Source organism: Malaclemys terrapin, chromosome 3 (genome assembly GCF_027887155.1).
Source record: "Malaclemys terrapin pileata isolate rMalTer1 chromosome 3, rMalTer1.hap1, whole genome shotgun sequence".
In the NCBI taxonomy this organism is placed as follows: Eukaryota; Metazoa; Chordata; order Testudines; family Emydidae; genus Malaclemys; species Malaclemys terrapin.
The window spans coordinates 82,011,996-82,083,673 of record NC_071507.1 but is presented as its reverse complement, the minus strand read 5'-3'; the positions used below and the strand labels follow the sequence as shown (position 1 = coordinate 82,083,673).

Genomic DNA, 71,678 nt, shown 5'->3' with positions numbered 1-71,678 from the left:
AAGAGTCCGTTTACCAAAACTTTCCCTCCTCTCACACACATCCAATTTCATCTAAATTCTTAGGCCATGCAAAAATCAATCAAAATTATCTGTTAGCAGTGATCAGTCTTAGAAAAACCATCTCCTAAAACTGTATCTCTGCATTCATGCAAAATTGCTGCATAGAAAGCATTTGACCACGAGCCTGCAATACAAAATTTAGACATACCACAAATACTCTTAAGTATCAGAGGGGTAGCCGTGTTAGTCTGAATCTGTAAAAAGCAACAGAGGGTCCTGTGGCACCCATAAGCTTTCATGGGTAAGAACCTCACTTCTTCAGATGTAAGTCAAGAAGTGAGGTTCTTACCCACGAAAGCTTATGCTCCCAATACTTCTGTTAGTCTTAAAGGTACCACAGGACCCTCTGTTGCTTTTCACAAATACTCTTGACAGTCTCTGTAGAGCCCTAGTATTGAATGGACACAGAGAGTGAACTATGCCCCTGTTGCATGTCAAATTGGTCCCTCTAGAACAGTGGTGGGCAACCTGCGGCCCGTTAGAGTAATCCACTGGTGGGCTGCGAGACAGTTTGTTTATATTGGCCGTTCGCAGGCACGGCCACCCGCAGCCCCCAGTGGCCACAAGTTTGCCGTTCCCAGCCAATGGGAGCTGTGGGAAGCGACGAACAGCACGTCCCTGTGGCCCACGCCGCTTCCCACAGCTCCCATTGGCCGGGAACGGCGAACCGCGACCACTGGGAGCTGCGGACGGCCATGCCTGTGGACAGCCAAAGTAAACAAACTGTCTCGCAGCCCACCAGCAGATTACGCTGACAGGCCGCGTGCAGCCCGCGAGCTGCAGGTTGCCCATCACTGCTCTAGAACAAGGCTGAGGCACGCTGACAGAGCAGTGTGCAGAAGCTTGCACTGCTGCTGCCACTGCCAAACTTGTTGAGTGGAGAATGCACTTCAGTCTTTTGGTCAGTCAGACTCACATATCTCACGGACACAAAATTCACTCAAAATTATTTTGTAAGTATATCACTACTACTCTTCCCAGCTAGTTTCCTGGGATATACAAGCAAGTAGATGTAATATAGACAGCAACTGTGATATCTTTTTAAGTACCTTTTGTAGTACTCCTGGAACTGGCCTGGTATGAGAGCCACTGGATAAGGACTAACCTTTGTTCTCTCTGTAGGTAATATTTTGTATTTTCCTTGAGGCACCTGGATAATCTGTATTGTTTAATACAAAACAAAAATCTCATTTTCCACACAAGCAAATCTTTTTTTATTTCATTTGTCTTTTCCACATTTTTGAACTCAGCCTTTATTATGCTGGAACAGTCACCTGATTTTTCCCAGATTCACTCCAGCACTTAAGGGCGTATATTATATACAACATACTTTATAGTTTTACTGTCAAAATAATATTCTATAAAAATCTAAATAATAAATGTCTATTTAACTAGGGCTGTCAATTGATCACAGTTAACTAACGTGATTAACTCAAAAAAGTTAATCGTGATACTGAAACAATAGAACAACTGAAATGTATTAAATATTTTGGATATTTTTCTACATTTTCAAATATATTGGTTTATATTACAACACAGAATACAAAGCGTACAGTGATCACTTTATATTATTTTTTATTACAAATATTTGCACTGTAAAAATGATAAACAAAAGAAATAGTATTTTTCTATTGACCTCAGACAAGTATTGTAGCGCAATCTCTTTATACTGAAAGTGTAACTTACAAATGCAGATTTTTCTTTTTGTTACATAACTGCACTCAAAAACAAAACAATGTAAAAATTTAGAGCCTACAAGTTCACTCATTTCTACTTCTTGTTCAGCCAATCGTTAAGACAAACAAGTTTGTTTACATTTACAGGAGATGTCTGCTTATTTCCAATGTCACCTGAAAGTGAGAACAGGTGTTTGCATGGCACTTTTGTAGCTGGCGTTGCAAGGTATTTACATGCCAGATATGCTAAACATTCGTATGCCCCTTTATGCTTCGGCCACCATTCCAGAGGATATGCTTCCATGCTGATGATGCTCGTTAAAAAATAATGTGTTAATTAAATTTGTGACTGAACTCCTTGGGGGAGAACTGTATGTCTTTGGCTCTGTTTTACCTGCATTCTGCCATATATTTCATGTTACAGCAGTCTCATATGATGACCCAGCACATGTTCGTTTTAACAACACTTTCACAGCAGATTTGATAAAACGCAAAAAAGATACCAACGTGAGATTTCTAAAAATAGCTACAGCACTCGACCCAAGGTTTAAGAATCAGAAGTGCCTTCCAAAATCTGAGAGGGACAAGGTATGGAGCAATCTTTCAGAAGTCTTAAAAAAGCAACACTCAGATGCAGAAACTATAGAACCCAAACCACCAAAAAAGAAAATCAACCTTCTGCTGGTGGCATCTGACTCAGATGATGAAAACGAACATGCATCAGTCTGATCTGCTTTGGATCATTATCGAGCAGAACCCATCATCAGCATGGACGCATTTCCTATGGAATGGTGGTTGAAGCATGAAGGGTCATATGAATCTTTAGTGCATCTGGCACATAAATATCTTGTGATGCCTGCTATAACAGTGCCATGTGAATGCCTGTTCTCACTTTCAGGTGACATTGTAAACAAAAGCGGGCAGCATTATCTCATGTAAATTGTAACCAAATTTGGTTGTCTGAGCGGACGTGTAGGCTCTAAAGTTTTACATTGTTTTATTTTTGAATGCAGTTATTTTTTATACATAATTCTACATTTGTAAGTTCAACTTTCATGATAAAGAGATTGCACTACACTACTTGTATGAGGTGAATTGAAAAATACTATTTTTGTTTTTTACAGTGCAAATATTTGTAATCAAAAATAAATATAAAGTGAGCACTATATGCTTTGTATTCTGTGTTGTAATTGAAATCAATATATTTGAAAATGTAGAAAACATCCAAAAATATTTAAATAAATGGTATTCTATTGTTGTTTAATAGCGCGATTCATTTTTTTTAATCGCTTGACAGCCCTATATTTAACCCAATGGACACCTAATCTCCTTTATGGCACTATGACTCTGTAATAAGATAGAAAAATAAAAAATACACCCTTTTATTACATTTATATTACCATACAAGCTGCTAAATGAAGTAAAACATAAATTAGTTTTCATATTGAGCATCTTTAAAATGAAATTTTACCAGAGCAGCATAATAGTAGAAAGTAGTAAGAACAAGGAACTCTAACTTTGAAAGCAGACTTTTGTGTACAAAAGCATCAGGTATGATGAGCATATACAAAATAGAAGCTCATAAGAACAGCCATAAAAGATCAGATCAATGGTCTAGTATCCTGTCCCTGACGGGGGGCCAATATCAGAAAAGTCTAAAACCTTCAAATGGACTATTATGCAATAATTTATCTATGGGGAAAGCTTCTGCTTAACTGGTCTCTGGCAAGTAGTGCTTGGCTTAAATTCTGAAGCAAGACTGATACATACTTTTATCCTTTCAGTTGAACTATATAAAATATTTTTATTCATAAATGTCTAAACCTTTCTAGAATACTACTAAAATTTTTGCATCAAGAAGAATTTATAGAATTTACTATCACAAGCTAACTTTTTGACAATCAGTAATTATCAATTTTAAATTTCTTGCCTTTTAATTTCATTAGGTGTCCCCTTATTCTTGTGTTATGAGAAATGGTAATAGGAGCATCCAAATGACATGACCTCCTTTATGCTATTTTATATACTACTACCGCAACACTTATTTGTCTCATGTCTACACTAGGTAGTGCTAATAGCGCTTCGTCACGTGGAAGTCTTTCCAGCTTGAGAAATCAATTAATTAAAAAAACTAAAGTGGAAAGCTCTATTCTATTTGGTAAAATAACTTTTAAAAGTGTATATATTCAAATCTATTTATTTCTAACCCAAATTAATTCTAATCCAATATTATGATAAAAATGGTTACAACAATATGTTTTCAGAAAAAGCACCAAAAAGACTGATATCTTTACTATAATAAACAAGGAACTACCTATCATTGTCAAGCAATAAATTTAAGTCAACCTACATGTGTCTGTAAATCAAAATAGGCTCTTCTTTCTTCCATTCGTTCCCGATTTAAATTGCTGTTAAACTCTGCAGCTTTCTTGGCAGCTTTCTTAATATATTCTGGAACTTTACTAGCTTCTACTTTTTGGGTGTTCTGCTGTTGCATTTGCTGAAATAAAATTAATTGTATTAATTTACAAGACAAATTTGAAAAATCAGATACTGCAAAAGGAACTTAATCCACATGCCCAGTATGTTCTAGATCTGGTTCACTAAAGTCTGACGGGTTACTTACTGAGTACTCTTTATAATGATCTGTTATTCGCTGGCGTTCTTTTTCTTGCAGTATTACAGAATACTCAGCATGTTTGGCAGGATATTCTTTAATCATCAAATCAATCACTTCATCACTGCGTAAGGCAGTTAGACCTAGATTAGATAAAAAACACTAATAATGCTACATTGCAAAACAAATTGTAAGTCATTTACCATTTTGACCCATAGTCTACTGTAAAGTTTGCCATTAAAGCAGACAGCCTAACATAAACAATACCTTTCACTGAACATAGAAATTATGCTGCAACGACACTTTTTAAAAAATTCTAAAACAAACCACCCCTCCATTTTCAAAACATTTTTGGGGGGTTTGCTGTGTGATTCTCATTGAATTTAATGGAAGATGTACGTCTAAAGCCTCATGTTTTGCTTTAAAAAAAAAAGAAGATTAGGGAAAGTCAGCAGCCCAAAATATTATGCAGCTGATATTCTGTTTCTAGATTCTGTCATATGTCAAATAAACCACTGACAAATCAAAAGATACAGAATACAGGAAAGCAATGAAAGTGATTTTATAAAAGTCAACTTCCTGTATCAAATGAGAGTTACATAGATTTGTGATATCAAAGAGAATAGAACTGAGATAGGCATTAATCAATCAGTACGTCAATCCAAGCTAATGTTTATTATAAGTGAAAGAAGAAAATATTAAGATTTTAATTCTGATATGAATATACTCAAGTACTTTAATCTAATTCACATGACCTTGAACCTGCAAACTGATCAACATAGGCAGACCTTTAGAGCTGCACAAAGCCCCATCTAAGCCAATGGGTCTTCATGCCGACACAGAGGTTCTCTTGATCAGCTTGGAAAAGCAGGGCCTACGTTAATAAAATATCCTCTTTAGCAAATGAAGTCATTAGAACTGGTAAAAATAACATAAAGATCTAATAGTCTGTTGAAGACCTTAGACTCAAAATGTTACACATTCTTAACTTTCCATTACATTTTAAAAGGTAAAATAAATAACCTTATTGCAATCAAAACCAATTTAAATGTCTAGTCAAGAATTACTTGATGCTATCATTTTAAGGCAGGAATCAAATATTCTAGCCTAATCCAAATGCATCAGAAAGCTGAAAATTCATTTTGTTTTCTTACCTAAAGTACACTGAGTCTCTGTGATGACATTTAGTTCTCTGAGGTAGAGTTTTTCCTTGTGAGACAGATCTCGTCTCTCTAAATCTCCAAGAAAAGACAAAACAGCAGTAAAACCGTGTAGTGTTATACATTTCCAAATCCATCATAAAAGAAGTTCCAACTAGGCCAAAAACTAGTTTACAACTTCTTTTCCACATGATGAAAAAGGAAGATTGTACAATAAAATGTCTATTTGTAGTTAATATTTAGTTTAGCGGTAGTATAATCCAGGGATGATAACAAAGTCTGAAAAAAATTACATTAATAAAATGTAATCTAAGGGGATATTAGTTTAACAGACACAAAATTATTCCAAACAAAAGTATTACACCACTATAGAAAAAGATGTTAATGTTTCTTTTATAAATAGTTTAAAACATTAGATTTTCCGCAAGAAATTGCATTAAAATGACACTGACAAATAGTAAAGGCAGAAAGTAAGTTTTTGAAAAGTGTTTTACAAATTCTAATGTAAGGATTATAGTAGTTAATGTTGGAGAAGACAGACTGTCATCATTCTCACATAAGTGAAGCAGAGATCCCCCTGAGTATTCTGATATTTTCCCTCCACATGGAAATAATGTAGTGCACCATTTTGCAAGAACTGGAAACTGAAACTGACCAACTTAGTTCACTATCCAAGTTGAGCAAAATTCAGAAAGTTCCCAATAATAACAAACACTCAAAAATAAATTAAGGCCAAGATTAACAAAAGTCACTTAAGCACCCCATCCTCTGAAAAGCAGGCTCCTTTACATAATTTCAAGATAGGCACCCAAAAATCACTAGTCACTTTTGAAATCTCAGCCCACATTTTCAGCTAATAATTAGTAACAAAGATAGAAAAATTGGTAAGCTTGATTTTTATCTTGACTGTGTCCTCTTAACTAAAAGATCTATGTTATATTCCAAAAGATGAGAGTTGCCAGTTTGTACACATTTGAATCGACAGATTTTTATACACACGCTTTTTCAACCTGGATACCTGGATATTTTCGTTTAAATGAGGTCACACCCAAGTATTCACTGACTTGCTCCTGAAGCATATAGTATTCTCCCGTTTCATCAGGTGGCCATTTGTATTCTATCAAATTTTCAGCAGGAAAGTAGCTAAAGCTAAACACAAAAACAATGGGCTTGAAATAATAATAGTACATTTTGCTAAAAAAATATACATTGCGTAAAAAAAGTTAGAATACTCAAAGTAATCGTTAACAATGCCATGCTTCTAGAACTTGATCTAATTCCCATTTAAGTCAACACAACACTCCTGTAGAAAGTTGGTTCAGCCCCTTAGAATATATCCTCCTATCCCATCTCAAAATTACACACATTCAATGTGTTTCATTTTACTAGTGTTTCACAAAACTAGTATTTATCAATGAATCACTGGACATGAAATCAAGGACTGTGTAATCCTTGACAAGAATAAGAATAAGAAAACAGGCATTCATACTGAAAGATAGATATTTAAAAAGCCATAAAATTATAAAATGCAAAAAGTCAAATGTACAAGTAAAGTCAGTCCTCAGGATAACTGAAACACACTTTGGCATAATTTGCATTAAATAAACACGCCTTTACACTACATTAAAAGCAATGTTGAAGCAAGGAAGTTGCTCACATGCCACTTTAATTCACCGTGCCTCAGCACGGCAGAGGTGAGAGAAATGCATGAGCAACATATAAGTAAAGAAAGAAGAGTTAATGTTAAAACTTATGGAAAAACACAACAAAATAGTGTTTAAAAAATATAAAACCTCAGTAAAGTGATATTACCCAAGATCTTGACTAGAAGTTTCACAACTTCGAGAACTGTCCCCCGAGCCCATACGTCGTCTTTTCGATGGCTGGCTGCTATCATTTGAATTTTCTTCTGTGTCATCCTGAAATAAACACAGAGAGCAAGCATTAAAAATAAAGCCAAGAAGTCCTGCATGTACTTAATGTATTAGGATATCACAACGTAAAGCCTCACCAAGATGTAATAAACTATTTTGGGATTGTAAAAGGTGGCTGTGACTAGAATGAACTTGCTCCCTAGAAGTACTGCGCTATTTCAAAAGGGTTCCCTGAGCCAAATCATGGGCTGGCTTGCACAGTTCCTTACTCCCTTGTGCTGGCTACTCATCATGCTTAGCAGCACAGAAGGGGAACCAGGTTCTGCAGAGGCACTGTTTCCCCCACTGTCACACAGATGGGCAGGAAGGGGTGGCAAGTGAGCAGATCTTTGCCTCTGCCCACCAGCACCAACATGTCTACAGATGTAACTGTGTCTGCACATTATCTGCTAATGTTCTGGGACAATTTATTCAATCCCTGGAGCAGTGAAGAAACTTGGAGCACGACTGTGACTCTCAAAGTTATTGTATCCCTCTTCGGCTGCTCCAAGAGCAGTGCAACACCACATTACCCTTTGCTATTACTGATACTTACAAATCAAGGATCGTATCATCAATGGCAAAGAGGATTTACATGAACAGAGTTAAAGTAATAGAAAAATATATTTTCTCAGATGTGAGTATAAAAGCTGTGTCTAGTTTACATAAAGCTTTGAACATAGTACTACAAAAGAGCTGCTTTTCATGAAGATAGATAGATAGATGTAGGGAGAAAAACTGATGCAGTAGAGTTGAAATATATAGGGAGGGCAGAAGTCATCTTCAAAATGAGTTGTTACAAAAGTGAAGTTACTCTATCAGTGGTGCCTTTCCCCAGTCAGATTTAAAGAGACCTATGGCAAGAGAAAAGATGATATTTAGAATGTGTTGTGATGAGATTTGCTCATACTTGAGGGTCATGCCCTAAAATGGGGGAGGACGAAAAAATATACAATTTTAAGGTGTTACCAAAGTGAAGGATCAATGAAACCAATTGGTCTTATTGCTGGGATATCCACTAAGTAAGTCAACTATATCTAAAAGATGAAGATTATTATAATATTAATTGATTGAAATCCTGTATAGTTTGTTATTCAGCCTGTAAATAAATGTAGGAACCACTGAATATCAGTCATACACTATCTTAGTAGCTGCAACTCTGTGTCACATTACAAATCATTGGAAGAAAACAAAAGACTTCATCTTAATAACATTTGTGAAATACTGCTGATGGAAGAACTAACCCATCAAAAACAGTCAAGCCCACAGTTACACTTAGTATTTGTTTATTAATTAATAACAGGTACAATTATTAGGCCTTGTTTAGTGAATGTCTTTCCACTTATATTGATATGTTAATCTCAAATATAACACTTTAAACATGGATTTAAGAGACAACAGTGATCAACTAATTTTCCCTATTTTAGCTACATAACACTTGTAAGATCAATTCAACCAAAAGATTAGAAAAAACATGTCTGTCTTCCTCTCTGTTTTTGTTTTACTTTATATATTTGACAACTCTATGTCTAGTCTTTTTCCCCTTTTGCTTGTGTGGGTCTTCACATAGCAAAAAAGAAGAGAAAAAAATTAAATTAGGAAAAAAATCAGTAAAAAGTTTGAAGCAGGTGCAACTAGATCAATTTTAAAAACTTTTTTTTTTTTAAATTGACTGTCTCAATCTGATGGAGTCCTTTTAAAAGAGGTGGTTTTCATGAAAAGAAACACAGGGAAGTAGAAAAAGAAACTTGTGAGAGCATCAGATCTTATGGTTTTATTACAAAAAATATTTCTATGGAAAAATAATATTCATTGATCAAAATCCTGTTTTGTTTGTTATTCAGCCTGTAAATGTCGGTAGGAACCACCGGGTATCAGCCATGTAGCTTCAGCAGTAAAATAAATTGCAATGAAGGAGAGCACAGAGGTAATGAGTCACCTAATATTAAATACTAGGAGCACAGACTTAATACTCTGACAATTTCTGTAACTGTGCTGAACACTGTTTTATCCCATCTCCACCACAACCACACCATTTTCGACAATAGTTGAGAGTGTGGCAGGGGACCCCAACACTGACAACTGATGTCTATCCAGTTTCTCTGTTTAGATCCATGCTTTCTAATGCTAGATTTGGCATTGCCCCAAAAGTAGCTGCTGAGCACCCTGAGAGTAGTAAAGGAGAAAGAGTTATTTACTCACCTCTCCATTTTCATTATTTTTAAGCCCAAAATGATTTCAGGAGTTGCTATCTCAGAAACTTCTAGTTAGAAACTAAGGCTCTGTCTACACTAGCACTTTTGTCAGCAAAACTTTTGTCGGTCAGGGCTGTGAAAACACACCTCCCTGACTGACAGAAGTTTCACCGAGAAAAGCACTGTTGAGGGTGGTTTAATTATGTCGGCAGGAGAGAGCTCTCCTGTCGGCAGAGCAGCTACATAGGACCCCTTACAGCGGAGCAGCTGCAGCGGTACAGCTGTGCCACTGTAAGGTCCATAATGCAGACACTGCCTAAGAGATAAAAGGATGTGGTGTGATGCATAGGACATGGCTCTGGATTGACAGTGAATAGATCTGGGTTTCAGCCAAACATAAGGTCATACTGATCGGACAGGGGACTCTATTATGGGAAGCAACGATTCTGAAAAAAAGAGGTTCATGGTGGGTAATAGCTGAACATGAGCTCACAGTGCGACGGTGTAGCTAAAAGAACTAAATTGGAGAGGAGTCAAAGAAGGGCCATGAGAATGATTACAAGATTGGAAAACATGCCTCCACAGTGAGAGACTCGAGAGGCTCAATCTATTTAGTTTATCATCAAAAAGATTAAGAGGTTATTTCATGACTGTCCACAAGTACGGGTAACAGAAATTTGATTATTAAGAATTTTTCAATCTAGCAGACAAAGGTGTATCAAATTCAGACTAGAAATGAAGTGCAAAATTAAAAGCAGGAAATCAGCCATCACCAGAAACTTTTATATCGAATGTTGCCCCTTTTCAACCTGAGCAGCTAGTCAAAGTTTGGGACCCTGGAGGTGTTCCAAATGGGAGTAGAAATTAGTGATAGGTATTTTTCAATGCAGTTTTGTTTATTTCTAAAGAATGTACAAAAATTCTGTCTCTCTGAATGAAGAAATCAAAAAGGAGGAAACAGCTTCTTTAGCTCACTGCACCAAGTGCACTCTTTTCATCCTGCACCTCAACCCAAAAACCTGTCCCCAGTTTCTTCAGGTCAGCCACCATGCTTTCAGCTGCTCTTTCAGGCTCTCTGTCTTTTCCAGTTTTTCCCATCTGTTCTGCCTCCCCTCCACACACACACACACCTCCCCAAAAGCAATACTCAGCAAAAGCTCTAGGGCACATGCACACTCTCCTTTTCTTTTATTTGGGGGTATATGCTTACAGTTATGTTAACTGAAGGGTGAATTTACACTTATCAATCTCAATGGGGTTTTAAACTCAACCCAAAACAAATTTTCATCCAGCTCATAACAGGATTTTTTCCAGAGGAGATGGTCTAGTTCAACAACAGCTATTAGACTTGAAAAGGGAATTCATTCGCCGAAAGCCTATGACCTAGGTTACACAGGAGACCAAATGATACCAGATAATCAAAATGGTCCTTTCTGGGCTTAAAATATACAATTCTACTCTCAGCTCTGCCATGCACATCCTGTGTGACCGTAAGTCACTTATCTTCTATGTACCTTTGTTTCCCCATCTATATAAATAAAATAATACTTAGCCTCCTGTGTATTGATTAAAGGTGCTATGTATTAAGAATATCAATCCTTTAGACCATTTGCAAACTTGAGTTTTCCAAGATACTTTCACACAGCATTTGCTAAAGTCACCCCTGAATTTGAGGAAAGGGGAGAAGCAGGAAACAAATGCTGGAAACACTGGAAAGCCCAGACCCTTTGCAGAGATATTAGTCTGGCCCACGGATGCCGTTTTCGGCCTGCTGCAGGACTGTACAGGTCCAGTCCCAAATCTTGGACCTGGGCAACTTTCGGACCTGGAACCCAACACTGGATGAGACCCAGGAGCTCTATCCGTGCTTGGCCCCTCTGGCTGTAGCCCGTTCACTTGAAGGGGCGTCCAGGGCTCTGTATCCCAGCCCCTGCTGAGCTCAGCGCCCGGTGCAGAGGGCTCTGAGGCCCGGCCCGTGGACTGGGGGACGGGCCGGGTCTGGGGGCGCGGAGAGGGACCAAGGGCACATGCTGGGCGGGGAGGTGGCAGAGCTGCAGCCTGTTCTCCCCCAGGGGCTGGCTGCCCGCCCCGCATAACACCGGGAGGGGGAAGGGGACAGAGCTGACTCTCCCCCCGCTGCGGGTCTTCCTCTGCCCCCACTTCCCCCCGGCCGCCGTCGCTCCCCCTGGGGCTCCCTGCGAAAGACCCGCTGAGCCGCGGCGACGGGGGGTTCCCAGCCCGGCCTCTCTCACCTTCAGGGACTGGGCCCCGGGCGTGGCCGGGTCGCTGTCACAGACCCGCGGGGACAGAACCGCCGCCATGGCCGCCGCCCGCTCCCTCCCTCCGCTGGGCGGGGCGAGAAGCCGCAGCGTCCCCGGCGTCACGCCCGCCTCGTCCGACCCCGTAGCGCCATCTGCCGGCCGGACTCGGAGCGCGCACCCCTCGTCTGCTGCCAGGGCCTCGCGGGGCGCCCGTGGGCCTGTTCCCGAGTCTCCTCCTCAGCGCGTCTCCGCCCCCGCTGTTCTCCAGCCTGCTTCGCCTCTGCCCGCACCCCCGCCACCACCTGCCTCCCCCTCTCCTCACTTTTCTAGTTATCCCCAGATTCCGCTCCCCCGGCCGGGGAGCGCCCAGAGCCCCAGTGGCCCCTGGTGGTTGTCCAGTCTCAGCCACGAGACAAGCCAACTCTCGTGAATGTATCGCCAGAGACTCGATTTCCAAGTAAAATTAAGCCTAACTCGGGCTCTCCTGCTAGAACTCGCAAATGTCCAGATTGATTTATTTTTCAGGCCCCGGTTCTCCCTCTCCTGCCATGGGAGAGTTCTATTGCCAGATCACGCGAAGCTTAATTGTTCTTCCAAATTGCTGTCAGTCCCAGGCAGCAGTCCTGGGCGAGGCAGAGCACCTGCTTTCAGCCCCGTCCACTGGGGGCTCTCACTGTCAGCCCCAGGAGGAGGGGCTCCTACTGTCAGCCCAAGAAGAAATGAGGGACCCCACTTAGGGCTGGCCCTAGCCCAAATGATGCCTCACACAAGGAGCGTCTTTGGCCCCTCCCCTCCTGCCCCCCCCCCTTTGTTAAACATTTGAATACCTTATTTTAATTGCATTTGTAGTCCATTTCACAGCTTTGATGCATGATGTGCATGAATGATTTATCCCTGTCATGTAAGGCAATAGTTTGCGTCCTAGGATCTGGAAGTCTGTATTTATTCATGCCATATATAAACAAATAAAAAAAATTCATTTCCTCAAAGCTTATAGAAACTTTTTTTATTTTAAGAATAACTGAAATGTACTAACATCAAGAAATTGAACTGTGCACCAACATTGGGTGGACCAGTATTACATAATGTTACAGTAGATGACAGCCTTAGAATATTAAAGTGTCAGCCAGTGACTTTTTATATATTTACATACTGCACAATTTCTTCTCCATAAAAAAACAACACTTCTATGAAAAGAGAAATCTTTGAAGCTAATTTGTTCTACAGTGTGTTGTATAGAGAAAATATTGAACACATAGCCCCACCATACACTATACAAAGTTTGGATTCTAGCTTCACATCAGTTCCAATCATTAAAGGGTGGATTACCTCCTCCATGTTAACGTATGACTTATATTACCATTCAAGTTGTTCAAATGAAGAACAAAATATGGATAAACCCTTATAAATAGCGTTGAAAGATTTTTATCGGTAAATGTTGATTTCACTGTACACACACAAACTGACATAAAATAATTCCATCAATAATGGAAATTTACACAGGCAAAGTAATAAAAATGGTGCTTAAGAACTTAAGTTTGATTTAAGGATATTTACTTTATATATTTTGACATTATGTTGACAATGTGTTTTTATTGTTATAAAGATTTAACTTTTTAAATCTCAACATTTGTTGTCATTAAATAATAATTTTCTGTCACCCCATAATTTCCTGCAACTGTGAAAATGTAAATCAATGAAAATAAAAAATGCTTAAAATCCATAATTTGGTGCAACTGTGAAAATGCAAATAGAAAAAAAGCTTAAAAATAAACATTGATAGTATCCATCAAAATTATAAAAAATTGAATTCTGCCAAGCCTACTTATAGAAAAGGCCCTGATTCTGCAAGGTCTTAAGCATGTGTGTATATTTGTTTACTCATGGAAGTAGTCCCATTGAGTTCTCTGGGACCACTCACATGTGCAAAGTTATTATGTATGTTAGCATTTGCAGGATAAGAATTTTATATATGTATTTATATTTACACATATGAATACTCCCATGGCTTAAGTGTTTACTGGATTGGAGTCCAAGTTTATTAAGCTTGAAGAAGCCAGCTGTTACCATGTCCAGGTGAAATTTCCATTCTGATGCTTTGTCTATGTAAGAAGTATTTGCTTTGTAGCAGGGAGGATGTAGCCTCCTGATTCAATGCATGCACTATACTAAACTGAAGAGGGGACGGGTACTGATGACCACCCACAGCAGCACACTCTGCCCAACACCACAACCCTAATGGGGAGGAGAAGTCCTGGGTGAGAGAAGGCAGGGGGCTTGAAGAGCAAGACAGCACTACACTTGTCCAGTAGTAGCAGTTCCTGTCCCACAGGGCTGGGCATGGCTCCCTGCTCTGGACATTGTAACCTGGCTCATGGGGTCACAATGCCCAGAGCAAGGAATATGGCCCAGCCCCATGGGACAAGAACCAGCACTGCAGATGATTTCTACAGGTACAATTGAACCCATGAACCCTGACACTAAAGCCACCCTTGCTTTGTGGAATAAGGAATTAACTACAACCTTACATTACCAAGCCATCAGGCATTTTAACAGAAAATTAAACATGATCTGTATTATTTTGAAAACAAATACTATTTATTTTCTTCTAAATTGTTATGTTTGAACAACATCAATGAAATAATAGCAGATTTGAGTCAGTTAGGTTAATATAGCAGCAATTCTAACATTCTTTATAAATACTTTGCAAATTTTGTCTTAGCCATTCTTTTCAATATAGATATATGTATTGTTGTCATTAACTGTCAATTACATATCCATCTCCTAAGATTTTAGGTTGTCACTGAATGGATTTTACAGCTCTTCTGGCTTTGTTGTCATTAGGAACCAGTCTGATGAAATGAAAAAAAGTAACTGAATCCAGTAAATACAATATATCAGCCTCCAGACTAAGGATTATAAAACAGTTGATGGTTTGTAATTTGGGGTCCATCCTGGTATCAGTGAAGTCAATGACAACACTCCCACTGACTTCAACAGGAGCAGGACTGGGACCTTAAATGGAATGTTCCAAACTTCAAAATACAAAAATGAGAGTTTAACAGGCATAAGAAAAAAACAGCTGGTTACAGTGGGGAAAATGTATTTAATCTAAGAAAAGCTTTTAAAAATAAGCCACATTACAGTGGCTTTCCTTATTACTAGATCTCTGAAGAGATTATTGCTGTGGAATTTGATGAATATGACAACAACTGAGAGTAAATACAATGTTACTTTTTTGTTTCAGAGTCACCTCAAAGAGTAGAATATTTCCCTTTTATGAACGGAATTGTCACTTGTAATATGTTGGAACCCCATCCTTTAGAATGTGCGAGGCCACATTCAGCACCTTGCAAAATGTGTTCTTAGCACCTGTCATAAATTCATAAACATAGCATTATGACAGATGTATATAGTATGCACTCACCCATACATATTTTTTAAAAAAATTATAGACAAGAATTGGTAAAATTTGTTTAAATTTATGTGCATTTCAATGTATCAACTGTTTTTAACTTAACAAAGAAAGTGTTCTAAAATAACTATAACTTTATGAAGATTTTTGAACAATTATACAGAGTATTGTGATGATCGTTAACAGAGGTTGCTTTTCGAAAACTACTCATAGTAACAAGCCATTATCAAAGCCAATGAAACAAAGGATTCTGTTTCACATTTAGCTGAAACCCAGTTGTCCCTTGCAACATCCCAGACCCATCTGCTGGAGATCTATGGGGGAGAAAAGAACAAAGTACTATTACATTGATTAAAAGAGCACAAGTCTTAAGGAAATATTTTTCAGATTAGAACTTTACAATGAACATGTAGCATTACATAGGTGCAGCTAGTTTATATTAATTTATTTAAAATAGTAAGAATGTATATAAAACTGCAAATTAAAAGGAAATGAATGTTTTATTACTTATTGAATGCATTTTATTTTCCTTTAGAGAAAATTTACCTTAAGAGCTCTGAAAATCTGGTAGTCACAAAATGTTGTTCAGTGATTTTCCTTATCACTTTAAAAATATCTACTGAAACATACACTGGGGCTAAATCTGTAATACTTACTCAGGCAAACCTCTTGTGTCCTCTTCACACTGACTAGCAGTGTCAGTCAGCCATGGTGAGGTGTACATGCTGCAGTCCATTGAGACAGAGCAGCTGAGCTTCCTCTGCACCTCGGAGCTCCAAGGGGTAGCTCACCCTAAAGCAATGCAGATCTGGACCACAGTGAATGTGGTGGTATGCCCAAGAGGCACAATAGGGCCCCAAATGTCTAACTCAGTTTGTGAAAATATTATGAGTAAATTAATTTGTCTACTCACTTTTATTGCCTGACCAGTCTTTTGCAAGATTAGAACTGTTACTACGTACTTATAGCGATCAAAGCCCATGTCCTTGACAGCTGTTAATATTTCTTCTGAGATTGAATTACACAAGAAGCTACTAGTCGCACCATTATACTTGGTTTCTTGAAGTCGTTGCTATCAAAAGAGTTTAAAAAAAATTGTAATCTCCATCCTAACAAGCTTTTGTATAAAAAAATCTTACTTTTATCTATAAAGAAAAAGGAAGTAAACTACTGGAATGTTTGTACACAACAGATGATGTCCCCAAATAAAAAGTTAATCATTTTTACTGCGAAACACTTTATCCGTCAAAATATTGAAATATTTCACTTTAAAACATTTTTAACAAATCTTTTAATTTTCTTTGAACTGAACAGAAGTGTACTTTTATCCTTTTGACTCAGTTTCATGGAAAATAGCCTAGGGAGCATCGGTCTGCATATCCACAACACGTCTCCTGCACTACAGAGTCAATGGGATTAGTTTTCAGGGTAAATAGTATAATTTCCCTGCTCTTTGGCAACTATAGACTGTCCTAGTAGATTCTCCAGAGCAGAGTCCCTCATTCCATTTAACTTGATTTCATATACGGCAATCAGACTGCTGTTAATAATACCAGAGGGACTCCACCAGGAATACTTTGCTCTCATGTCATGAAATGTTACCCGAATCAATTAAGGGAATAAAATTCAATAAATCCAAAATGTCCTATTATTTATTTTATTTTGGATAGTTCTCTGACCCTTTTTAATCTATTAACAGAAAAAAGATCCAATCCTGTAAGGAGCTGAAAACCCTCAACTTTCACCTTCACTCTGGTGCTCAGCAAGCACCCTGCAAAAGACATTCAGTATCTTACAGTATAGAGCCTGTGATGAGCATGAGGATGGACTTATGGATATGCTTAACTTTATAGTAACTTTGTAGTAACCCCAGGGCTGTCTTTGAGGGACTGGGGCCTAACAGTTACACTAAAATTAAATATCTTACATACAATTTAAACAAAAAGTATTACTCTACCGTTAGTATATGTTGAGCTTTGTTTCTTACTAAATGAGCCTGGAATTTCCTATATGGCTCCATTTTGTATGTATTGGCATATCTTATTTTTGCAATGCTAGTCTTCAATGTAAATATTTCACTTCTTCCAAACTCTGCAAACGATTCATCATCCATTGGTTCCATACCGTGAACTTCATGGCTTGAACTTCTCATTCTGTCTTTTACGATCTGTGTATACTTTTTAAAACAAAAGAAAAAATAAAGCTTAGTATTATGCTTTGGTATTTGATTGTTGAAAGTTTTCTGACACTTCAAAATGGTATCGCTAGAGGGAAAGACTGAAATGTTGTTTGGGATCATCAGAAATATCTGAAAAAAACTAAACTGTGAATTGTTCACCTCTATTATCAATGTGCTAGTTATCTGATGCTCCTTCTGGGAAAAGGGCCAGAGGGATATCCTCTCACCTAAACTCTGATTCTGCTTCCCCTGAAGTCTATGCAAATTTTGCAGTTGACTTCAGTGCAGGCAGAATTGGGTACTCCAGGGAGAAGAAACCCTTGATCAATCTGTCAATAAATCCTTTTCACTATCTTTCAAAAGTTTTATAAAGCATAATCCCAGCCACTTATCTAAACACCTGTTACCAGTAGAAACTTTTCAGTACTGATGCTGATGTTGTATACAATACCAATATAATAAATGTTATAACTGATTTATTGATCTTTTATGTGATTATATTCTGAAAAACGACTGTACAAATTGCACTGCAGAGTTACCTATATGTGGTGTCTCAATGACTTCCAGATAAAATTTGCTCAATTTTAAGCAGAAATGTATTTTTTTCTATTTGCAAGAACTAAAAGCTCAGTTTCGGATCTGTGGCACTCTGTGCCTGAAAGCAGCACCCTGGAACCCTCATATTCACCACTTTCATATAATTATGTTTTGTACAAAGTATACCTTGTAAGGTATCATTGTAAAAGTCTTGATCTGTTGAACATGAATATCCTGTTGGATTGTAAGTGCTACCATTGTATGGGAAGTTATGAATTTTTGCTACATGTGTGATACTGAAATATCTTGTGAGCTTGGGAACACCCACAACCAGCCTTTCAGTTATAACAATGGAGTAGCCAGACACTGATGATGGCCCACTGAGGGGAATCCACACTCACAAGGACTACCCCAGGAACTGTATACAATGGAGTCCTCTCAGAGAGAGCACGTAGACAATGGAGACTGTTTGACTCGTCATAGCAAAGGATCTTTCCAGCAAGCTGGAAGAAATTATAAAAGAGGGGAAGTGACATTATCACTTGGCCTCACTCCCTCCCACAACTCAACACCTGGAAACACATCTGGAGGACAAAGACTGAACTGGGGAGGTGGTCCCAGGCTGGAAAGGAGAATCCCAGCTTGTGTATTAAGGAACTATACCATCAGGACGAGACACAGCTTGATTCAAATCCTATCTAATTTATCAGATTGTGATTTTACTTTTATTTCGTAGGTAACCAACTTTGATCTGTATGCTTATAACTTATAATCACTTAGATTTTGTTTTATATTTTACCTTAAACAGTGTGTTTTGGTTGAAATGCTTGGGAAATCTGCAGTGTACAATGTGGAGAGCGTGTCCTCTCTACACTGAGGGAGGGGCAGACTGGGTATTAAATTTACACTGGTCAGGCTTCTGACCAGTGCAGGACGATACAGCCCTGAGGTCCTAGGCTGGGGAGCTGGGGGAATTGGCTGGAGCCTCTCTATTGTTAGTTCATGAGTGGCTTGGAGAAGCATTCATGTTACTCAGCTGGGTGCGTCCCTGTATGTGGATTGCTGTGTAAGTGCAGTACCTGGTGAGGTTTGCAGCTTGTCACAGCATCACAGTGTGAGAGGGAGCCCAGGTTGGTGCCAGAGGGCTCAGCGATACCCCAGTTCCAGGTTGCACCCCGGGGAGCCCGTTACAGGCTCTGAAAGTGAAGAAGTGATCATTTTTGTTTATTCATCTTTATCATTAATAAAGATTCCGCACCACCAAATTCTGCCCTCAGTTACACTAGTATAATGTCATTCTCGTCAATAGTAACTGAGGGCAGAATTTGGCACTGCAGATGAAACTTAAGTAGTCATACTAATGATGCAGAGACAAAATGGAATCAAAATCAGTCTCCCAGAGGTGTGTTGACTTTGCAGTTCTAGCAGGAGTCAAAAGTAGTATAAACATATTTTTGCCACTACAATGAACGTATATGATCCTGAATATATACAGAGTGATAAAGCAGATTTGTTGAGTAAGAAAGTGACATTTCCCCAGCCATGATTAGAGTGGTTTCTCCATGTGCAGGTCTCACCTCTCCTACCCAGAAGGTGGGTCTGCTGCCACTATGGTACCAACCCCCAATTCTATGGAGATACAGACATGGGTTTGGGATCTGTTCTGAGGAGGTGGTAGGGAACAAGGAGTGGGCTGCCCCATGATGGATGGGGTCAAGAGGGACACACATCATCCCTAGACTAACCCCTTGTATCCTTAGGAAATGTAATTAGTAGTAGTATAGTAGTATTTGTATTGCAGTAGTACCTAGGAGCCTTCTGTCACAGACCAGGGCCCCTACTGAGCTAGGTGCTCTACAAACACAGAACAAAAAGACAGTCCGCGCCCTAAAGAGCTTACAATCAAAATATAAAAAAAGACAAGTGAATACACACAACCAGGGAGCACAAGGAATCAATGAGACAATAACAGTGGGCAGGATAGGCAGTGGTCTCAACACACCAGCTAACCATTTTTGTAGGCATCATGACAAAAGAGAGTTTTAAGGAGGGATTTCACGGAGGACAATGAGGTAGCTTTACAGATGTTTAAGGGGAGTTCCCCCCCCAAAATCTGTATAGCCTGGAACTATATTACCTTTCCCACAAAGCCCTCTACAAAGTGTGGAGCTTTTTTAAAGAGGAATAAGGGTCAGCCACAGCCAGGGAGAAGGAGGTGGAGTGCCCAGGGGAAGAAAGTTCACACTGAGGCACAAGGTCTTCATACTGATGATCCTGACTTCCCACTGATCCTTCAACATTGGTGTGGATCCACAGGACTCAAAAGGTTTAGTAGCAGACCCTGCGTCTTCTTCAGTGAGTGAGTAGATCCCACCCTCTGATGAAACAAAATAGGAAATTTTCCACAAGGGGAATCTCCAGTTTTCTTCTCTCTTTATTCCCTTCAGGGATTTTATTGTGGAAGGGAGCAATCCAGCCCTAAACATTAATTCATAGGGCAGGGAGACAAGCTTTTGAGCTTCCAACAACAGAAGTTGGTCCAATAAAAGGTGATAGCTCACCCACCTTGTCTCTCTAATATCCTGGGAGTGAAACAGCTACAATACTGCATACAATTTATATGGCAATAATTTTAGATTTCTTAATCTCTGTGTTGTCATATTGTATTAGTTTTGTAAAAAAACATGAACTGAAATAGTATTCGTTATAGTAGTTATCTGTGTAACTGACAGGATATTCTGTTGTCTAAGAAAGAGATCTGGACATTAAGTTCATCCCGCAGGTGCCATGAAACCAAAGTTCAATGGGCTCAGCTGAAAACAATGTCCTTCCATTTACTAATCTGAACTTTTTTCCAGCAGCATTTTAAGCTACCAAAACCCAATGCACATATATCACCAAAAATGTAAATGTGGATACATGCATTTATTTGGGTATATATTAAATTATAAACAGTGGTCTTGGAATGGTAAAGTCAAGGAGTTATATTCAAGGGGTGTGGGATTGGAGAATAGCTGTTGAAATGAAGCCCAGTTGCTCGGCTGTGGAGCCAAATGCCTGATCGACCCACCTGGCATGAGCACCGATTCACCACTGCTGCTGAGTGGGGCACCCTGCCCCTGAGACTCAAGGAACCTTATAAGGACCCATTAGAACAGCTAGCACAATGTGGAGATCCCAAGGCAACTACCCATCCTTCACTGGGGGAAAAGCCGAGCAATCCTCTTTGAAAATCTAGAAACTATTGGTTTAGAAAAATCTGATCTGTCCTGGGTTGATGGATGAATTGCTGAGATCGTTCCTAATGGACCCTCTGGGAAACTAGAGAACACTTGAGGATTTCAGATGTAACAGGTACTATAAAATATCCTGTATTCTAGCTTCTGTTGCAGGTACAACATGGGGAATAGACCAGGCTGAAAACCACTTCCACTTGGCTAAATAAACAGATAAAGTGGATTAGTTTCTGCTGCAATACTTCCTGAACTGCCCATGAACAATCTTTATCTGCCTAATTTAGCCCCTCAATACCCATGCTGTGAGATGCAGGCTGTCCAGATCTGGGTATAATAACTGACTGTTCTTGGGACAGTAGATCTGGAAATGAAGGCAGAGTCCATGGAGGTCAAATAGAGGCTGTGAAGATTCATGAACCCAGCACTGTCACAACCGTGCTGGAGCTATAAGAATTATTTTGGTATGGTCTTGTTTTAATTTGAAAATCACCTGTGTGATGAGAGGAATGGTGAGAAATATGTACATGAGGCTTGGCCCCTGCTGAAGGAGAAAAGCAGGGGTCAAAAAAGCCTGGGCTGTGACCCACTTGACACTAAAACTGATGGCATTTCCTGTTGTCTTTTGTTGCAAATAGTCTGACTGATTGGATACGCCAGGCATGAAAGATGGTTCTGAGCACACTGTTCTTCAGAGACCACTCATGGTTTTGTGAAAATCTCCTGCTGAGATGATCAGCCAAGAGGTCCTGGGAGCCTAGTAAGTGGGAGGCAATTAAAGTAATATCATCCATGATGCATAAGTCCCATTATTTCACAGCTTCTTGACAAAGCTGACTGGACCTTGCTCCTGCCTGTCTGTTTAGGCAGTACATCGTAGCTGTAATGTCAGTCAGAATCTGAACTGACAATCCCTTAATATGAGGAAGAAAAGTGTGACAGGCCTTGTGAACTGCCTGAAGTTTGAGCACATTGACGTGAAGGGTTACCTCTTGTTCTGTCCATAAAGCTTGGGTTAGTAAGCCCTCCAGGAGAGCACACTATCCTTTCAGGGATGCATTGGTGATATCTGTTTTGGATGCAAGGGAACAAGAGAATGGAATGCCCCTGCACACATTGTTCTGATCCACTCATCGTTCCAAAGATGCCAGGACCACAACAGGTACACAGAGCAACATGTCTAAGGGCTAGCTGATCAGTCAATAGACTGACTTCAGCAGCCCCTGGTGGCTGCGCAGGCACAGCCTCGCATATTAGGTCAGGTGTATACAATCCAGCACTACCCTCACACATTTGATGAATACTCATGGGCCAATGACCAGCCAAAAGGAAGTACTTACGTTGGTCTTTTATCAGAAATTTTAGAAACTTCCTGTGACTTGGCAAAACCACCACATGAAAGTAGGTACCTGTAATAAGGTGGCTTAGCCTGGGGCTAAGCCAACCTGATTACAGATGGGCCCCACTTGAGAGGAATCAGGTGATTTTTACAATAAAAGGAGCCAGGCTTAAGTAGTGATAAAGTCCAGATGAGGACCGACCTGCAGGAAGATTCCCATAGAGGCAGGATGCTCAAAGCTGTAGGTTGCAATATAAAGGGGGAAGCCCAGAAAATTGCTACTATAGCTGTAGAGACTGCAGTGATCAAGAAAGACTCCTGCAGGGCCCTGAATCAACAGGGTAAAAGCTCTTCAGGAAGGAGGAGAGACTGGAAAAGCTCTCCAAGCAGGGATGCCTGGGAGAGACTCTGATCAAACAGGAAAGAGGCTGAGAAATAGCCCCAGAGAAGGCAGAACGTTCTATTTTCGTGTTAAGACATTTTTGGAATTTTAGTTTGGGACAACTGTGACCCAAACTCAAGACTGTGAACTAGTCAAAGGGCTGAGTCACCGGACAAGCTACCAGGCAGAAAAACTACCACGGCGCCAGAGAGACTACCAATAGGGGTAATAGCCTAGTGAAGAGCTGTTACTCCACACCCAGTCATGACAGGGTGCCTAGCAGTGAATAAACTCTCTTACAATGTCCTATAAATCGAGGGCAGCAAACCAGCCATTATGACCTAAGGAAGGAATAATCAATGCTAGCGAGACCATGTGAAATCTTATGTATTTTTATGAACTTATTGAAATTCTGAAGATCTAGAATGGGTCTCAGATCGCCCTTCGACTTCGGAATGGGCAACTATCGTGAAGAAAAATCCTATCCACCACACTGAAGGGGAACTTCCTCTACAGTTTCCAGATAGACCAAAGTATGAACCTTTTGAAGAAGCATTGATTAGCGAGAAGAGTCCCTGAAGAAAGACGGGGTGTGTGCAGAGGAGTGAGGATGGGGAAAAGAAAGAAACTGGATGGAATATTCCAGTCCCACAATGCTTAGGACCCACTTGTCTATGCAATGCTTGAGTTAGATGATCTCCTTATTTGAGATTTGTGCTTTTCCTTTGAAAAGTCTGTGTCTTATGGTAAAAATGCTGTCTATAATAGTTTCTGTTGCTGCTGCTGAGCCCTGTACTGGTGTCTCCTGGTGGATAGAATATACATTGCTAATGAGCTAAGGGCAGCTTGTGAGTCCTCAAATAAATGTAAGGTCTCATCTGTTTTGTCCAAAAAAAGGGACAACCATCAAAAGGAAAGTCTTCGATAGGGATAGTCAACAAACTAGCTATGCCCAGAACTCTCTCCTCATTGTTACTGCAGAGGCCATCACTCTAGAAAAAGCATCAGCTGCATCAAATACAGACTGGAGAGACATCCTGGTCACAATGTAACTTTCTGGCAGGAAAGCCTGAAATTCCTCCCTAAAATTTTCAGATAATTTTTCAATAAACTTAGACATTGCATCTCAGCTTACAAAGTCATATTTAGCTAAAACCACCTGCTGATTTGCTATGAACATTTGAAGAGAGGAGGAGTAGTAATTTTTTCTCCCAAGTAAATCAAGTCTCATGGGTTCTCTCTCTTTCGGAGTTGACTTAAGTCTTCCTGGTCCTGATCTCTCATTGGCAGCCATCATTACTACAGAATTAGATGCAGAATGAGAATAAAAACACTCAAATCTTTGCATTTATCCATGCACATAGCTATAGGGGCTAAGAAGGCTGGTGTATGCCATAAGGTCTATGCCAGTTCTAGTAGTGCCTTATTAATAGGTAGTGCTCCCTACCCAGGGGCAGAACCCTGTAGAATGTCCAAAAGCTTATGTTTTCTTGCAAAAGGTCTGCTTGAATGCCCAAAGCTGCAAGCATTCTTCTCAGAAGCTCCTGATGATATAGTCATCTAGAACTGGAGAAGTGTCTGGGATCACAGAATTATCAGGCAAGGAGGCGGGACGATTAACAGGAGCAGATGGATCCTCCTATGGTAAAATCAACTCCTAAGGCAATAGTTCCTCCTGATGCACAGGCTGGTCAGGGGGAACAGTGTCTTTCTGTATCTCCAAAGCAGGCAACTCCAGAAGCTTTGTTACCGTGTGCTCTGGAGAGCTTCCTCTAGTGTAGACCAGTGATCAGGCTCTGGACAAATGAGAGAACCCAGAGGCTCCAAAACAGCCCCAGGGAAGAGCACAGGGCATCTAGAATCAGCAAGAATTCGGCCACAGGGATCTGTCCCTGCTGTCATAAGAGCTGTCCTCCTTCTGGAGGCAGTCTGCTAGTCTGCTAGACCATCTGTGCCTGGGAGGAGATGGTGAACTATTGGAAGACTCCAAACCAGTCTGTGAGGAGTCACCAAAATAGTCAATTGGCATTGGGGGTGCAAAGCCTGATGGGACTACTAGACAACTTGAATGATCTCACCCATTGTGAAGAGGACAACATTGGTACTGAAGTAAGTATGGTAGTCAGTACCATAAAGGCTTCACAAGAAGTTGATAGCACAGCATCTTGAGGTGGTGCTGAGAAAGACCCCATAGCCAGGACCATAGTAGAAAGTGGAGTCAGTACCAAGGAAGATGACCATAAAGATACCGAGAGTGTCAGTGCTGAGAATGTGTTGTTTCAGACTCTATGTGCCCTGGTATCAAAGTTGGCATCAGAGAAGGAGCCAAGCCCCCACCATGCTTCTTAGCTGGTACTAGTCAATACAACTAATAGTTTCTGCACTGGAGCTGATGACAAAGACAGGCCCAGTACTAAAGGAGGTGCTGACAAAGCAATCATCTCCTGAACCACAGGAAAGTCTGGAAGTGGAAGACAAAGCAAATCCTTTGCTGTGTCATAAGTTTGTGGGATTGTCGGTACCAAAGAGGTCAGCGCTGAAACAGTGTGTGTTGATCCCAGACTCAACAGTTGTCCTGCAGAAGTGCCAGTCGATAGTACATTACTAAAGTCATCCCAGTGTGGTGCCAGGGAGTCACAGGTTGACAGCCCAGCTGTATGTTGGCTATTGGATGAATCCTCCAAGGATCTTCTTATAGCCAGATGATGTTTGAGTCCTTTTTTGAAGAATTCTTCAACTTTGAGTGACCTCAGCCTAACTTGTGTATCTTTTTCTGGGGAGGTCCGGGAGAAGAACAACTCCTTCCTCCATGGAGAAGAGTCCAGGGGATCTATTGAAGAAAACTGCACACACACTGATAGCCAGCATGTGAGAAGACAAATGCTCCCCTGGGAGGCCAGGAGCTGACAGAGGCTTCATTGCCTGCTCTATCAGATGGTACTTAAGATGCAGGAAATCTGTTCTTTTCCTGAACTGTGGCAAATACTGTACCTCTCCTTAATATGCCCCTCCCAGAGGCACAAAAGGCAGCCCATGGGGGGGGGGGGGGAGGGTACATTGTGTAAACACTTCAGAAGATGGGCAGTGATTAAAGCCCAGAGAGCACCACATAGCAACAGTGTCTAGCACTGAAACTGAAAGAATAAACTAACTAATTGGTACTAATAGCTAACTATTAAAGATAAAGGGAAAGCTAAACTAGCTAACTATGCAGATGAAAAAAACAGCGAGGTAAACCACATGGGAAGCTCCAAATCAGGCCACAGGTGGTGAGAAGGACCTGAGGGGGGCAGGGTGCTGCTGCCCTTATATAGCCTCAGGAGGAACCATGAAGATGTGCAGGGTCACATGCATTCCCGACAGTACTACTGCAGAAAACTCTCCAGCTGTGGTGTGCTGGGCAAGTTGAAATACATGCATGCAACATATTTTGAAGAACAATTTAATCAAATGGTGTTGCTATTCTGAAAACACATTTTTATAGTAAAACTCAATTTTTAACATGTTCAAAAAAAGACTATTTTGAGATCAATTTAGCTGTTTCCTCAGTCCCTAGCTCCAATTTCTGGTTGCAGGGATAGTTTAGGGCAGATAGAGTCATCAGCTGCTTAATCGGGCAGCAGAATGGAACAAGCACCTGAGCAGAAAGTGTCCCAGCTGCTAGGCTGTGATGCTAAGAGGTGAATAAAAATATCTAAGAATATGGAGGACATACAGATACGCTGAAGAGATTAAGCACTTTCAAAAGACCTATAAAGATGTCCAGTCAGGGGCTCACAAAAACTTTCATTTAAGTCCTTGGAGAGAGGAAAGGACATTCTCTGAGTAGGTTACATGAGGCAATGTTAAAAATATCAGTGGCAGCCAGCAGCCTGTCTACACTAAAGCTCCCAACAATGCTAATACCAATTGCGCTGAACTATTGTTACCAATGTTGGGAAATTGTTAGAAATTCTCCTTATGCTAGAAGGGCCATTGAAGGAGGAGGCGAACCTAAGTCTTTTAAAGATCTCTGGCCATGGACCAGTTTTACTAAGTCTTATCTTTATCATTCTCTGTACCAAAAACTTTTCAATGGTCATAAATAAGTCTACTACTACGAAGAAATGCAATTACTAATACTATTTTACTTCATATTTGCTGTACTTTTGGCATTGTAAGTAGTGTTAGTAAATGTTATAGCAATCATTTTCTCTGATTGTGTTATATTTTAAGTGTGGTCCCTTTCAGAGCATCTCTCAAAAGTACATGACCCAATTTAGAACCAGTCCATTGTTGTGTATGGAGCTATTCTGACCTCCTTGGCTGGGAAAACAGAATCAGATCCCCGAGCACAGAGAACTTTTGTTCCAAGACAAGCCAGTAACACGGTACCATTGTGAGGTAAACATGAAGGTCTATGGAAGATTCATGCTTCAAGGGTAAGTACTGAATGAAGCTGGGATTGAGGTGCTTAAGAGAGAAGCTTGCAGCATTGTCAACTTTTCTTTTCTTGAGTAACAAGATTTCAGAGGGTTCTGGAGCCTGTCTTGTAATGATACTAGAACCTCCAGCCCCCTCGTGAAGCTCAGCCCTGCCGAAAGCCAACAGTTTCTTCGCTACGGCTTGCTATTCTCACAGGAAGGAGCAAAGAACCCAGCAGTTCATCACAATTCTGCTCCCTTCACCTGTGAGAAACAGAATGGTGCCTCTGCTCCTCTTCCCACTCTCCACTATAGCACCTGGCCTAGGAAGGGGCAGAGGGGGGTAAGGACCACCTCTGGAGCTGCCCCCATCCCAGCACGGGAAGTGGAATCCTGTTGCACCCCCCAAGCCTAAGGTGAATTACCCTAGGAAGAGCTAATATGAGGCTGCGGGGTGGTACAGAACTGATGGGAGGATTGCATGACAGGATTAATTTCTAGGCAGGAGACAGGCAGACATGGGAGTGAGAGTTCCTGCAACATGGGCCAAGATCACCCCATATATTTAGGACACTGGGCAAAACTAACAGTTATGCACACATCCTGGGGATCCGCAGAGTTAAAAAAAAATTAAAACGCAGACCACAAACCACACAATATAATTTTTTTTTTAAAGTCGTCACATTTCTGAAGGCCAATCTTGTGATTTCTTGGGCAGCCGCCCTAGATGCCAACTTCAAGTGGTGCCAAGTTGCTGTGCTGCTTCCCCACCACCGCCCCTTTTTGCTTTGCTGCTGGCGGGGAGAGGGATGAAGACACAGTGTTTTCTTCCCTGGTTTGGAAAATGGCTAGGGCCTCTCCTGAGTGAGGTAGAACAACCTGATGCGCGAGTGTGTGTCAAGTCCCAGAGGTTGGTGATACAGCAGGAGAAGGATTAGTGTGAAGGGTCTTATAAAAGACCAGGTTTTGATTAACACTGATCAAGCAGAGCAGACAGCTTATGGATCCGAACCCTTGGCCAGAAGCAGGTCATAACCTGCGACCAGGAGCCAAGCACAGTCCATGAGCAGTAGTGAGTCTCAGAGGAGCATCTAAATTAAGAACAGGAGGTGCAATGGACCAGCCTACATACCAGGAAGCAGGGGGCTGGAGGTCAGGGCGCACTGACCCCTGCCGCAGCCCAGGCCCGCTCCCTGCCGCATGGAGGCGCCTATGACATTTTGCAGAGCCGGAGGTAAGCTGGGCAGACAGGCAGGTGCGCTCTAAATAGGCACGTGCTGGAACCTCAGCCTCCCGCCCGCCCTGCGCTAAGAGGCAGGAGACGCCCATTGACTCCCTCTTCCCTCCCCCCGCCCCGGGAGGCTAATCGCAACTGATATGCACTCAGAGCGCGAGGACCTGCGCCACAGGTGCTCGACCCGCCACTCCGGTCCAAGCGCGTGCACAATTCTCCTCCCATCCCCCCACCTCCACCTGACCGCACCGTGGCCCAGCTCCCCAATCCGCGCCTGCGCACTGCCTGCTGCTCACGTTGTCTTTCTCGAACATGCTTAAACGCCTCTCCCCCTTCCCCCCCGAAGGAAGTTTCGACGCCTTCGCGTGTTTGTCCATGGCTTCCGCCCTGGCGTGTGGCGTCCCGCCCCTCGGTGCCTTCCCCCAACCGCCACTCAACGGCCACTAAGCAGTTCCAGCTTCGCGCTGCGCAGGCCTCGCTCAATCAGCAGCGCCAGGGCGAGGCTTTCCCGCACGTGCCGTGATGTCGTCATTGGCTGCTGACGGCAGAGCGTCACTGGTTGTGAGACGGCAGGAGAGGAAGGCGGAAGTAGGCGAGGTAGCTGCGCGCGGTGCGGGTGGGAGGAGGCGCGGCGCCTTTTCGGAGCGTGGGTTCCGCGCGGGCTGGGGCGGGCGATGCCTTCGCCCTGGATGTCCCGAGCGGGGGAGGGAAGCTGAAATACAGCGACGCGCCCTTCCCCGCTGGGGGTAACGTGCTTCACGCCCCTGCCCCCGATCTCTTGGGTGGCCCCGGCTGGAGTCACCCGCTGTCAGCCTCGCTGCCCGCCGCGTGGGCTGGGCGTGGGGTTCCGGCCGGGATTGGATCCAGGCGGCAGCCCCGGCCGGGATAACGGCTCCTGCTTCCAGGAAACCGTCGCCGTGCTCGGTCCCGCGGCCCGCTTAACCGGATCTATTGGGGGTGGAGCTCGTGTGTGTGACACTGGCCATAAAGGTGCTGCGCGGGTCCCCTCGGGCGTTAGTTTCTTAGCTGGTGGTTAAAGCGTTTTTTCAGCGCTCTGTGGGTGTCAGTGAAACAGACATTAAACTCCTTGAGAGATTGACAGTCTAACCCTAGGATAGATCATATCGGGATATCTCCGTGATGCTTAAACTGGGCTAGTTTGAGACATAGCAGGTCCTGACTTGGTGAGGAGCATATGTCACTTCAAGGAAACCGGACTTTGACTTACATTGTTAAATACTACATTAAAGTGAGCATAGGGAGCAGCTTTCATTTTTAATATACTTAAAATGAATAAAGCGTGTAGGAAAAATGCACAAGGTAAAATGTAGTCTGCTAAGTACACTTTTTAACAGTGTGTCATCTAGTAGTACAGAAAGTTAATGTTTCAGGAAAATAAATATACTACCACTGGATAGATTGCTTCTGAACTTACCATATGTTTAGAGAGTGCTTCTAGGAATTTTGGTCAGAGCCTTATAGTGAAAGATTCTGTCCTTTTCTGAGGAAGTGTCCCTTTTATTTTTTCCTCACTTACTTTAAGGAATGAGCCACTCTTAGAACAACACACCTTTGGAGGGTCTGTCATCTGTTTGGCTGTCCTTCCTTAGATTCAGCTGGACATTCAGTAGCACTGGTGGAAGGCCCAGTAAAGTTGACATGACTGGGATAAAGCGGCCATTCCCTACTGCTTTACTGGGTATATCTTCACTGCAGAGTGATTTGAACCCAGTTTACCCTAAAGTGGGTGTGAGCATCACCACTGCAAAGCTATGCCCAAATTACCATGTCACTGTTTCTGGACTTGCCTTTGTGTGTCAGCAGCATATGCCACCGTTCTTTGTAACAAGGTGCTCTAGAATTCTTTCCCAGTCAGTTGTGGGAAAACTTGTCTATCCTTCAGGAGGAACTGTGGGAAAGCATTGGATAATTATCAGCACTAGTGTGATTTTGCTTGTCCTCACTCTAAAGTGTATGGGTTCCAGCCAGAGTTAAATCAGAACTTGGACTCTAACCCAGCTGTGCTAGCTAGCTGGGGAAGAAAGCACCTCCAAACTCAAGTAAAAAGTTCTTGTGTATGAACCATAAGAGCATTGGGTTAAAACTTGGGTAATAGCAAGGGTTAACTCTGGGGTGAATATATTGGGGTATATGCTGGGACAGAGGGCTGAAGAAAGAAGAAAAGAGCAGAACTTTTTCTTGGCAAGCACATACATGAGAGTGAACAAAAGTACCTTTAAGCAAGGTGGGAGGTGTTTACAGGCTACTTGCTGCCTTTGCCCTAAATTTTGTCTACAGAGGAGTGGGGAGAAAATAACTTCTTAAACATCTAGAGAAAAGCCTGGAAGCACAAATAAACGTGCGTCAATTCCTTACTCTCTTCTTATATGAGGGAGGAATTTTTATTGGATACCCTCCCTTCTGGCCATGCATAATATGTGAATTTCCCATACTAGTTTCAAGTACTAGAAGTCTGGACTTCTAGGAGCCATCTATCTGAAACTATTCTCCAGACATGAAAGAACCCTCTATACGAGCTAAAGTGGACTTTTTACTGTTTAAAGTACGTGCAGAAAATGGTTCAGCCTGGTAACTTTTATTGCCTGGCTCTCTAAGGGAAAAATATAATGAAGTTAATATACAGCATAGTAAACTTCTATCACCTGTGTGTGTGTGTTTCCTGTTGATTTACTAATTGTAAGTACAGTTCTCAAACAATATATGTAAAACAGTGTATGGCAATATTTTTGTATGTTTAATTTTTATAATTAATAAATCTTTTAAAATCTGTCACCCCTTTTCCCAAACAAAATCAAATGTTTGCCACATTTGCCTCTGATTTAGTTGGAACTATAGGAATTGCCATATTGGACTAGACTAATTGTCTATCTAGTCCAGTATCCTGTCTCTGAGAGTGGCCAGCAGCAGATGCCTAATGGGGGGCGGGGGGAAGCCAGTACCCCCAGTAAGCAGAGGTGGAATAATCGGTCCCCATGAAAGTCTCATCCTAATAGCAAAAGAGCAGTTTAAAACATGAACCATGAGATTTTAATCCCTTCTAGAACTGTTTGCAATAATTGTTATAACTTGGTATTCTTGTTACTAAATGTTTGGCCTTAAGAAAGATTGATAAGGGTCAATATCCCATGACAGTGAGTTCCATGATCTAATTATCAGTTTTGAATTTGCCATCTTTCATTTTCCGGAATGTCTCCTTTTGGTAGTGGGGTCTTTCTCATGTAGCTCCTAGTTAGTAGTTTCTCACCCCTACTAATTATTTTATATATTTTTATCAGACCCACTTTTGTTCATTTCCTTGCTAAAGGAAATGATCTTAATCTTTTCAATGTCTTCATAGGAGAGTTTTTCTATGCCTCTGATTATAGAGTTTTTCTATGCCTCTGATTCAGGCCAGAATGGACCACCAGATTGTATTAATAATCTAGTCTGACCTGCACATCACAGGGCACTAAACCCAATCCACTTATCCTTGCATTGAGCCCAGTAACCAGGATTAGACTAAAATATTACAGAATCCTGTAAGGTCTGTTAGTTTGAATATTTCCTTCCAATGTACATTACATTCTTCTTGTAACATTGAAATTCATCTACCATCACGTTGCCCATTTACCTAGTATGGTGAAGTTCCTCAGTCATTTCTGGATTTTAACTCTGTGTTATGTGCAGACTTTGCTTTCTCACTCCTTATTCCCCCTTTCCTACATAATTAATAAATATGTTAACCAACACTGGACCTAATATGGAAACTTGGTAAACTATTGCCATGATGAAAATTGGCCATTTGTCTACTTTGTCTTTTGTCTTGGTCATTTTTCATCCATGGCAATACTATTCTTCTGAGTCCATGACTAGTTTCTTTAGTAGCATCTTGTGAGAGACCTTGTCAAAGGCCTTCTGAAAGCCTAATTAAAATACTCCTATTTTTGTAGCACTTAGGGAAAATGTGGGTTGATATGTGGGGGGCGGTAAGAAGATACTTAGTAATGGGAGTCTTGGGGCTCAGAAGAGTGCTTTTTTAATTTCTTCTTGTGATGAGCCTGCTGAGAGAGATTGTGTGCTTGGATTTGAACTGTTGGATTAAAAAACATCAGATTTTTTTTTAAGCATGTGGTGTTTAGAACTTAAGATAGGCACAAGATGTATCTAAACAAATATCACAAGTGAATCTATATGTCTTCAGGTAAAACCTGAATGTATGTGGGTCACTTGTGGGTAGACATTTGGATATTTACTATTTCATTTCCCGTCAGACTGCTCATTTTTCATAGTTCAGTGCACTCTTCAATACAAGTTTCAGCACTTTCATTGTTAATTTAAACTTAATTGGATTTATACTTCTGCTTTGGAATAACTTCATTTTTCTGTTTATAGTGGTTTGGAAGCTGTTTATGCATAGAATTTGTCATTCCCGTCCCTCACTGTGGAGCATGTAAATCCTGCAAGAGACTTATTTTCTCAAAGGAACTTCAGGGCCTATGGTTTCACCCCTTGTAAACAATGCTTCAAGCTGTATTAATTCCCACAGAAATCCAGAAGGTAAGCAGGAGATGTTGAAATGGATGGTTGCTCTTTTCTTTAGTCTCCTTTCGTCACACCTTACAGAAGAAAGATCCCATTCAGGAGTTCTATTCTTAAGTGTGAGAAGATGATGCAAATACACTATTTCTTTTTTCTCCTTCTACAACAGGGGTGGGCAAACTACGGCCCCCGTGGGACCATCCTGCCCAGCCCCCGAGCTCCTGGCCCGGGAGGCTGTCCCCCCTCGCCGGCAGCCTCAGCTCGCTCACTCCACCACTGACGCAACTCTGGGCGGTGGGGCTGTGAGCTCCTGGGGCAGCGCAGCTGCAGAGCCCGGCCTGACCGGTTGCTCTGTCCTGTGTGGTGACAGCGGCAGCATGGCCCAGCTCCAGCCGGGCGGCACGGCTGTAGCGCCGCCAGCCACCGATGCTCCAGGCAGCGCGGTAAGAGGAGCAGGGTGGGGTTGGATAGAGGGAATGGAGTTCGGGGTGGTGGTCAGGGAGCGAGGGTGTGGATGGTGGTCAGGGGAGAAACGGGGGGTTGAATGGGGGAAGGGGTCCTGGGGGGGTCAGCCAGGAAGGAGCAGGGGTTGGATGGGCAGCAGGGGTTCTGGGGGCAGTCAGGGGACAGGAAGCGAGGGTGTGTGGATGGGGCAGGGGTCCCAGAAGGGTCGTCAGGGAACGGGGGGGCGGGGTTGGATGGGGCAGGTAGGAGGTGGGGGCCAGGACATGACCCCCTCACCTAACAGGCCCTCCATACAATTTATGAAACCCGATGCGGCCCTCAGGCCAAAAAGTTTGCAAGCCCCCCCCACTCCAGTTCTACAACCTCACCATCCTGTGTTGTTCTGCCCATTTAGGTTGCTCTCACATATGTGGTGGGAACTTGTATTACAGAATCCTTTGCTATTGAGGGAAGGGGGGCAGTTATTGTCCCAGAACTTGGGGTTTGCCCTCCACCCAGATTTTTCATACATCTATATGCTCCACTTGTTGGCCCCTCCCAGGGCATAATGTAATCACATATAACTTTCCTATGCTGACACAACCTTGCTGTCTCTCCCTCCCCCAATTTTTTTCTGAAATGATGCCTCTGATTATAGTATTGAATGGACTTTAGTTGGATTACCATGTTGAACACAATTGTAAACACACACTTTAGATTACAGTTTCACTAAGTAGTGACTTTCTTGTTTTATATGGTAATAGGAAGTACCCTTTGTTTTGTGTTCCAGATGTCACTAGCTGACCCAGTCACCACCTGTCTTTCCCCTACAGTGCATTATATGGTTTGCAAACTTGGATTTGAGGTAGAAGACAGCCATTCTGTTAATAGTATTGTGTCTGAAAATGGTGAAGTATGTTGGAGAACAATCACAGAGCTTGTGCATTACCGTGAATCAGGTCAGTGTTTGCTTTAGATCTATTGTGTGTTATGAGTCTGAAAGCAAAAACACAATGCAGTTTGAGGTAGACCTTCCATGGTTAGGACACTGTATTATAGTACAGCAACAGCTGCATCACAGGTTGTGTTACAGAATTCACTTTTAAAAAGAGCTTTAAATCTTTATTGGGGAAGGAGGGTAAACACAAAACCCCATTGAAATGGTAAAAACCAAAACATTGAATATATACTTTAAATACTATGATTTTTTATTTTTATTTTTTTTTAAATCACGGTGGCTGGATGAAAAATCAATTGGTACAGAGAGAATAAGTTTAAAAATCACCTCTCTTGTGGATTTCCCCTCCCACCCAGATGATCTTATTTTTCTTTGTACCCCTCTTGCACGAAATCTAAAACACTCTGACACCTGCCCTTTGATTGTTACTCCCTGCTGTGCTGATTCCTAGAACACCAGGTATATAGAGGTAGTATTTCTCTCTAAAGCATTTTATAATACTTTAGCCACAATGAAAAATGAGCGACAAGGTGAACCTGCTGAATTTTCATTTGACAAATCTGCTGCAGCACAAATGCTGTCACTTGCTTCCAGGGATGATAGAAACGAGAGAAGTTATGTTGTCTGCCTCTGTCGTATTTACGTATGTGAGTACAGCTTACAAGGCATGCTATTTTTCCCCCATGGGGATGGAATGCTAACTTCATCCTAAAGAGGAGAGATGATATAACGCTAAGAAAAAGTACATGTACTGGGCCATATCCTCAGACATTTTTCCATTGAAGTCAGTGGAGTTTCACCAACTTACATGAGCTAGGAATCTGGTCAGCAGGACCTGTAGCAGGCAACCTGTACAGCTTTGTCTATCACTAAACTTCTATCCTGATCCCAGCATAGCTATCATTCCAGCCTTTGCTTGAGAGGCTGCCAATTATACCAACTCATATGGTGGTTTTATGATTCATTTTCTAATGTTATTTATGCAAGATATTATTACTTGTTTCTGTAGTGGAGTTGGTAGAGATGATAGGCAAGTTCATTATAAAACACTATTCTACTCAGCCCTCTGCAGTACATCTTTAACTTGTGCACCATTTATTTTTGTAACAAATATTTTGTTGAGCAACTTTATATATTGCCATGTTACATACAACTTCTCTCTTCTAGGTCACTTGGCCACTTTGCCACTTTATACTTATGGGTGAATGTACTGGCCTTCCGAAAGGTCCTGTAGTTAAGGCATGGGGCTGGGAGTTCTGGGATCTATTCCCATCTCTGTGACCTTTATGAAATCACTTAAAACTAGGTTTTGCAAGCTCAGTTTCCCTTTCTACTCCTGCATTTTGCAAGCACATGATGTTTAGATACCTAAGAAATTGTCTGAGCCCATGTTAGGGAAACACACCGTTTAAAGTTATTGTTTTTATCTGTAAAACATAGAAGCAAAATATTAGAATATGACATTCATGTCAAACAGGAAATCTCATTAGAGTATGTAGGAAAGAGAGAAGCAACTTACCTGTATTAGGTAAGACAAGTATCTGGAAGTATTTTTTTCTCATATGAATGAGTTTTTCCAACTTCCATTGGAACAGGGCTTTAAAAAAATCCCTTTAGCTTGTATACCTTAAATTAAAAAAAAAGTTTTTACCTTTCCTTATTTAGGATAGGTACTTACTCTTATTTTCCATTATAACTTAATTTTCCATCTTCTACAAGTGTCCTGTTGTCCTGGCAGAATAATCTGTGTAGGGTAAGAGGGACTTTTGATTTTTAAAACATATAGCCTGATGAGAACAAGTTTTGTTCTCCATAGGATTTGAGACAGTGGACCTTTTGAAATTCGCTGCTCTGACCACCCTTTTATTTTTAATTTTAAGATCAAAATGTGGATTATATAAAAAGTGTGCAGCTGTTAGGACCTTTATGTGAATCTGTTCATTTGCATCTACAATCCCTGACCATGGAACAATTTGAAGTTCAGTACTCATTGTGGTTCCAGTGGACAAACTGTACGGAGGTACGAAAACTAATATTGGCAGTAAATATTTTAAATTATGCAGCTGTCTGAAGAGTTTGGGACCAGATTACACAAAAGTAAACAGCAAAGCAAATTCCCCTCTGTAGCTTTCAGAATTTGAAACTAATTGGCATCCTATGAAGTAATAGGATAAGAACTATGCTGAAATACGCTACAATTTATCCATGTTATCACAATCAAGAAATCTATTAAATGTTTTTGGCCTGCACCAACAGATGGGTAGGACTGTCTTTGCTTTTCTGTGAAGCCTAATATGTTTGCTTTTCTGTAAGGGTCCTTCTTTTGTTGAATTGTTTTTCTGTGTCAGAAATCAAAGGCTGGGTACTGCATGAACAGAGTTTTTAAATTATTCTGTAGGTGGTGATCTTGACAACTTTTTCTGCAATCTGGTCTCGTGGACAGAGAAGTCTTTATATATTTGTATATGAGTGGGGGGGGAGAGGGAAATCACTGAGAAACACTTGGGAGACTTCATTTCAGCTAACCATATTTGTATGTAAAGTTTGACAGCTTTCTTCAGTTTTTATGTTAGTGCATTGATAGTGGGAAACATAACTTTTCCCCTCTCTTCTAACCTCACAGCTACTTCTTGAAGTGTTTGCTGCACTGGATAGCATGGAAGCTACAGCAATTGCACTTAGCTTAATGAAACTAACATCGTGTCTGGAGCGAGCCTTGGGTGATGTAAGTGCAAACAATTAAGGTTGTGCTGAAGTTTTGATTTAAGAAGCAAAGATATGTGCTTGCAGATTTTACTGTAGTTGAAACTAGGATTCTGTAGTATATGTTAATAAATAGGGCAGCATGTAAGATATAAGCCTCATATATTGCCTTGAAATCTGGATGCCAGCTAGTAACTTCTGTTCTTGACCTAATTACAAGGTTAAAGGAGACTGACTAATTAGTTAAGGATGTTAGAACAGTAACACTTTTTTCTGACTTAAAAGCCCCCCAACCTCTTTCTCTGTATGACCCTTGAAAGCCTGAAAATAAAATCTGTTCACTAACTGGAAGCTTGTCTCCTGCGTCCCCAGGTTTCTTATTTTGTAGCGTACTGTAGAGTGTTGGGCTGCTTGCAGAGTCAATTTCTGCATGAAACAGAAGTAATTTTACTCCTTTGGCTTTGCTTTTCATGAAAATTCCTTTATGGTACTCACTAGTTTAGAACGATTTTGTTCTATCTTTTGGCCAAAGTGGCCTTTAAGAACAAGGAATGATTTCTCTTTGTTGCACGGCTTTTGCCTTTGTATCCTAAAATTTAATTTCTCAGTAGTAAAAGTTCACAACTCCTGGCCTGTGTTCCTGGAATAATGTCTAGAGAAAAGATGGTCTCTGTTTGAAGAATTCTTCGATTTCTTTACTGCATCAAAAATCCAGTCATGGCTTCCAGTATTGGAGAAATGAAAAAATTAGGCATATGATCTGATTTGTAGATGGTTAGTGGCTCTTCATGGGACTGTGTGACTACATTTGACCCTTATAGCAGATCCTCAACAATGTTCTAATTCATGAGCCTTACGTAGCCTTTTCCAGTAAATGCCATTGGATTGTGGACTTAAACCCACTGTTGAGGCCCCTCTGCACCCCACGCCTTTTTTTGTACCCTACATTCTCTCCACTAAGCTTCTTGCCATGCCTCTATCTTCTTTCTAGTACTGGAATTAAAGTGGCACTGGAATCAGAGAAACTAGCTATGTAAGATTCTATGATTTAGTTGATTTGAGTCATGATAGAATTTCTTATTCCAATTTGTCCTTTTTTATCATCTCATGAAACTTCAAAGTAGAGGGGTTTTTTAAATGTTTTATTAGTTGAACTGAGTATGGATGTAGAAATAGTTGTATACTAGAAATATTTAAATATATATTGGGACATATCTATCTTTATTTCACAATATCCTGCTTTGATTTTTTTTTAGGTTTTCTTACTAATTGGTAAGGACTGTCCATTCCTTTTAAGAGATTTGCTTGCATCTCAGGAGCTTGCTGCAGTCTTTGGACAATCTGTGGTGAGTATATGTTTTTTGAAGTCATTTCTTACTGCATGTGAGGTGCATTATACTTTTATAAGATGTCTAGGTTCCAAGCAAACTACAACTTAAGTTAAACAAGAGTTTGTAAATATTGTAGTATGTACACAGTTGATATACCTTTCCAAATGTTACTTAATATAGCAAGTAGTCGACTCAGGGAGGGAATAGTGCAAGAATGTTAGCTAAAATTTTAATCTTAAGTGGAAATACGTTTTTATGGTGATATACATATACTGTATTAATACTCTTATATTCTGTATAGTCTCCAACCAAAAATCTACATATGTGAAAATTAACATCAGACATTACAGAAATTTAAACATTTTAGGTCTTTGGCTTCTAGAATGCAATGTTACAAACTATAATAGTCCAATGCCAGCTAGAAGAGGTCACATCAGAACAGCTTAGTTTTAAAAGACTTTGCCACTATGTTGTTGTGAAATGCCTTCTAAAGTTCCCAGAAGTAGTATTTTTCATAGTTATGCAGAGCAGTTGGCCAAAAAAAAGGGGATGGTATTTTTCTGATAGTGCTTACATCATGCTAGGCTTTTTACGTGAACAGGAGAGAAGTTACAGTTTCTGCTCAAAGAACTTACACTTCTAAAAATAGATAATGGGAAAGACAGACATGAGTTATTTGATACTGCTTCAGAAGTTTAGTGTGTTTGTGTCTTTATACAGTAGTTTAAACTAATATATAACATAAATTTCATAAGGATGATCTTTGGGTTTAGATAGTATGTGCAATTCAAGTTTCACAAATAAACAACCTGCAGAGTTTGAGATTTTTTTTTTTTTTTTTTCTCGTGTGGATGTGAATCTGGAAAATCCAACCTGACTAAAGAAGTTCCAACTCTTGGGCCAAGTTCTGCTCTGTTACATTAGTATAAATGTATTGATGTATATTAAATTATTGGGGATTTATACTCTTTAGAAAATAGAGCAAAATTTGATCCCATTTGTTTGTTCTTCCTGATCCAGCATAGTTTGTAACTTTTGTGATAGACTGGCTGCGCCTATTTTTTTTTTTCTTTTTTTTACATAAACTGAGTAATGTACAAACAAAACAGGAAAAAAAAACCTTCTTTTAGAGTGTGCCATGCATCACAAGTGAATTATTTTTGTGGCTTTTGTTGTAATCCATGATTGATCAGCTTGATGCGGCTAAGCTTAAGGACACTTGACGATATTAATAACAGCTAAAATAGTCTCTCAAATTTTCTAGCAGGAGAAAGGCATACAAAAGTTGAAATATATATTACCTTACATAGTAATTATCCTCTATCCTAATTAGATGAATGTGCTAAGAGTATTCATTGGGTCTCCATATGGTCTAAATCTCCGTAACATTTTGTGGCATGGATTTGCTTCCCCTCAAGAAATTCCTGCAAAGTAAGTTACCAGTGAAGTGTTTCCAAATGTCTCTTTTTTGCCTGTCAGGCTGCAAGCTGTAGAGGAACATTCAGCATAACCAATAGCTCTCTCTTGAAATTAAAAACTGGTATATTTTCCTCCAGTCTTCTGGCTATTGGTTTTCTGAACACTTGTTTTTCATCAATCCACTTCCAACTGAGTATTTCAACCCTAAATGAAACTAGTGAACAGAATCTGTACTTGTGGTTGAATGGAGGCAGGGCAGAGCGAAGGGGAAACTCATGGCAGCACTTCACTATTTTATTTTTTAAAACTGTTGCTTTGTAATAACACTGCCATGGCCAACGGTTTTCCCAGCTCTGCTCCAGATATGTCTCAGTTGGCTAGTCAAGTTTCATTTTGTGTTTGGGTGAGTGGGGAATTCATTCCAATTTGCTTTGGTATTAAACTTTGAGTTTAAAATATTTAATTGTGCTGATAGGGAAGTGAGTGAGTCAGTGCTGTTTTGGGGAAACCTGATGCCTTGTGTGTTAGAGCAGCAGTGGGAATAAGCAAGTGCAAAAGGTACGGAAATGGGGTAGATAGAAAAGCTAACAGACCCAGCTAGAGAGTGGGTTTTTAAAATTGCTTATGTTTTCTTTCACCTAATCAGATGTTGGGTGTTCGCATTCAGGTGACGGGGAGAGCGGGAGGATTGGATCTGTTGTTTTAAAAAGGCAATGATCTCAAGATCTTGTGCATGGAGATTTCTTCAGAATGTCCCCGTGCCACAAACATCAGTTTTTCTGGAATATATGTACAGTCTCTCTTCTAACATGTTGTGGTATTTCCCCTAGATATTGCTCTATGCTGCTTATTTTAACTGCAGGATTGGGCCAGTTGCTAAAGATATACCTATTGCAAACTGAAACCATTTTAGTACATCGACCTTATATAGCCTTCACTAACTTAAAGGAGTTGGACATTTTTCCAGGCAAGTATCTGATTGTTAACAAGCTGTGACATTCTAAGATTGGCTCCTGAATTCTTTGTAAACTCAAAACCCAGCATTGGAAACAATGGCTGTTCCACAGTCCTAGGATTGAGCCCTTAATTAAGACATCTGTGTGTACCGCTGTTAAATGAAGAAAGTAAATTGCAGAAATATTTTTAATATACTTAATAGAGTGTAAATAAATATATGTAAATACATGGAAAAAGAATGTCTAAAATCTAAATTGGGCATTTAAGCCCATGAAGTTTAAGTTTTTTTTATAAGGGTTATAGTACATGCTCTAATCTGTTGATAATGAAAGTACAATCTGTGTAATAAAGAATCTCCTACTTTACCTCTGCAAAGTTTTTAACTCTTTGCAGAGTTGGTGTTTCATTCACCCACGTGGGCTGGTGAAGGGCTTCATTCTGCACCCAACTGGAGATTCAGTCCTGAGGGAGGGCAAGGTATAGTGCTACTGCGGCCAAATCCTGGGGCTTCTGCCAGAGACTAGCATCTTTTATTTATTTATTTATTTATTTTGCTGAGAATCTCTAGAAACCTGGCTAGTAGAGGCTGCCTGAGGGGAATCTCTTGGATCCCCTAGCTATGTCCCTCCTTGGGCAATGCCTCCCACTCTGTGGGTGCACCAGTATGCTCCAAGACCTTCAGCTTAATGGGGGTTATGGACACTTTTGTGCTACATTGACCCACTTCCAGCTGGACTCTCATTCTGCTGGTGGAAGCAAGACCAGGCCTCTGAAGGCAAAATCCAGCCCAACATTCAGCTCTCCTGTATTATGAAATTCTAAGTTGCTTCTGAATTTGTCCTTTGCCATATCATTGTGCTTCAGAATCAAAGATTTCTTTTAGAAAGGAAATTATTTCTAGTCCTTATGGTTACAGCGGAAAGCTTCATAATGTGAACGTAATGCAAGGCAATGCAGTGATGTCTGTGTGTCCAGGTTGCCTGACACAATGGCTTTGAGAGGCATTTATTGTGATGAGTTGTCAACTCTGAAACCTAAAAACGACAATCTGAGGAACACAGAAAAATGACAATGTAGGGACAGCACAAAATTTAATTAATATTAAACTATCACCAGGGGTTCTATACTGACTCTTAATGAAATTAAATGAATAATAAAATCTACACTTTCTAAATTTATCTGAAGGTGATGCAGAACTTCCACCATAGTGCCACAGAACTCAGATCGATCTTGCTGTGGAGGGCTAGTCTTGCCAATAGGCAGCAAACCAGTTTTTAAAATTCATGCCTTATTTAAGTCTGTCATGTACAACAGCTGACCAGTAATGCATCTTATTATCAGTCTTCTCAATTTTTGAGCTTAAATGTTTTTAACAGTACAGCTTTATTTAGTTGATGTTAAAAGGCTTAACCAAATAACTGAATAGCTGTTAGATCTTTCTACAGATTAAGCAGAAATAATTTGTATTTTTGAATGAAGTGCTTTGAATAATTCCTCTTCAGTAAGTCTAACTCTCTACATTTCAGTATATATTGTTAATTTAAACAAATGTTTTTGCTGATTTGTAGATATTAATCATGAAGCACTTTCCTTAACTGAGGAACTAGCAAAGATATCCAGTTTTGTATTAAAAACAATGTTACCATTTTGGGTTGCTGCACTAACAGCTTTCAGGCAACACAGGTAACAGAACTGCACTATTACATTTTCCTTCATTTTTTTTTCCTTATTTCAAAATGATTTTTTTACTGTAGGCATCCGTTATTTATGGAATAATCTGTTAGCTTGCAAGGCTTTATGAACCAGAAGCATTAATGGCATCTAAATGTATTAGACTAGCCTCATGCAAGTGTACAATTCATGGACCTGGCATTCAGTTTTACTTGTATTTGCATTAAATTCTGTTTTCATTAGAATGCAGCATAAAGTCAGAATTAAATATTACACTTTTTTATGTGAAACCCTTGTATGAGAGAATAGCAGACCTCTTCAATAGACAAGTGACAGCTAGAATTCTAAACTAGACTTTGAAGTCAGCGTAAGAGTTTATATGACAATCACAGAAAATTGAGACCAAGAAACAGAGCATTATAATAAATTAATTGAAAAAAAAATTGAAATCTGCAAATTTTGCACGTTTGCGGATCTGTAATCATATGCAATGTTAGTTCTGTCTTCCCTTCCCATTATATGCTACACCAACCTGTCACATCATGTCTTTATTTAGATTATAAGCTATTTTCTTGGCAGGGTTTGTCACTTATTGTATGTTTGTACAGCACCCAGCACAATTGACCCTGATCTTGATTGGGTGCCCAGTGTACCACTGTAATACAGATTTTAACAAGTGCTTATGTACAGTTATAGCTACCACAAAGATCAGTGTGTGTTTAAAGAAAACTACTAAAATCTTACATGCATTCCTCTAATTTTGCAGGTATGCTGACTGTGTTATACTGTTACTCCCTCAGCTGGAAACTGGACTTAGGTTGCTCTTCGCCACAGTTAATAAGTGTCCAAATAGACTGCTAACTGCTGAGGTAGGGTTTTTTTTATGATCGTGGTACCTTTATTATGATATATTACTAATAACAAGCTTCAAACATGTCCTAAAATAGTTTAATATTATACTTAAACAAGTAGCTTTTAAGTGGACAATATAGTTTGATCTTTTTACAGACTTCTGATATGCCTTTTAGAGTGTCACATGACAGCTCTCCTCCTTTGTTTACAGAGGTTTGAAAAGTACAACAGTATAGCATTGTCACTTGAATGTAGTAACTTAAGAATGGAAAACTGCTTATGCTGTTTTTACCTCTTTTCTTACCTTAAAGGGATGATTCCAATTTGTAGCAACTCTGGTTTGTCATGGTAATTAGATAAAAATTCAATATGTAAGTGCAGTTGGTATCACCGCTTTTTGTTTCTGAAAATGGAATTACTGTGATATTTTTTTCTATTGTAGTCATCTTCTCTTTATACCACTTTTGATGAGGTAAGTTATCTGTAAAATCTTCTGGAATATTTGAACATGTGTTATTTCTTTACAGTAAAGTATTTATAGAATTCAAGCACAGAAAAAGATGGAATGATGTTGTTGCCTTAAATATACTAAAATAAATTTAAAGATACTAATGCCTATCATACAAATGGACCTGGCTGAAGTCTTTTGAAAATAAAGATAATTCCATGAACTTTTTGAAGTTGAGAAAAGATTTCACAGACCTGAGGTGGCAGAGACAGAAAAATAAGACTCACTACAACATCTATAAACTCCTGGCAGCTCCTCAGTGTACACTTCTTTGTATTTTCCTCCTGGTCCTTTATCTTCTTGGTATCCCAACTCTAAATTTCCCCCATCTTATCAATGTTTATTTTTCATTAAAGTGCTCCGAAGTGTACAGAGTATTCTAAGTGTGACTGAAGCACTGATGTACAAAGAAGGAATATTATCTCACCAGTCCTTGGGGCTTGATACAAACAATAAATTATAATCCTTAATGAGAGATCATGACTAACATGCAATGTTTGGTATTGATCTACATTGTAACTCCATGATTGTTTTTATGTATATTTACTCTCACTTTTTAGTACTAATGGTCAGTAAAGCCTTTCCCACCATGTTGGGGACACATGATGATTTTTCCCCAGTTGAGGTAGAACACATTTTTTTTAATTAAACTGTTGAGACTCTCTTACCTATATTGAATGGGATTTGGTACATTTTAGGAAGGTATAGGAGGTTAATATCCAGTATTCTACTTCAAAGAAGAAGAGCTATGGAGCCACTATTTTGGTAGTGACCATACTAAAATACGGCACTTACACTGAACTTTTTTGATCCAAGATCAGCAAGTTTGTTTGGAATCAAGAGTTTCTATGAACTAGAATTCTTTCAGTCCTCTTTACTAACCCCATAAACATTGATCTATTTCCAAAGCACAGTGGTTTTGCAGTACATAAAATCAGGAAAGTAGCTTGGTCCCAAAAGCTGCCACAGAATGGAATACAGAATCCAAAGCTGGAGAGTGCAGTATTTTGTATGTCCCTGTTACTTATTTGATGAATAGGTGATAACTAGGTGGTAACTTAAGTTCTTGTAAACAGCTTTATTTTTTGTCACTAATAAAAACAAAATATGCTTTTTTATCTGCATAGGATCACCTGTTTGAAATAAATGCAAACATACACCGAAGCAAGCAGCCTATAATAACCCATTTTTTTCCTATTTGACTCTCCAAAAGCCAAAATATTTTGTTATCCCATATTGTCCATCACTGCTAAATAAAACAGGGGATGGAGATTTGGTGCTAGTTTAATGTTATGGATGGCTTACTACTATAGTCAGTATTTTTCATTTAGCTTTATAACTTTTGGGTTTGTTCAACATTAAGTTGTCTTCAATTTCAAATGCTTTTTTTCTAGATGCTAACAAAACAGCTGAATGATAAAGAGATCAATCAGCTTCCTCTAATTCTTGGAGAGCCTTCAATGGTAAGTGTATTAAGTGCTTTTTATTTAGCAATACATTTATAATTGATAGTGTTAAGAGTGTAATAGATTCTTTAGACATAAGAAGATCACATCCCCAGGAGCTTACAGTCCAGTGCCCCATATCTGGCTTCAGTATGAAAAAGGCAAAATAATACTTGGCATATAAATATAAGATTAACTAAAACAGCACAGAATTTTGAAGTGGAAAAGGAAACCTAACTTTAGAACATCTGTTTTTGTAGGGAGTTGGCTTTATTACCGGGCATCAAGAAACTCACTGCCAGCAGGAATTATTTTTTTTTATAGAAAGGTGGCTATTTATTATGAACCTCTTGACTTTATTCCTTTTAACCGTTGTTTATCATATTGCCATCCAGACTACTTCATTGTTGCTGATCCTCAGTTCCACTCTGCCAGAGCTATAAAGTATAGACTCAGGAGTCTTTGCTTAAATTTAGTCATTTTCAGCTATTTTTGTTGATTGTGGGTTAGTATTGTGGTTTTTTTTTTCTTTTTTTTTTTCTTTCACCTCTCCTCAGACCTTTCCCAAAATGGGAGTTGCCTTTTTTTAAGAGGTGTTCCTCTTGCCCCTCTAAGTGCTCCATTTCATATGGGCCTAAGTGCCTTTTGTGCCCCAAGAATTGCATGTTTATTAGGGTTTCTGTAGAATTGTGCTGTTTACTTAGTTTTGTCCACACATGATTCCACAGGAATTCCTTTGGGATTTCTTGAACCATCAAGAGGGTCCACGTGTAAGAGATCATTTAAGCCATGGAGAGATCAACTTACATGAGTTTCCAAGAGAAATAGCCAATCAGATACTTGCATTTTCAGTTACACTTTTATGCAGATTTTCAGAAGTGGAGGAGCTCACAGCTTTTAAGGTAGGAGCTGGTATTGTGCAAGTGGAACAATGTATAATCATTTGGATGCCAAATATGATTTTAAAACCATTTATGGGCTACACCTTTCTTAATTGTTTCTAACCTTCAGCACCTTTTTGTGGGTGGATACTAAGCTTTAAATATTTTCCAGCATTGCTCTGTAATACTGAAATGAAACCGAGATAAACTGTCCCCAATATTGCCCTTCCTGAATTGAACCTGGTTTGTTCTTTTCACCCCTCCTTGTTAATATTTTGTTTCTTCTCACTGTACTTGCACTGCTTAATTTTTTACATAAACTATATATATTTAATTTAAGACTATCATTTTGTCCTCTCCACCTTGCTGTTTATCTCCCTGGTAGGTCAACTCCGAATTACCTCCAGTTTATCAGTATCTTCCATTGAAGTACTTAAAAGTGCCCACACTAAAGTGTGGCTGAATCAGTTATGGAGATAAAATCTGACTGAATACAACTATGAATGTGAACTTGGTACAGTAATGGAAATGTAGTTTTGGCCATGTACTGTATTGAGCCATGTCCAGTTGTATTATCTACCAACACATGTATTTCAGTGTTAATGGTCAATAAGCATGTTCCTCCCAATTTCCTATTGATATTTAGGATTACTTTCCCTAAATTCAATGTATTAATGTAAGCTCTATTGAGCCAAACCTCCATTTATTAGCTATAGCTCATTTTACTAGATCGTCAAGGTACAACATGTCCTATTCCAGTGGAGATTGGAGCTTTTTTTACACACAATTTTATAGATTTAAAAAAAACAAAGCAAAACAAAAATTATTGAACACCTAATATACTAATTAGTGTCTTGATCCTTCACTTTGACACATTTAATTGAACATATATAACTAGTCCCTTTTGAAGTCAACGAGACTGTCTCATGTCTAAAGTTAAGCGTGTGTATAAGTTTTTACAGGATCTGTTTTTTAAAATTAGTACATATTTTATCATTTATTTTTGTAAACTAGGAGCACATAGCCATTAAACCACTGATCAGCTGTGCAAATTGCTACCGTTCTCGGTTTCATCCAATTGCCCGACTTAAGAAACAGGTATGTGGATATGACAGGGAGGGTAAACATTCCATACATTTTTAAAAAATTGTTTAACTGTTGTCTTTTTGCTTTGATAGTCCTGAATAACTATTAGGCTTTTGAGGGAAGTTAAACTTTATCTACCCATGCAGTTTATTTTCTTTTCTTGATTGAGGCTCGAGTTAGATATTAGGGAAAAGCTTTCTAACTATAAGGATAGTTAAGTACTGGAATAGGCTTCCCAAGAGAGGTTGTAGAATCCCTGTCATTGAAAGCTTTTAAGAACAGGTTAGACAAATATCTGCCAGGGATGATCTAGGTGTCCTTGGCCCTGCCTCGGTGCTGGGGGCTGGACTGTGTGACCTCTTGAGATCCCTTCCAGCTCTACATTTCTATGACTTCTACAGCTACCTTTGCCTAGTGAGGCTTTTTTTTTTTTTTTTTTTAAGTTGGTCAAAAAAACTTTTGGAAACCATAGAGGTCCTGGATTAGACTAAAATTAGTAAGAGATGTCGCTCTATATTTGGGGTATCAAATGATTAAAAAAATGAATCATGATTAATCACAAGATTAAAAAAAGTCATGATTAATCGCAGTTTTAATTGGTCTGGAGCAGCTTGGCCAGGGGCAGCTTCATGGGGGGGAAAGAGGCGCGAGCAGCAGTGGAGCAAGTCAGTGGGAGGAGGGGCACCCCTACCCCAGAAGCACAGAGTGGTGCCCCCCTGAGCACAGTGCCCCGAGAGTAATCTGCAGATTGCAATATGAGAACCACTGAACGGCTTGATAGTCTCTCTCTCTTTATTGAGTTGGGTCTGTATTAGACAGTTCCTTCTTACAAACTTTTTAAGTTAGTGAGGATATGAAGTACATTACAGTGATAGTACTGATTAATTCTTTCATATTAAACAATGGGGAAAGTAAGAAATGGCTGCAGTTTAAGCTTATGTTGTGGCATGAACTTTTCATTTATTTTAGGACTTTCCACCCTTATGTCTTGAACATACATACCTTAATTGTAACTACTGAGCGGATGACTTAAAAGTTACAGAGATTTTAGAAAATTTAAATAGTAAAATATGTTGCTGTTGCAAGGTATGTCATATGGGCTATATCTTGTATTGAAGTTTGGCTTTATTAAGGTGTCTTTTGACTTCCTAGGTGCTGAAGTGTATGAAGAGCATTAGTTCATGGCCTGAGCTTCCTATAGTGCCTGAAGAGCAAATTCAAGAAATTCCAGGGTATGCCTGATCCATTAAAAAAAACAATCATACCGTGAAACCATACTTATAAGGCGCTGTGTTCTCCACAGCAAGTGGGACCTAAATTCTGCAGCAGGATTTCCTGTATATTACAGCAATCTGGTACAGCAGCCTGGAATTCTGTGGCAGCTTCGTTTAAACTAAAAATGGAGGTTTCTATTGAATTCAGCTCTGTTTTGAAATAACAGAGTTTGAGATGATTGTGGAATGCTTGAGTAGGTGTCTCACAAAAAGTTACAAGGCCGTGTAGGAGTGGGGAACAAGACTTCGATGTCATTGGCATAGTGAGAGCTGAAATGATGCAAATGATCAGATTGCTAGGACTATAGTGCAAATAGAGAATGCAGCAGAAGCCTGAAGGATGCCAACAGATTGGTGGCTGCTCCTTCCCTAAGAGATATTGATGGAGCTGCTAGCAAAGTAGAGAGGGAGCCCAGAGGACCGAAGAAGAGTAGGGATGAAGAAGGAGAGGCAATCAGCTGTGAAGACCAAAAAAAAATCACTTCTCATGGTAGAAGCTTGGATACCACAGTGATGGGAGACCCTATAAAAACAGAGATTAAGAAGAATGAGAGATTCTCCTGAACTTGACATGGAGGTGGCCATTATTGATTTTTATGGGGCAGTTTTGGAGATATGGAAGGGACAGAAGGCAGGGAACCTGAGGAGGTGGAAGATAGGAAGTCTGACTGTACATAATGAAAGTATTTGGTATGCTGTAGGATTGTGGAAAAGAAAGTAAGGAGATAGGATGATGATGCATAGGGAGGCTGAAGAGACTGAAAGGACGTTGCTTTTGAGATGGAGAACCCAAGAATTTGCTTGTAAAATAGAAGGAAAGGAGCCAAAGGATTACAAGGTAGTAGTGGGCATGTAGATAAATGGCTGTGACAAAATAGCTTTTGCTTCAATTAATTGTGTTAACATGTAAACTGTACACACTTCTTTATTTTTGTGAAAGATTCTGAAAGTAATTTTTGTCTTTGTTTTTAAGGTTGGAAAGAAGTGCAGAAACTAGTCCTTGTATTTCTGTGACTACAGAAATCCTCTCTCAGTTGCAACACCATTTGCCCCAGAATTGCTACATTTTAGATGGTCTAATGAATAATCTTTTAAGTGAGAAGTAAGTTTAATGTTCCCCCACTCTTGAGTCTACGCCTTAATACAATTTACTTCTGGAAATAAAAGGAATGTGGGACAGTAATGAGAGCTCGCTGCCCAAGTGTTCCTTCCCTTATCTATAGAAAGCATTGTTGAAGGAACCATCGCATGTGTTTGTATGGAATTGTAGTTTCCTCAGTCTAAAGGTCTTTAGGATTCAACAGAGAACTGTCCCCAGAATGAAGGGGAGAGGTTCAGAAAGCTGTTGTAATCTTGTTGCTTTGCAGTGCAACTTGAAGAAACAACCATGCTTGTATTTCAGACATGGGGAAGCAAAATAGTTACAGATGCACAAGAACTTTATTACAATAACTTGACTAAATTACCTTCAATCTGCTTTATGGTACTGTACAATACTGCACTAGAAATTTTAGTCTTAGCATTGTGATTGGTGTTACAGGTGTGCATGACATTAAAGTGTTAATCTACCTCTACATACTTCTCTACTAGCCAGACTTACATTTCTTGAGTCTTTGAAGTAGAAGCTGAGATTTGCTATATATTTTTGTTTCTGAGATTTCAGGAGGTCTAAATATAGCTCACGTTACTTCAGTTTCAATTTTGAAACTTCTTTCATTTCACATTTTTAAAAGCCCCCTTAAGAGTTTGCATAGAGTCTTTCTTTACCACCCTGGGCTGGATTTCAATCAGTGACGTACAGTCATTTCCTCGTGATGGCTCTTCAGTGAGCTTGTTAATGAACTGATGGACTTAATCTGGTTTGTACAGGATAAGTGTCTAATTCAGTACAATAGTCAACGCCACTGATGTGAAATGCATCCTTGCTGGCAGTCTCAAAGAGTCCACTGATTTAATTAATATATTTAAAAACAAAACTGCTTTCCCTTCTCATTTGCATCAGGCTCATTGCATGTGGGAAGGATAGCATGTTGAAGATGGCTCTTCTGTAGCCTTTAGTTTACATAATTTATAGGTAGACTTTTGTTTTCCACTGCTGTTAATGTCACTTTTCACAAGCACTAAAATCCCTTTTAAAGCATTAAAGTAGGAGGCTTCTTAATACTGTTTAAGGTTTTTTTACACTTACGACCATTATGTCTGGCATGGCAAAATATCTTGCTTGTTCATTTTTTTTTTTTAATAAATTCTCCCTTAAAAACAAACCATTTGAAGTGATGTGGCCATCAAGAATTGTGACATACTTAGTATTAGCTGACTAGCATATATAAAGATGACAGCACATGTTGGCATTTTAATATCTCTTAATGAAGCCTAATCTAGTGTGGTGTTGATTGAAACTAGTATTTTGTGAAATGTTAAGACTAGTTCTTGGTGTACTGCTACTATTCAGTTTTGTTTTGGACACCGGTCTATTGTGGACTGAACGATAATTAGTGAGAGACACCACCTGTTTCATTAGTGTATATTGTATATTTTTGGCCAGTTTTGTATATTGTGGTATTTATTTCTTTACTGCTCTGGCCTGGAATGAGAAACATTTCAAACTTCTAGTGATATGATATTACTTACAGTAACGTGAGAGAGAATACAAATCACTCATGCTAAATAGATTCTTGTTTTGGTGAGTCCTAAGGAGACAGAAAGAAGAACAGGAGTACTTGTGGCACCTTAGAGACTAACAAATTTATTAGAGCATAAGCTTTCGTGGACTACAGCCCACTTCTTCGGATGCATCCGAATTTGTTAGTCTCTAAGGTGCCACAAGTACTCCTGTTCTTCTTTTTGCGGATACAGACTAACACGGCTGTTACTCTGAAACTTGTCATAAGGAGACAGAGTAAATCTGTTTCCAAAACATCTGGGTTAGAATTTTTTTAGCTCAGGCTACACTGGAATGGTTGTGAAATCTTTAAGTTTTTAAACCCTGCTAACAAAAACTGAAACAGAAATATTTCCTGTTTTATAGGCTACTGGTTGAACTCTGTAGTACGCACATTTGTACCCTATACTGCCCACGTTCTGTACTGGAAATATTGGTTGTGTTCCGTAAGATAAGCACACAGTGCCATCAAGTGTCAGATCAAGTTATTGCCAGCACTGAAATGAGATACACACAGTGGATAAACAAGATACTGCGTTCACGACAGAGGCATAACTATCTACGAATGTTACACAGGTTGGTTACGTTTTTTTCCCCTTTTTTTGGAGATGAAGGGGTAATTTTAAGAGTGGATTTAACAGAGTAACTGAACACTTCTTTCCTTTTACTCTGCATGTGTACTCTTCCATATTCTACTTATACAATGTTAAAACTAACTAGGTTTGTGTGTCATTGGTCTACTTAGAGTTAAGAATCTTCCATAATTTCCATTATACACCAGTATATTAATGCAAGTAAAACTCAAATCGGAGAATAATTTATTTTGATATCTTTAACATTTTTCTCTTGTCTGGCCTGGATTATTAGGGTCCAAATAAAAAGGTAATTTAAATGTTTGGTTTTTGTAGTTTGTTCTCTTGGATGAACCTAAGCACTAAAAAAGGAAAGGAGAGGGGAAAAAGTGAAACTTCCAGTCTGTTAAAACTGAATTACAGCGGTTGTCCCCATCTTATCAATGCTTCTCTCAACATTTTATCGAGTAGGATGCTGGCCAGATCAGGAGTAATGGCTAGGATTCCATTAATGTAACACCTAACCAGCAGTATTTCTTGGGGTCTATGATTAAACTTTATATGAGTGGGATCAGGGAAATGAAAATTCTAAAAAGTTAAAAATTTTAATTTTATCTGGGATTACAAATGCTAAAATGCCTGATATATGTAATGGTGTCACTAAAAATGTGTATTAACGTAAATTATTATGTACTCTCAACCATAACCAGTACTTAATTTTTGCCAGGGCTGAGCCCCAGCACCTCTAGGCTTGGCAGTTCGTAGCCCCGGGACCTCTGGGCTTGTCACATCAGTTATGAATGTAAAAAACTTGCTTGAGCCCCAGCACCTCTTTCATTATACATTCAGCACTGACCATAACCCTATCTTGACACATTTTTTTCCCCTCTGTAAACTTACATATATGGCTCTTTTTTCTTTCTTGTAAATTGTTCATAGCTATGATCTTTGCTCCATTTTTCACTAATGAATCTTCAGACTTTTTTCTTTCACTCCCCATACCCATTTTAGGGTGGAACTGGAAATCTGAAGAACAATTTTGTATTAAAAAGACCTCTGTTACAATTTTCTGCTTGTTTCTAGCATTAAATTTCTGTCTCCTGTGTTACGGCTGATTTTAATGTTGATTATTCTGGAACTAATTAACATCCATACTATTTGTGAGAAGAATCCTTGTGATTATCAGCAGTATATAAAGTGAGTATATAGTAGTTGGTTAATTAAAATAAGTGAATAATATAGACTCTTTTCACCCTCCTTTGAACATCTTTGGTCTACATTATGTAGCCTTATTGAAATTGCGGTTTAACAGCATGTGGTACATCAGGTAGTCAGTCTGTTTCCCCTGTCTTTGCAGTACCAATCTGGGGGACAGGTGAGGGGCTCGCTAACTGAAAAGTCTTTGTTTACAACATGTTGTTCAGCTAGCCACAGTTTCAATTTTTATTAGACTTCCCATTGGCACAAATAGGAGGATAGTCTCACATTCAAGCCCAAAATTAATAATACATAATAAACTTTTGATTTTAGCATGTAATCAACTTCATTATTTCCACTCTACACTTAAATGGAGATCACAGGCATTGTAAAGTGTTTGGCTGCCAAAGAAAGGAAATTGTAGGAGAGAACTCCTCTATATACTGTTATATTTCTATAGTCCCGTAATATTGCATTTTTGTGCACTACTATGAACTGCAGTTCTGAAAATTATTGCTTGTCCCTGTCTTTTTCTCTCCACCCACCCTTGCCGTACGTAAAGGACAAGTGATGTAGCAATGATCATGTGATAGTTGGGAGACTAGGAAATCAGGAAAAAGTAGCAGCCCCAAGTTGGTCATCATCAAGGTCTGGTCTGTCTTTCTTTTAGAAAGTCTTTTAAAGAATGACTTTTTCATATTTTTTTATTTCTTGTAGGTTTCTAAAGTCAATATTGCAGTATACTGAGAACTTGGTGACATACACAAGCCCAGAGAAAAACAAATGGGATGAATCCATGGAGCTTACGCACAAAGCTTTGATAAAAATTAGGACTTTCAGTGAGAGAAAGCTAACATTAATGCAGCTAGCAACACAAGTGAAGCTGTCTTGAAAACACTTGGTTTCTATTACATCTCAAAATTATTATTTTTTAATGCCTCAAAACTTAATGTGGCCAAAATTCTTAGAATATTTCTACTCCTTTCTTTGAGTGCAGCTTCCATCAAAATGCCTTTGAAAGCAGAATTTGGCATTTATGTAGCGACAGTGTTGCTGATTGGAGTTGGATAATTGCACTTCCTGAAAATGGAACATTTGTCAAGTGCACAATGAGACTCTGAGCTCTTACCTCAAAATGATTTGAAAATGTATCTATTATTTAAGTGTACTATGTGCTTTAAAGCTTGATTTTTATTTTTTATAGTGTACCTGAAAATGACCAGGAAAACACCTGAAATAAATGTATTGGGAAAAATATTGAACTGAAAAAAAGCTATCCGTGTGGTGAAGCTAATATTTGGCCCTTTCCATGGCCACATGCGACCCATTCTCTCTCATATGCGCTTAAACAAATATCCCCTCCTCCCCCCCAACAACAACAAAAACCAACAAAACCATGTTACAACATTTTGAGTTAACAGCATTTCCTGAAATCCTTGTTTGCTAATATTAGCACAGAAATGGGCAAACCTTGGTGTGTGATTTTTTTTTTTTATTTTTTATTTTTTAAGTTTGTTTACATGCGAAAATACTAACATTTTTGAGTTCTCAGCAATAAGTATTGAGTATTTTTTACACTCACTGTTGTCATGGTACCTTTTTTGATTAGTTTAATTTTTCATTTTATCTGCTAGTACCAATCTTTAATGATTCATAGTTTGGGTAGAAATTTGGTTTTGTACATTGAAAATCAGAAAATATAAATGTTCATCTTGATCCTAAAAGTGATATGTCCTTATGTTGCATACCTCATTTTTATCTTTGTTTTTCAAAAATTATGAAAATAAATCTCTCTTCTGTCCCCCAAAAAGAAAGGGGCCTGCATGAATTCAATAAACAAGCCATCTACCGATTAACATCAATCCATGTGCCTTTCCTAAAGGATGTAAAACAGATAAATGCCTCTTGGTCAGGTCACCATTTTTTAGTATTTATATATTCGTGCTGTAAGAGGCTTATTACAATAACAGATTGACTTGTTTAGTCTGAAGATCACTCCAGAAATGTCCTTTTCTTTTGTATTCTAAAACCATTAGCTCGGTTGTATAGAAGTATGAAGATCTTTATTGGCTGTCTGGTAACTTTGTCACTAGTGTATGTCATTATTCTGTGCATCCAGAAAGTAATGTTTCTTTCACAATTTAATCAAAGGGGATCTGGCTAACACCATTAAAGATCTGAATTGCATTTTTTAGGAGTTATTAATCCTTCATTGAAAATCCCAGTTGGAGAACTAGTGGATCAATTATCATTTTAGTTCCTGTACATTTTATATATTCTGTTTGTCCAGGGATGAGACACAAACTTTGGCAGTCCCCCTACATATAAATATACCCCTTCCTCAACAGTACCTGTAGCAGTATGTTTCTCGGGTGATATTTATAATTTTGCATTTAAACATTCACTTTTCATTACCACATAGTCAAAAGAACATAGAAATTAGGAATGTTCCAAAGAAGGAAATGAAAACTAGTGGCATGGGTGTAAAAAGACAGGTCTAGAACTGGAGTGAATGATGTAGGTTAGAATTGTGATCACTGATCTAACTGGTCACTATGGTCAGGCAGTGGGAAACTTCCACATTACACTGGTTCAAGCCACTACGCTTAGTCCCTTCATTTCATTTTTAAATGTAAAACAGTAGCTATTACTTGCATAACAAAGATTTTAGAGACTCTGTGATCATCGTTGGCGTACTATCTACAATGATGCACACAGGTTGTACCTACACATTGCACATCTTAGCCGAGAGAACTTTGGCCATTGGGGTGCATGCATACCACTTTGCAGTACTGAATGTGGCAAACTACAGCCCTCCCTCTTCATTCTTCCAGCCTCTGGAGCATCTAGTAGGACCTCTGCTCCTATCTTCACCAGACAGACATTCATGGATCTCATTTGGAAAATGCAATTAGTTCTGAATCAGCCATTCACTTATTCCTTACTCTGTTGGGTCTCATGGCTACATGTGTGGCTCATGGCTTTTGCAAGGCTAAGAATGAGAACAGTAGGGCAAAGAGAAAGTGTTTTATTTTTCTTAGTCTAGTTTCCTGAAAACACAGGTGCCTGTCCTTCAGGCCATTTGGGCTTTGAAGAACAACATGCTAACAAGCTCTTTGCCAAGACTACCTACACTGTGCCCATCCTCTAGCCACACTTCTTTGGAATTTGTATGCTGGGCTTTGAGGTAATAGAATGAACCTCAGCTCTGACCATTTAGTAAGGTGAAGAAACAACAGCAGGCCTTCAGAAGGTGTATGCATATATTAACACACTGGATTTTTTTTTTCCTGACTCTGTTGTCTGACTTTGTAACTAAATGACTTCTGGGGCTAGACTTTCAAAACAGTACAGCTTCCCGGTACACCACTAAAGTTGCCATATTTTCAAAGATGCTCAGAACACAGTAGCTCACAAAATATGTTCTCAAGCTTAAATGTGAAAAGATTTGTTTTAGTCAGGAGTAAAAAGCTGTGCTGTGAGTTTGAAAATTGGGTAGAATTAGATATCCATGATATCTACTATCCTCGTCATACAGCTCTGTATTTTGCTACAAAGTTGGGTTATTTTTCAGATTCCTGGGATTGCACAAAATGCATCGAAGAGTGATTATTCGTAGACCAGTGTTCTGATTCCCTGGTCTTTAGAGCTATGAAATTCCCTTGACCTTACATTCATGCTATTGTTGAACAAATGTGAGGCAGAGCTTGACCTAAGAAAGTGTGCTTTTTACCAAGCACCTTTTCAGATAATTTCATAGGCTTAACATAAGTGCTGTTCCTCATGCAGTCCTTCCATAACTCCTATTTAATAAGTACACCTCTACCCCGATATAACGCTGTCCTTACCGCATTATGTCGAACTTGCTTTTATCCCCCGGAGCACTGCTTTACCACGTTATATCCGAATTCGTGTTATATCAGGTCGCGTTATATCGGGGTAGAGGTGTACCACTGAAGAAAAATGAATAGCCATCAATGTGCTATGAATTCCTTATATTTTCCACATGACATCAAGGATCCAGATACAAAATATTACTAATCTTGTTTATTATGGTAGTGCTGAAGAACCAAGCAAGAGTGGGACCACGTTGTGTTAGGCACTGTACAAACATGGAATTACAGACAGTCCCTGGCCTGAAGAGCTTGCACTTCAAATACCAAAGAAAGTGTAACAAATGGGTATAAGATTGGGATTTTCAAAAGCACCTAAGAAAATCAGTCCCTCACCTGCTTTTGAAAATCCCATCCTAAAAATGGAAGAGAAACCTATGAGATCATCCCAGACCACTACCTTCAAGATAGGGCAAGATACTCTTTCCCCCCTCCCTCCCCTCCCCCCCGCCAGTAGGGGAGGTTTCAGATAATAAAATACTGTATATTAAAACTGAACAAGTCTCAATATAAATGTGGCTGCCAGTCACAAAACTTTAGTTTTTGCATGGGAATAGAAGTTTAACACTTTGAGGATCAAATACTGAAAAAAGTGATAGAAAGCATTCAGTTTGAGTTAAGTGTTCATACCCTTTGTTCATATAAATGCTATATATATTCTCATGCAACTATTATAGTAACAGCAAAGGTTCCCAATCATAGATCAGGATCACATTGTGCTAGGCACTGTACAAACATATAACAAAAAGCGAGTCCCTGCAATACTTGCTGTTCATTATTCACTATTTGTTATTAATTTGTTATCCTCCAATCTTGTGAGAGAGGATGAGGGGCAGAAACTATATCATATGACCAAATAGTCCCAAATAAGGATAAATGACTGACAAAGCTTAAAAACTTAGATTGTAAATCCTTTTGGGTTGGGACTGCTATTTTGTTATGCAAAGATATATTTCTCTAGTAAGTTATTAGTAACATGTAATTCTACCAGCTCTACCTTCAATATTTATCCTCTGACTGAATTTTAAAGGAATCTGCTGTTCACTACAGCAAACAGTTGGAGGCAGCATTTGTTAACTGAAATAATATTGCATCCTAACATCTCTTTCTCAGCTGCTCCCCGTGACTGGTAGTAAAGAAACTCTATTATCTTTAAACCTCATTAGCAGTAATATCTACTAGATAGCAATGTCATGTGTTGTGATCATCACTTGTGATTAAAAAAAATGTTTTCTTTGTTTCAAAACATTTCTAAATAACCTTAAGACTTGTCTAAAAAGGTGCATCACAAATAGTGTTTTAGTAATTTGATAGTTGCATCAGGCTCACAACCACGCATTCAGGATTTATGAAATTTGCCAAAAGTTAAGATCTTCAGAGAAAAACAAATACATTTCCAAGAGTAGGCTCTATTGGCTCAATTATTAGCTTTGCAGTTCAAGCTAATTTGGGTGTGATCAAAAAACTACACTGTATGTTGGTGACATTGTAAAAGGAAAGGACTCCAGTTTATTCTTCATTAGTCAGAATTATATCATGAGCAAAACTAATCCTTTATTCTCAAAAGCTAAATAAATCTGTGTTCAAGAAAATGTTAGATTGTTTTTTTTTTTTAAACCACCTAAGACTCTGTTTGGTATGAAATTGTGTTCTTGCATCTCAGCTTTGTTGCTACGAGTAATGATTTTTCAACCTGTTAGTAAGAACTGAAATGTGCTATCCTATATGCCACCCTGTTAAGAAGAATTCATTGTGTGGCCTTTGAAGCCCATGACCGGGGTAGCATCCAGGTTGCAGTTAAAAAGTAGGTAGCATGGATTGTAGCTGCACAAAGCAATTTCTTTACACTGTGATACAAACCCTTTTCAGAAGTATTGGGACCTCCTCTCCCTACCAGGAAATATTCTTGTCTTAACTTGGTTTAGTGCACCTATTCTGTATATGGTATTTGTCCATTTTTTATAAACCACAGAACAGATGCTGGCACTGATCCTTGGTTGGGATAAGATATCCTAGCTCCCATTGGCTGCAATGGAGCGATTACAATTTACACTAGCTGAGCATCTGACTCGTTCTATTTAGATTCCCTTTAGAGTGGATTGGTCCTCGTGTGTGCTGCCTTTTCAAGTTTACATAATTCACTCTGCTTTAGACAGATGTATTTTAGATAACTCAAGCAAATAGAACAACATAACTAACACAGTGGTTTACTTGGCATGTTTGTTGCTATGCAATGCTTTTACAGTTGCATACAAAACATCAAATTCTTCCATTTAAAATGATTTTTTCCACTCTAAACAAAGCTCCACCTTTTGCAGGGTCCATGCTTGGGAGGGGTGCCACAGCGAGTTGGGACATCTCTTTTTGAAACCCCAAGGGTAAATGAAGAAGTTCAGTTATCAAATGGAATTAGTTTTGGCATACAAGCGTCCAAACACAGCTGGATTAGAATGAAAATACCTCCAATCTGCCAGGCCTGGAGGCTTCTGAAAAGCTCCCCCATCTCCATGACTTCAATCAATGGGACTATACCTGGTAGTAAGTGTTGGCAGGATGACTATACCTGGTAGTAAGAGTTGGCACGATGAGACCCCATGCGTTTATTCTGGAGGCAAGAAGCTAAGGGAGTGTACACAACTGCAACAAATGTGTTGCCTATCATGGGGTGTCCATGGCTTCTGGTATTCTTCACCGAATACCTCTTCTGTTCCACTCACATGTATATGCATCTCACAGTTTTACTACAACAAAGCATGGGAGAACCAGCCAACACCAGTTTGTTTCCCATGTTTTCTTTTCTATGTATGGGATTAGTCTTCAGTCACACATTTTAAAGTGCCAGAGAGAGGCTGAACATTAACTCTTTTCCCATGCACTGATCCTGCCCACAGCCCTGCAAAATTGAAGTGCAGGAATGGTTATTCATTAACTTTTCTTTGTAGCTACAGGAAGTAAATGTACTATGTAAACATGTGTTATACAGAACAGACAACTTATGATCCGGCACTAAGGGAAGAAGCACAAGTCTTTGGAGCTGCAATGCCACTCTAGAAACTCGAAGATGCAATTGGGCTAGTTATATAAAATTAAACACACTAAGAACTGGTTTAGAAAAATTAGTGGTGGTATTTTTTTAAAATGCAGTTTGCTTTTATGTAATCATATGATCACTGAATCTAAATATTTTCTAAGCCTGTTTGTATCTGTAACAAATGCTAGAAAACTAAGAAAATATAACCTATAGTCAGCATTAAGGAATAAGTGGAAGTTAGGAGCCTAAGTATCTCTGTGGATTTAGGCCTAAGTGTCCTTATAGTAGTCCCATTAAAGACCAAAGGGACTTGTGCTCCTACATCACTCAAGCACTTCTGAGAATACCGTCCAAAGTGTACTCTAAGGTAGAATGCAACAGAAATACCTACAGTATGTTGTAGAAGAAACATACCTTTTTTAGAACATCCAGAACTGTTCAAGAGGTTTCCTTTTCTCTTACTATGACAACTTTGATGCTGTTAAAAGTTTTCCCAAAACTAGGGTTAATGGCTGCTCCTCCCTATCTCTGCATCAGAAGATGGATCTCCATGCTAGAAGGAAGATTGGCACCCCTTTGTATGAACAGCTCCTCCCACCACAGTTGTTGCCTACATGGTGAGACAGAGAGGATACTCTTTCTGCTGAAAATATGAAGGTATTTTCCCCTTGCCAGAAGAGGCAGCCAGGCAAAATGTTTCAACTGTTGCAATGGCCTATATATAAGAGATTGGCCTTTTCTGCCATCAGCTCTTTCCTGGGCTGCAAGCCAGTATGTTTGCCAAGATGTCCCTAAATCAGAGCACAGGAGAGAATTGCCGTGGTATGGGACTTGGAGACCTGGACTGGTATAACTGCTCTCACTAGCATAGTCCTTTAATGTGAGCTTCAACACCAAGACTGCAAGGCCGCTATCAAATGGGGATTAGGTGGAGCATCCCAAGTCCATGGGTACCCCCGCCCCACAATACAAGAAAAAAAAGAATGAATGGATAACATTTGAGGGGTTCAGGTAGGTAGTGCTCTCCAGCCCATGTCCCTGAGGGGTCATCAGACATGGACCAACTCTCTCGCCCCCCATTCCACTCCCTCCGTCTCCTTAGGCATTTCCAATGGGGACTTGGGCTCCTCTTGCAGGGTCCAAACTGGGGTTCTGCAGAAATCGGAGTGCCACAGGTTCTCCCCATCTGTTCTCACTGCTGGGGTTCCCTAGCCCTCAGCAGAGGCTCAGAAGGCTTCTGATGTTATGGACAGCTCCCTCAAGTCCCTGTTCTAGAAAAGAAGGTGTATGTTTGGACAATTCTAGCACCCAGGAGGTGGAAGCTCTCATGCCTACCAGTTTGCTCAGAGGAACTTGACTTTTAGATAGAAGAGGTTTTCAGGGTCTGGGTTCTCCCTGCAAATGGGTAGAAGGCATTGCTAGAGTGCCAGATATATTTAATGATATTAAAAATCCCTTATATTAAGCTCTTTAAAAGTGTTTTTTATTTTATTTTTAACAACATTGGGTAAAAAAAACCAGTGGAAGTAAAAACAGCAGTACCTGAGCTGGCTACCACTCTGCTGCCACAGGGGCTGCCTTGCTCTTAGGTTAACGATGAATTTCCTGCTTCAGTTCCTTCTTTGTGGTCCTGGAGTAATACACTGCGTTACTGCGTGTGATTGTGTTGCCCTCTAATGGCTGGCCCCACTCACTCTCACAGCTTGCTATTTACTCACAGCGGAAGGAGTTTCCCTCGACGAAGCTGTTAGCTTGAGTTGGGGATGCTCCAGATCACGTTTGATTCCTGCTGATGTCTTTATGTAGGAGGCTAGGGTTTGTTAGCCTGAATTCTCATGGTTCAGCTTTCCCTGAAGTAATATTACTTGTTCAAAAGAGCAGAAGATAGGAAGGGGAGATATTATCTAACCTGTCCTCAGCGCACATCTTATGCATAATTAGTGTGTGTGGGGGGTTACTAATTAGTTTTAATGGGAAAAATACTAATACCCTACAACATGGTGGATAGTTCAATGATGAGTGATGATGATTAGGCATGTTCATTCATTTTGGAGCAGTAGAGAGGTTGTGGAGATGCACAGTTTATTCCTACCCTGTTTGCAAAGAAAGAAAATAAAATAGATGCAGCTGACCCTTCCGGATATAATGCACTTGTGTCAACATGGACTCTGCCCAAACATTGTTCTGCTGTGGAAGCAGCTGGATGCCCTGCCTTCTGGTTTATATAGTACCAAAAAAAAAAAAAGAGAGAGAGAGAGAGATGAGGGAAGAGGAGGGAAAAAGAGACAGGAGAGGAAGGTAAAATAAATCTGGCTCCCCTCCTAAAACATCACGGCTTTCTAAACTGATAATGTCCTATTAGTCAGCCCTGTTACCGCTCTTTATGACTTTCTTGATGATTAGGGACCTGGATCGGGGAGAAAGTCCCTCTACTTCACAGCTCTATTGACCATTAAAAGGAGGCAATCCTTACACTTTCTTTCAAAATATTTTTCTCCTCTGGGGTGGCGAGTAGAGGGGGATGAGAGGGACAATACACGTCCTTGGAATCATCAATCCAGGGGATTACATTCAGTCTCTAATTTATGTTATCCTGTGTGTCATTTTAATGGGTGTACTACCCCTGTAGTCGGGAATATCTATTCCTCTCAAAAAATGAATCTGATTCATAGATTCATAGATTCATAGATTCTAGGACTGGAAGGGACCTCGAGAGGTCATCGAGTCCAGTCCCCTGCCCGCATGGCAGGACCAAATACTGCCTAGACCATCCCTAGTAGACATTTATCTAACCTACCCTTAAATATCTCCAGAGACGGAGATTCCACAACCTCCCTAGGCAATTTGTTCCAGTGTTTAACCACCCTGACAGTTAGGAACTTTTTCCTAATGTCCAATCTAGACCTCCCTTGCTGCAGTTTAAACCCATTGTTTCTGGTTCTATCCTTAGAGGCTAAGGTGAACAAGTTCTCTCCCTCCTCCTTATGACACCCTTTTATATACCTGAAAACTGCTATCATGTCCCCTCTCAGTCTTCTCTTTTCCAAACTAAACAAACCCAATTCTTTCAGCCTTCCTTCATAGGTCATGTTCTCAAGACCTTTGATCATTCTTGTTGCTCTTCTTTGGACCCTTTCCAGTTTCTCCACATCTTTTTTAAAATGCGGCGCCCAGAACTGGACACAATACTCCAGCTGAGGCCTAACCAGAGCAGAGTAGAGCGGAAGAATGACTTCTCGTGTCTTGCTCACAACACACCTGTTAATGCATCCCAGAATCATGTTTGCTTTGTTTGCAACAGCATCACACTGTTGACTCATATTTAGCTTGTGGTCCACTATAACCCCTAGATCCCTTTCTGCCGTACTCCTTCCTAGACAGTCTTTTCCCATTCTGTATGTGTGAAATTGATTTTTCCTTCCTAAGTGGAGCACTTTGCATTTGTCTTTGTTAAACTTCATCCTGTTTAACTCAGACCATTTCTCCAATTTGTCCAGATCATTTTGAATTATGACCCTGTCCTCCAAAGTAGTTGCAATCCCTCCCAGTTTGGTATCATCCGCAAACTTAATAAGCGTACTTTCTATGCCAATATCTAAGTCGTTGATGAAGATATTGAACAGAGCCGGTCCCAAAACAGACCCCTGCGGTACCCCACTCGTTACGCCTTTCCAGCAGGATTGGGAACCATTAATAACAACTCTCTGAGTACGATTATCCAGCCAGTTATGCACCCACCTTATAGTAGCCCCATCTAATTTGTATTTGCCTAGTTTATCGATAAGAATATCATGCGAGACCGTATCAAATGCCTTACTAAAGTCTAGGTATACCACATCCACCGCTTCACCCTTATCCACAAGGCTCGTTATCCTATCAAAGAAAGCTATCAGATTGGTTTGACATGATTTGTTCTTCACAAATCCATGCTGGCTATTCCCTATCACCTTACCACCTTCCAAGTGTTGGCAGATGATTTCCTTAATTACTTGCTCCATTATCTTCCCTGGCACAGAAGTTAAACTAACTGGTCTGTAGTTACCTGGGTTGTTTTTAGTTCCCTTTTTATAGATGGGCACTATATTTGCCCTTTTCCAGTCTTCTGGAATCTCTCCCGTCTCCCATGACTTTCCAAAGATAATAGCTAGAGGCTCAGATACCTCCTCTATTAGCTCCTTGAGTATTCTAGGATGCATTTCATCAGGCCCGGGTGACTTGCAGGCATCTAACTTTTCTAAGTGATTTTTAACTTGTTCTTTTTTTATTTTATCCGCTAAACCTACCCCCTTCCCATTAGCATTCACTATGTTAGGCATTCCTTCAGACTTCTCGGTGAAGACCGAAACAAAGAAGTCATTAAGCATCTCTGCCATTTCCAAGTTTCCTGTTACTGTTTCTCCCTCTTCACTAAGCAGTGGGCCTACCCTGTCTTTGGTCTTCCTCTTGCTTCTAATGTATTGATAAAAAGTCTTCTTGTTTCCTTTTATTCCCGTAGCTAGTTTGAGCTCATTTTGTGCCTTTGCCTTTCTAATCTTGCCCCTGCATTCCTGTGTTGTTTGCCTATATTCATCCTTTGTAATCTGTCCTAGTTTCCATTTTTTATATGACTCCTTTTTATTTTTTAGATCGTGCAAGATCTCGTGGTTAAGCCAAGGTGGTCTTTTGCCACATTTTCTATCTTTCCTAACCAGCGGAATAGCTTGCTTTTGGGCCCTTAATAGTGTCCCTTTGAAAAACTGCCAACTCTCCTCAGTTGTTTTTCCCCTCAGTCTTGATTCCCATGGGACCTTACCTATCAGCTCTCTGAGCTTCCCAAAATCTGCCTTCCTGAAATCCATTGTCTCTATTTTGCTGTTCTCCCTTCTACCCTTCCTTAGAATTGCAAAGTCTATGATTTCATGATCACTTTCACCCAGGCTGCCTTCTACTTTCACATTCTCAACGAGTTCCTCCCTATTTGTTAAAATCAAGTCTAGAACAGCTTCCCCCCTAGTAGCTTTTTCAACCTTCTGAAATAAAAAGTTGTCTCCAATGCAGTCCAAGAATTTGTTGGATAGTCTGTTCCCCGCTGTGTTATTTTCCCAACATATATCCGGATAGTTGAAGTCCCCCATCACCACCAAGTCTTGGGCTTTGGATGATTTTGTTAGTTGCTTGAAAAAAGCCTCATCCACCTCTTCCACCTGGTTAGGTGGCCTGTAGTAGACGCCTAGCATGACATCTCCCTTGTTTTTTGCCCCTTTAAGCCTAACCCAGAGACTCTCAACACTTCCGTCTCCTATGTCCATCTCTACCTCTGTCCAAGTGTGTACATTTTTAATATATAAGGCAACACCTCCTCCCTTTTTCCCCTGTCTATCCTTCCTGAGCAAGCTGTACCCATCCACACCAACATTCCAATCATGTGTATTATCCCACCAAGTTTCAGTGATGCCAACAATGTCATAGTTGTATTTATTTATTAGCACTTCCAGTTCTTCCTGCTTATTCCCCATACTTCTTGCATTTGTATATAGGCATCTAAAATACTGGTTTGATCTTTCCTCCCAGTTTTTTCCTGACTCTCCTTTCTCTCTGCCAATATAGCCCACACTCCCTCTTGTTTCCGACTCATTTCCCCGGTCTCCATGTTCCCCACTTACCTGTGGGCTTTGCTCACCTGTCCCCGTCGAACCTAGTTTAAAGCCCTCCTCACTAGGTTAGCCAGTCTGTGTCCGAATAGGGTCTTCCCTCTCCTCGAAAGGTGAACGCCATCTCTGCCTAGCAGTCCTTCCTCGAATAGCATCCCGTGGTCTAGGAAGCCAAAGCCCTCCTGGTGACACCATCTTCGCAGCCAGGCATTCACCTCCATGATGCATCTGTCTCTGCCCGGGCCCCTACCTTTAACAGGAAGAATTGAAGAGAATACCACCTGTGCTCCAAACTCCTTCACCCGTGCTCCCAGAGCCCTGTAGTCACTCTTGATCCGCTCAGTGTCACACCGCGCAGTATCATTTGTGCCCACATGGATGAGTAGCATGGGGTAGTAGTCAGAGGGCCGGATAATCCTCGACAATGCCTCCGTAACGTCTCGGATACGGGCCCCCGGCAGGCAGCATACCTCTCGAGATGAAATGTCAGGGCGACAGATGGGCGCCTCCGTCCCCCTCAGCAGAGAGTCTCCGACCACCACTACCCTACGTTTCCTATTCGCAGTGGTGGCAGCAGACTCTCCAGCCTTAGGGGTACGAGGCTTCTCCTCCTTTACTGTAGGGAGTGATTCCTTCTTTCCTGTATCAAGAAGAGCATAACGGTTACCTATAACCACGGCAGGAGGGTTCGGAGCAAGGGTGGAGCACTGCCTGCTGCCAGAAGTAACCAGCTGCCAGCGTCCACCCTGAGCCATCTCCTCCTCCACCAGTGGTGTATCAGCAGTCCTGTGTACTGGGACAGCTACCTCAGCTGTCTCCACATGGACACTGTCGAGGAATTGCTCGTGGATACGGATGCTCCTCAACCTAGCCACCTCCTCCTGTAGCTCTCTCACCTGCTGCCTGAGAGATTCCACCAGCAGGCACCTTTCACATTGGATGGTCCCCCCAGCCTGGATATCCGTAAGTGGAAATTGCAAGTTACAGTCTTTGCAAAACCACACCAGGATCTGGGTAGAGGCATCCATGCTTAGGCACTCTGTCTGGCTACAGGCACAGGTGGAGGAGACAGTAGCAGTGCTGGCACAGGTGTTGCGGGTCTTCCTAACCATCGTAAGCCTCCCTCTGTCAAACTCCCGTCTGCAGCCCCCTGTCAGCTGAAAGGGTTGTTTAAGCAAACAGTTAGAATGTAGTTGCTTTATAGGTATTAAGGGGAATCAAGAGAAAACAGATGGAACCGGCAAGGGACCCTCGCCCCCTTCCTGCTCCCCTTCCAAACTCCCTTGCGAAACTCCCTGTTAGCAGCCCCTGTTCGCAAAACTCCCTGGTCGCTTGTGCGCTGCTTTATAAAGCCCTGGCCTGTATGAATGCCCCGCCCACTGATTAAGGCTCAGCCACTTACCAGAGGCTTCTAGCTTTCAAACCTTCCTTTGAAGCTCACAGCTTCCAACTGCCAGCCACAGCACACGGTCCTTCAAACAACCAAAACAAACAAACAGACTGACAAACACAAGCTCAGCACACAGCAAGTAACCCTCAAACACAAACAAACACACACTACAGACAGTCACTTACCCCAAAAGGTTGCTGTATTGCTCCTCCTTCACCTGGAGAACTCCCTTGCGAAACTCCCTGTTAGCAGCCCCTGTTCGCAAAGCTCCCTGGTCGCTTGTGCGCTGCTTTATAAAGCCCTGGCCTGTATGAATGCCCCGCCCACTGATTAAGGCTCAGCCACTTACCAGAGGCTTCTAGCTTTCAAACCTTCCTTTGAAGCTCACAGCTTCCAACTGCCAGCCACAGCACACGGTCCTTCAAACAACCAAAACAAACAAACAGACTGACAAACACAAGCTCAGCACACAGCAAGTAACCCTCAAACACAAACAAACACACACTACAGACAGTCACTTACCCCAAAAGGTTGCTGTATTGCTCCTCCTTCACCTGGAGAACTCCCTTGCGAAACTCCCTGTTAGCAGCCCCTGTTCGCAAAGCTCCCTGGTCGCTTGTGCGCTGCTTTATAAAGCCCTGGCCTGTATGAATGCCCCGCCCACTGATTAAGGCTCAGCCACTTACCAGAGGCTTCTAGCTTTCAAACCTTCCTTTGAAGCTCACAGCTTCCAACTGCCAGCCACAGCACACGGTCCTTCAAACAACCAAAACAAACAAACAGACTGACAAACACAAGCTCAGCACACAGCAAGTAACCCTCAAACACAAACAAACACACACTACAGACAGTCACTTACCCCAAAAGGTTGCTGTATTGCTCCTCCTTCACCTGGAGAACTCCCTTGCGAAACTCCCTGTTCGCAAAGCTCCCTGGTCGCTTGTGCGCTGCTTTATAAAGCCCTGGCCTGTATGAATGCCCCGCCCACTGATTAAGGCTCAGCCACTTACCAGAGGCTTCTAGCTTTCAAACCTTCCTTTGAAGCTCACAGCTTCCAACTGCCAGCCACAGCACACGGTCCTTCAAACAACCAAAACAAACAAACAGACTGACAAACACAAGCTCAGCACACAGCAAGTAACCCTCAAACACAAACAAACACACACTACAGACAGTCACTTACCCCAAAAGGTTGCTGTATTGCTCCTCCTTCACCTGGAGAACTCCCTTGCGAAACTCCCTGTTAGCAGCCCCTGGTCGCAAAGCTCCCTGGTCGCTTGTGCGCTGCTTTATAAAGCCCTGGCCTGTATGAATGCCCCGCCCACTGATTAAGGCTCAGCCACTTACCAGAGGCTTCTAGCTTTCAAACCTTCCTTTGAAGCTCACAGCTTCCAACTGCCAGCCACAGCACACGGTCCTTCAAACAACCAAAACAAACAAACAGACTGACAAACACAAGCTCAGCACACAGCAAGTAACCCTCAAACACAAACAAACACACACTACAGACAGTCACTTACCCCAAAAGGTTGCTGTATTGCTCCTCCTTCACCTGGAGAACTCCCTTGCGAAACTCCCTGTTAGCAGCCCCTGTTCGCAAAGCTCCCTGGTCGCTTGTGCGCTGCTTTATAAAGCCCTGGCCTGTATGAATGCCCCGCCCACTGATTAAGGCTCAGCCACTTACCAGAGGCTTCTAGCTTTCAAACCTTCCTTTGAAGCTCACAGCTTCCAACTGCCAGCCACAGCACACGGTCCTTCAAACAACCAAAACAAACAAACAGACTGACAAACACAAGCTCAGCACACAGCAAGTAACCCTCAAACACAAACAAACACACACTACAGACAGTCACTTACCCCAAAAGGTTGCTGTATTGCTCCTCCTTCACCTGGAGAACTCCCTTGCGAAACTCCCTGTTAGCAGCCCCTGTTCGCAAAGCTCCCTGGTCGCTTGTGCGCTGCTTTATAAAGCCCTGGCCTGTATGAATGCCCCGCCCACTGATTAAGGCTCAGCCACTTACCAGAGGCTTCTAGCTTTCAAACCTTCCTTTGAAGCTCACAGCTTCCAACTGCCAGCCACAGCACACGGTCCTTCAAACAACCAAAACAAACAAACAGACTGACAAACACAAGCTCAGCACACAGCAAGTAACCCTCAAACACAAACAAACACACACTACAGACAGTCACTTACCCCAAAAGGTTGCTGTATTGCTCCTCCTTCACCTGGAGAACTCCCTTGCGAAACTCCCTGTTAGCAGCCCCTGGTCGCAAAGCTCCCTGGTCGCTTGTGCGCTGCTTTATAAAGCCCTGGCCTGTATGAATGCCCCGCCCACTGATTAAGGCTCAGCCACTTACCAGAGGCTTCTAGCTTTCAAACCTTCCTTTGAAGCTCACAGCTTCCAACTGCCAGCCACAGCACACGGTCCCCAAAAGGTTGCTGTATTGCTCCTCCTTCACCTGGAGAACTCCCTTGCGAAACTCCCTGTTAGCAGCCCCTGTTCGCAAAGCTCCCTGGTCGCTTGTGCGCTGCTTTATAAAGCCCTGGCCTGATAATAAACCTATCTCCGGGGAGGTGACTATGGAACAATTATAGAACTGATGACTATCAAATTGATAGCATTTCTGTGTCCTCTTGAGTATTATGCTGTAAAAGTAGACAGGGTGTTTTCTGGTTAAGAGTAATGGCCTATATACTATATGCAATGGCAGATGTGGTCCAGCACCTGCGCTCTGGAGCCAAGATTTACGTAGCTGCTGCACAATTATCTTCCAGTTTGGTGTTAATTTCCATTCAGATTAATCAATGGTTGCTTGACATGTAGAATCACATTGTGAGCTTTAAAGCTTTGCCACCCAAAATTTTCATTTATTTATTTATTTTAAATCCATTATTAGAACTAGAAATACTGGCCAATTTAACCTGATTTGTATTTTTTTTTTTTTTGGCTCAAGTCTGTCTTGTCATTTGCATGTGTACAAAGCACATTGTTTTCGGCATGCTCCATATACCAAGTATATTAGATAGCCTGGAAGTTGTTAAACTAGAGAAAATGACAGACCCTTAACTAGAACTGAGCCACTATACTGAAGAAAGAGAGATGTTGGCAATCTCAGGAGAGAGGGCAAGAACTAAATGGGCATTGAGACTGCATTATTATCATGTATTACTTGCATTATAGTAGTAGTGACAAGAAGCCCCAAGTGAGATTATAAATAATAATCTGAACTGAATGGAAGATCACAGTCCCATTGTGCTAGGCATTGTACAAACTCATATCCAGAGACAGTCCTTGTCCCAAAAAGACTATCTAAAGATAGGGTGGGAGGGGAAATGGAGGCATGGAGCTGAAGTAACTTGCCCAAGGTCACACAGGAGTTCAGTGGGATGGTCAGGAATAGAGACGAGGTCTTTTAGGTCTCTGTCTAGTGTCCTCTCCACCACCTTTCGCCCCTCAGCTTGTCTCTTCAGAACAGACAGAAGCACATTGGTGGGATGATTATATTGCAGCTTCTCAAGCTGTCTGTTTTATGAACATCACACACTAGCACTAAATTACAGGAGAAGGGCTAAGTATATTGAAAATGAACTACTGAAAATGAGCAATGGAACAGCTGAAAATGAGGCAATCCCTAAAAGAACATAAAAACGTCCATTCTGGGTCCGTCCAATAGTCCATCTAGCCCAGTATCCTGTCTTCTGACAGTGGCCTGTGCCAGATGCTTTAGAGGGAATGAACAGAATAGGGCAATTATTGAGTGATCCATCCCCTGTTATCCAGTGTCTCCTTCTGGAAGCTGGAGATTTATGGACACCCAAAGCATGGAACTATGTCCCTGACCATCTTGGTTAATAGCCATTGATGGAGCTATCCTCCATGAACTTATCTAATTCTTTTTTGAACCCAGTTATACTTTTGACATTTCCAACATCTTCTGGCAATAAGTTCCAAAGGCTGACTGTGCGTTGTGTGAAATAACACTTTCTATTGTTTGTTTTAAACCTGCTGCCTATTAATTTAATCATGTGACCCCTGGTGCTTGTGTTAGGTGAAGGGGTAAATAACACTTCCCTCACAGTTAAAATGTATGGAGGACTGCAGAGGTGGAAAAGCAATTGGTTGGTAGTTGGTTTTGGCTTCCAAGGTTATAACTAACGGTACAACAACAAAAATTAATAATTATGACTCATATTCACTTATCGGTAGGATTTGATGGACTACTTCCCACATAGGAACAAAGACATCTCTTGGAAAAATGAGGAAGCAAACTCTCCTCTCAGCAATATTATTTCCTTGATTAACAAAAAATAACTTTTGCATGAACTGTGCTAAAGTCAAATTAAGGAACTTTGGTGGTGTACTGCCCTATAGATACCTAGGATGATTTCATCTGCTTCCATGCAAAAAGAAAACGGAAGGTGGAAAAATAAGCAAATATACCAATTGAGTGCCATGGACAATGCTAGATATTGCTTCTGGAGGGAACCTGTAAAAACAAAGATCATGGCCCTCTGACCATACCAAGGATCTGCAAGGAATCCAGTCCCCAGCCTGTGGATATTGGGGTGAGGAGACATCCACTCAGAGGGATTGCCCCTTCATGCCACTCCCCGAGCTCCACTTCCTCCT

At 40.5% G+C, this 71,678-nt stretch overlaps 3 protein-coding genes across 10 annotated transcripts in view; 1 reads left to right on the top strand and 2 right to left on the bottom strand.

The window, feature by feature from the left end:
* PHF10 (PHD finger protein 10) overlaps positions 1–11,955 on the bottom strand; it is a 24,833-nt gene extending 12,878 nt beyond the window's left edge. The window contains exons 1-7 of one of the 2 annotated variants that reach the window (XM_054021518.1): positions 11,874–11,955; positions 7,326–7,432; positions 6,532–6,662; positions 5,508–5,591; positions 4,363–4,496; positions 4,087–4,236; positions 1,110–1,219 (exon numbers count right to left, since the gene is read on the bottom strand). In XM_054021518.1, coding sequence (XP_053877493.1) covers positions 1,110–1,219; positions 4,087–4,236; positions 4,363–4,496; positions 5,508–5,591; positions 6,532–6,662; positions 7,326–7,432; positions 11,874–11,942 — 785 coding nt within the window. In that variant the 5' untranslated portion in view covers positions 11,943–11,955. The remainder of the gene's footprint in view (positions 1–1,109; positions 1,220–4,086; positions 4,237–4,362; positions 4,497–5,507; positions 5,592–6,531; positions 6,663–7,325; positions 7,433–11,873) is intronic. The other variant, XM_054021519.1, reaches the window with a different exon arrangement.
* Positions 11,956–15,500: 3,545 nt separating this feature from the next.
* On the bottom strand, positions 15,501–28,981 carry DYNLT2 (dynein light chain Tctex-type 2). Its single transcript, XM_054022849.1, has 4 exons — positions 28,901–28,981; positions 17,255–17,473; positions 16,211–16,369; positions 15,501–15,611 (listed from the first exon to the last, which is right to left on the bottom strand). The coding sequence occupies exons 1-4, from the start codon at positions 28,979–28,981 to the stop codon at positions 15,501–15,503; spliced, it is 570 nt and encodes a 189-aa protein (XP_053878824.1).
* Positions 28,982–29,150: 169 nt separating this feature from the next.
* On the top strand, positions 29,151–55,290 carry ERMARD (ER membrane associated RNA degradation). Of its 7 annotated transcripts, none has more exons than XM_054022845.1 (20): positions 29,151–29,201; positions 32,997–33,161; positions 33,313–33,586; positions 34,378–34,546; positions 36,426–36,565; positions 37,169–37,270; positions 38,505–38,594; positions 39,913–40,010; positions 40,829–40,965; positions 42,524–42,638; positions 43,393–43,495; positions 43,921–43,950; positions 45,381–45,449; positions 46,160–46,333; positions 47,327–47,410; positions 48,551–48,630; positions 49,646–49,774; positions 51,701–51,910; positions 52,990–53,103; positions 53,821–55,290. In XM_054022845.1, the coding sequence occupies exons 3-20, from the start codon at positions 33,521–33,523 to the stop codon at positions 53,993–53,995; spliced, it is 2,085 nt and encodes a 694-aa protein (XP_053878820.1). In that variant the 5' UTR covers positions 29,151–29,201; positions 32,997–33,161; positions 33,313–33,520; the 3' UTR covers positions 53,996–55,290. The 7 variants fall into 7 exon arrangements, with proteins under 7 accessions (XP_053878820.1, XP_053878821.1, XP_053878817.1 ...); XM_054022846.1 differs by lacking the exon at positions 29,151–29,201 and adding an exon at positions 29,238–29,350; XM_054022842.1 differs by lacking the exon at positions 29,151–29,201 and adding an exon at positions 29,238–29,594.
* The last annotated feature ends 16,388 nt before the right edge of the window (positions 55,291–71,678 follow it).

Excerpts from the sequence above, each read along its gene's own strand:
- DYNLT2 (XM_054022849.1), bottom strand. The coding sequence starts at position 28,981 with ATGGACAAACACGCGAAGGCGTCGAAACTTCCTTCGGGGGGGAAGGGG. Across the intron at positions 16,370-17,254 it reads AAGCTCAACATATACTAACG|CAACGACTTCAAGAAACCAA; the intron begins GTAGAGTAATAC and ends CTCTTTTGATAG. Across the intron at positions 15,612-16,210 it reads AGACTGGTCAGGCAATAAAA|ATCTCCAGCAGATGGGTCTG; the intron begins GTGAGTAGACAA and ends TCTCCCCCATAG.
- ERMARD (XM_054022845.1), top strand. The coding sequence starts at position 33,521 with ATGGCCCAGCTCCAGCCGGGCGGCACGGCTGTAGCGCCGCCAGCCACC. Across the intron at positions 40,011-40,828 it reads CCTCAAGAAATTCCTGCAAA|ATATTGCTCTATGCTGCTTA; the intron begins GTAAGTTACCAG and ends TATTTCCCCTAG. Across the intron at positions 43,496-43,920 it reads ATAGACTGCTAACTGCTGAG|TCATCTTCTCTTTATACCAC; the intron begins GTAGGGTTTTTT and ends TTTCTATTGTAG.